This window comes from Phyllobates terribilis, unplaced genomic scaffold (genome assembly GCF_046119375.1).
Source record: "Phyllobates terribilis strain yellow unplaced genomic scaffold, ASM4611937v1 Scaffold_11__3_contigs__length_659146591, whole genome shotgun sequence".
Lineage (NCBI taxonomy): Eukaryota > Metazoa > Chordata > Amphibia > Anura > Dendrobatidae > Phyllobates > Phyllobates terribilis.
The window spans coordinates 23752611-23813558 of NW_027362771.1; the positions used below are offsets into that span (position 1 = coordinate 23752611).

Genomic DNA, 60948 nt, shown 5'->3' on the forward strand with positions numbered 1-60948 from the left:
AAGACAGACCGGAGGTGGTGGTGCCCAGGTAACTGGAAGTATTGTCTGCTATCCAATTAAGAACCTGTTCACACTGATCAGTTCTCAATACTGGTGTTGTTCTGTGCTTCCCTAGTAATTCGGTCAAGAAGTGGGAGCGAGAAGATGTGGCTGTTGGTTGTGGCACATTTTCACCTTGGCCACGGCCCCGTCCTCTGCACGAACCATCACCAGAACGTCCACTTCCACGTCCCTTGCCACGCGCCTTGCCCATTGTAAATGAAGTAAAATAGCTTACACTTGCACTATCAAAGGAAAAAGGGTAATAAAGAGTAGATTAGAACCCTGGAAGAGGAAAACCACAGTTATTGTTTACTGGGGTATACCACACTTTTTTAAATAGAGATATTTGCGGCTGAACAGTGAGCGACACACTCAAACTGCTTTTTTTTTAGATACCAAAGACCCAAAACTGGATAGTACAGTGATTTGACCCATGGAACTGCGAAACCACACTGGGATGTCGGGCCTACACAAGACTATTTTCAACAGATATATTTTTGTGCACAACAGTCAGGAGACACTACAGTTTTTCTTTACGGAAAAAACTACCAAAACCTGAATAATAGAGATTTTTTACCGTGGAACAGCAAAACCACAGTTATAATTTACTGGTGTATACCAGGCTTTTAAAAATATATATATATTTGCGGCTGAACAGTGAGCGACACACTCAAACTGTTGTTTTTAGATACAAATGGCCCAAAAGTGGATAATACAGAGGTTTGTACCGTGGAACTGAAAAACCACACTTGTATTTCTCGGGCCTACACCAGACTATTTTCAACAGATATATTTGTGTCTGAAAAATCAGGGAGACACTATTTATTTATTTTTTTACAGCAAAAAATGCAAAAAGCAGGATAATAGAGATTTTTTACCGTGGAACAGCAAAAGCACACTTCTGTCTCTCTGGCCTACACCAGACTATTTTCAACAGATATATTTGTGTCTGAAAAATCAGGGAGACACTATTTTTTTTTTTTTTTTACAGCAAAAAATGCAAAAAGCAGGATAATAGAGATTTTTTACCGTGGAACAGCAAAAGCACACTTCTGTCTCTCTGGCCTACACCAGACTATTTTCAACAGATATATTTGTGTCTGAAAAATCAGGGAGACACTATTATTATTTTTATACAGCAAAACATGCCAAAAACAGGATAATAGAGATGTTTTACCGTGGAACATCAAAACCACAGGAATAATTTACTGGTGTATACCAGGCTTTTTAAAATATATATATATTTGCGGCTGAACAGTGAGCGACACACTCAAACTGTTTTTTTTAGATACAAATGGCCCAAAAGTGGATAATACAGAGGTTTGTACCGTGGAACTGCAAAACCACACTTGTATTTCTTGGGCCTACACCAGACTAATTTCAACAGATATATTTGTGTCTGAAAAATCAGGGAGACACTATTTTATTTATTTTTTTTACAGCAAAAAATGCAAAAAGCAGGATAATAGAGATTTTTTACCGTGGAACAGCAAAAGCACACTTCTGTCTCTCTGGCCTACAACAGACTATTTTCAACAGATATATTTGTGTCTGAAAAATCAGGGAGACACTATTATTATTTTTATACAGCAAAAAATGGCAAAAACAGGATAATAGAGATGTTTTACCGTGGAACATCAAAACCACAGGAATAATTTACTGGTGTATACCAGGCTTTTTAAAATATATATATATTTGCGGCTGAACAGTGAGCGACACACTCAAACAGTTTTTTTTAGATACAAATGGCCCAAAAGTGGATAATACAGAGGTTTGTACCGTGGAACTGCAAAACCACACTTGTATTTCTCGGGCCTACACCAGACTATTTTCAACAGATATATTTGTGTCTGAAAAATCAGGGAGACACTATTTTATTTATTTTTTTTACAGCAAAAAATGCAAAAAGCAGGATAATAGAGATTTTTTACCGTGGAACAGCAAAAGCACACTTCTGTCTCTCTGGCCTACACCAGACTATTTTCAACAGATATATTTGTGTCTGAAAAATCAGGGAGACACTATTATTATTTTTATACAGCAAAAAATGCCAAAAACAGGATAATAGAGATGTTTTACCGTGGAACATCAAAACCACAGTAATAATTTACTGGTGTATACCAGGCTTTTTAAAATATATATATATTTGCGGCTGAACAGTGAGCGACACACTCAAACTGTTTTTTTTAGATACAAATGGCCCAAAAGTGGATAATACAGAGGTTTGTACCGTGGAACTGCAAAACCACACTTGTATTTCTCGGGCCTACACCAGACTATTTTCAACAGATATATTTGTGTCTGAAAAATCAGGGAGACACTATTTTTTTTTTTTTACAGCAAAAAATGCAAAAAGCAGGATAATAGAGATTTTTTACCGTGGAACAGCAAAAGCACACTTCTGTCTCTCTGGCCTACACCAGACTATTTTCAACAGATATATTTGTGTCTGAAAAATCAGAGGCACACTTTTTTGTTTTTTTTTGGGGGGGGGGGCACCAAAAGGTTAATAAGATGGGTATTTGTACATTGTGAAGGAGGAAAAAAAAAAGAGGATTTAGATAAAAAAAAAAGGATTTTTCCTGGCCCCCGGGACCTGGAGCTAAGTCCAGCAATTTCAGCAACAGGAGCAGCACACAGGACTGTAATGCATAGTTTGCTGGTATAACCACTGCGTCTCCTATACAGCCTGCCTGCCTGCCTGATATACCTGGGATGGATATTAGTCCTGAGAAGGACTGTTTGTTTGATCTGGCAGCCTTTACAGACCCTACACTAACTATTTTGCAGGATATATCTCTCCCTAAATCAGCAGCGCTGTCCCTACACTGTCTGATCCGGAGCGACTGTGTCCAAGATGGTGGCGCCCGGTTTTACATACTCGAGGTGACGCTGTGCGGCCAGCCAATCACTGTAATGCCCACAAACAACATGGCTGCGGCATTACAGTGACTGGCTGGCAATCCCTGCATGTTCATTGGCTCTGTAAAGAGCGTCAAACATGCAGGGCGGAGACCCGAGCTCCCGCCCGAGTAACCCGGAAATGCTCGGTGCTCGCCGAACATCCCGAGTAGCGTGATGCTCGGGCGAGTACCGAGCAGTGTCGAGCATGTTCGCTCAACACTATTAACCACCAAAATGACTGGAAAAAGGCCTGCTGCTGGTGGAAAGGGGAATAGGCGTGTTGGGAAGGGGAAAAAAGGTTGTGTCCGTGGGGTAGGTGTTAAAGCAACAGTAACATCTGCAGAAGAAAGACCATCTTCCAGCCAAACTAAAATGTCTACTTCTTTTAGCGGACAATGTGATAAGATCCCTTTCTTACGGCCACGCCAATCGCTACAAATTCCAGATGAGGCACAAAAACAGCAGGTGCTTCAACGGATATCAAGTGCTCCTTTAAGTGGGCTCTCCTCCACATCACCTTCAACATCACAAATACTCCAGTCCTCAAAGGTGTCACCCCAATCGCACTTGCTTCCTCACAGCTCCCAAACCTCCAGCTGCCCGTCTGAGTATGAGGTAGAACAGATGGTTGAGTCTGCAGAGCTGTTTACTCATACTATAGCCTGGGAATCAGAGGTCGGCTTCAGCGCTTCTGTGAATCCAGACGAGGAAATGATCTGCACTGATGCCCAGAATCTTTATGAGTCGGATCCAGGACCAGATGCTGAAGGTTCTGACCATAATGTAGACCCTCATTCCCAAACTGTAACTCCTGTTGGTGGAGACAATGAGGAAGACGATGATGAGACTCAAATACCTGATTGGAGCGACAACTTTAGTTTTTTGTCAGGGCAGGAACAGGTTGGCTCTGAGGACGACGGGTGTGATAACGCACAGGGTGATGATAATGAGGTTGGAGATCCCACTTACTGTCAACCCACAGTCAGCCAAGAGATGAGGTCAGCAGAGGAGGTGGAGGAAGATGCTAGTGACGACGAGGTCAGGTTGCGCCTTCCTGGACAGAGACGTAGTACTGGAAGCACGTCAACAACTGCATCCTCAAACACAACTCTGTCTCTCACCACAAGTCGTGGTGGCTCTTCAGGTCGCATGGGTGCTAAGCCTTGCATAGCCTGGGCATTTTTTCAGATCGATAAAGATGACCCAACTCGTGTTATCTGTAACATTTGTCAGCAAAAGCTAAGTAGAGGCCAAAAAATACATACTTTGAGTACTTCATGCATGAACCGGCACATGGACATGAAGCATAAGTTGCAGTGGGAAGCTCACTGTGCTACAATGCGGCCTAGCCGGCCGGGCCAACCACCGTCTGCCATATCTTATGCATCCGAGGCCTCTTCATCCTCTGTGACTGGGGGGGACAGCAGTCACACCTGTTTTGGGACGCAGACCTGCCACCCCTTTACCCGCAACAGCCAGCGTGATTGGCAGGTCATCATTTTCTTTGGAGGTGGTAACACCAGCTGGTGTTGAGCGCTGTCCGACATCGATAGCACCACCTTTGGATCAAGGCAACCTAACATGTCCACCTGCATCTTCCTCACAGACCGGCAGTTTGCCGGGGACACCCTTATCAACCCCGTCTAAGCACAATAGCCAGCCCTCGGTCCCTCAGATGTGGACAAGTAAAAGACCATTTCCTCCTAGCCATGAGAAAGCTAAGAGGTTGAATTTCACCATCTGCAAGCTCTTGGCTACAGAAATGCTGCCTTTCCGCCTGGTGGACACAGAGGATTTTTGAGACCTTATGTGCGTCGCAGTGCCCCAGTACCAGATGCCCAGTCGGCACTACTTCTCAAATAAAGGTGTGCCTGCGCTCCACCAGCATGTCGCACACAACATCACCGCTCCTTTGAGAAACTCTGTGTGTGACAGGGTGAATTTCACCACAGACACTTGGACGAGTAGGCATGGACAGGGGCGTTACATGTCGCTGACTGGGCACTGGGTAACTATGGTGACAGCAGGACAAGGGGCTGCTGTCCAAGTCTTGCCGTCCCCACGAGTTGTGCGTCAATCCTCTTTATCTCAAAGTTCCTCCACTGCTTCTGCCTCCTCAACCTCCTCTCGGTCCTCCACCTGCACCCAAAGCCTGTCTGGTCATGCCACAAGCTTTCTAACTGCGCAGAAGGGATCCTGCACACCTCCTTACTATGCTGGCAGTAGGGCTCAACGTCATCAGGCGGTTTTTACTTTGAAATGTCTGGGAAATGTGAGTCACACAGCTGAGGAGTTGTGGTCAGCTCTGGAGAACCAATTTCATGAATGGTTGTCTCCACTGGACCTGAAACCAGGGAAGGCCGTGTGCGACAATGCTGCAAACCTGGGTGCGGCCCTTCGCCGGGGCAATGTCACACACGTGCCTTGTATGGCTCACGTGTTGAACCTGGTTGTCCAGCAATTTTTAGCCCACTATCCCGGACTAGATGGCCTTCTGCAGAGGGCACGGTCACTGTGTGCTCACTTCCGCCATTCGCATCCCGCAGCTCAGCGACTTACATCTCTACAGAAGTCGTTGGGCCTGCCACTTCACCGGCTAAAATGCGATGTGCCTACCCGGTGGAATTCAACTCTGCACATGTTGCAGCGACTGTGGCAGCACCGACAAGCCCTGGTGCAATACGTTCTGACATATAGCCTGGGCCAACGAGATCCAGAGGTGGGGCAAATCACGCTGGAGGAGTGGTCTCAGATCAGGGACCTATGCACCCTTCTGCACAGTTTTGAAATGGCGACGAAGATGTTTAGTGATGACGATGCCATTATCAGCATGACTATTCTGGTGATTTACATGCTGGAGCACATGTTAAACAGATTTCGGAGTCAGGTGGTGGCACAAGAGGAGGTGGAGGAAGTAGAGGAGGAGGAGTTGTATGCGGAAGGGCTAACATCTGCAAGGTCCAGACGGTCGGCAGCACCAAGGCGGCAGGCATGTGAGGGTGGGGGAGATGGTTTTACCAGGGCGCATGGTAGCAGCTAAACTAGTGAGGAAGGTGCAGGAGCCCAGGAAGAAGTGGAGGACGAACTGATGGAAGACTCATCAGATGAGGGAGACCTTGATCACATTTCTGTTGTGCGAGGTTGGGGGGAGAGGACAGAGGAAGGAAGCATGATTGTTACCTCGCCCTCAACACAACAGGGACTTGGTGCTCCTGAATGCGCAACACACATGAGTGCCTTCTTGCTGCACTACCTGCAACATGACCCTCGAATTGTGAGAATTAGAAATAATCCTGACTACTGGGTTGCCACACTGTTAGATCCCTGGTACAAAAGTAAATTTGCAGAAATTATTCCTGCCATAGAAAGGGATGCACGCATGCAGGAGTATCAGCAGAGACTGTTGAAGAATCTTACATGTGCTTTTCCACAAAACACCAGTGGTGCACGTAGTGAATCTCACAGTTCCAACTTGCAAACCGTGGGACCGTCGCGTGTTCAGCACTCAAACCGTAACAGAAACACAGTATCTGCTGGTAACATCAATTTTGCGGAATCATTTCACCACTTTTTTAGCCCATCCTTTGCAAGGCCACAGGAGACAAGAAGCCTGACACATAGTCAATGCCTAGAGACGATGGTACAGGAGTATCTCCAAGTAAACATTGAAGCCATGACTGTGTCACTGGACCCTTGCTCTTTTTGGGCTTTGTAGCAGTGTGCAGTACTTATTCTATTAGGCCATCTATACTAAGCTCCACCAGATTTAAAATTAATAATAATTTTTAGCTGCATCTAGCCCGGAAAATAATTTTAGGGCTCCGAGATGCGCAAGACACATAAGTGCCTTCTTGCTGCACTACCTGCAACATTTCAGAATTCGAAGTAATCCTCACTACTGGGTTGCCACACTCTTAGATCCCCCAAACTCTTCGATCAACCTTTTCATTTTAATAAAGACCAAAAAAATGTTCATTTTTGAAATTATAAACATTAGCAGGTTATTAGAAACTGAAACCAAACAGTTTTCAACTCAAAACTTTATTCTAGGTTATGTTACATTTTCACATAGGACCCCTTGTTCGAAAGGAGCTTCTGAACTCTCTCATCCATTGAATTTGTCAGGTTTTGGATGGTTTCTGCTTCAATTGTTTTGCATGAGGACAGAATACCCTCCCAGAGCTGTTGCTTAGATGTGAACTGCCTCCCGCCATCATAGACACTCCTTTTGATGATGCTCCAGAGGTTCTGAATGGGGTAAAGGTCAGGGGAGCATGGGGGTCACACCATAAGTTTGTCCCCTTTTATGCCCATATCAGCCAGAGATGCAGATGTGTTATGTGCAGCATGAGACGGTGCATTATCATGCATAAAAATGATCTTGCTGTGGAATACACGGTTCTTCTTCTTGAACCATGGCAGGAAGTGCTGTTTGAGAAACTCCACATACATTATGGAGTTCATCTTTACCCCTTCAGGGATCCTAAAGAGGCCGACAATCTCTCTCCCCATGATTCCAGTCCAAAACATTACTCCACCTCCTTCTTGTTGGCGCTGTAGCCGTGTTTGCGTGGGGTGTCCATCAACCAGCCATCCTCCACTCCATCCATCTGGACCATCGAGCGTTGCACGGCACTCATCCGTGAACAAAACAGCTTTGAAATCAGTCTTCATGTAATGTTTGGCCCACTGAAGCCGTTTCTGCTTGTGTGAAGTGGATAGAGGAGGTCGACAGGATGGTGTACGCACAGCTGCAAACCTCTGAAGGACCCTGCATCTTGTTGATCGGAGGACGTTGGAGGAACCAGCAGCTTCAAAAACTTGTCTGCTGCTATGACAAGGCTTTTTTGCCGCTGCTCTTTTAACCTGACGTAATTGCCTGTAGGAAAGATTCCTCAATTTTCCCTTATCAGCACGCACACGTGTGTACTGTGAATCAGCTACATACTTCTTGATTGCCAAGACACTTCATCCTGATCATCGCACAATGTTGATTGTAGTCATGCCTTGACCTAAACACTCCACAATTTGTTGCTTCTCAGCAGCCGACACATCCTTTTTCTTTCCCTTTTTGGCAGAAAATGTAGGCTGCTTAATAATGTGGGACAACCTTCTTAAGTAGTCTTGCCTTTCATTGGACACACCTGCCAAACAAATTAGCACAGGTGTCTGAAATTGCTTACAGTGATATAAAGAGCCCTGACACACATCACCATCAATGAGTTTAACTGACAAACAAACAAATTCTTCCCTTATCACTCCTAAACACTTTTTGCATAATAATTTGGAACACAATGTACATGTGCTTTTCCACAAAACACCAGTGGTTCACTAGTGAATCTTACAGTTCTAACTTGCCAACCGTGGTCTGTATGGAGTTGTTCAATAAAGGGCCCAAAATTAAAATAACATAGACGGGAGAGGTCTCTATGAATAGGAATTCCAAAGAATTTGATACCCTGTGAGGGCCAAGCAAAGGGAAAGTTGGACTGGATGGAATCCTGTATGGATTTGGGGAGGGAGACATCGAGGGCCTCAGACTTCGCTGCATTGATATTAAAATTTGACCATGTAACAAAGTGATCTATTTCAGCCATAACAGCAGGGATGGATATATGTGATTGAGTGATATATACTAGGACATCATCAGCAAATAGAGAGCACTTGTACTCGGTGCCTCCCACCTCAATCCACCTAATATTGGGGTTATGGCGAATTGATGACAGCAGGTGCTCCGTCACTAGGATGTATAAGAGAGGGGACAGAGGACATCCCTGCCTTGTCCCATTGGTGATTATGAAAGGTGATGAAAATGTTCTGACGCGCCCCCTGGGCCTTGGGACACCTGGAGCCGGACCCTTTTTGGTGGATGCTGGTGGTTGTAGTCTCCGTGGCGGCGACCCGGTTCCATGGCTCAGGGTGGTCAAACCAGTGGCGGAACTATTTATGTGGTTTTGATGTTTAAATGTCCGACTACGCCACCCGTGGATTGCGGTCAGAGTGAACCGCCGCTGCAGGGCAGACCGCTGAGGCTGGTGTTGTGGGTGCAGCAGAGTGTAGCATAACTCCCCACGGGAGGAGTATAGCCTCAGGGCAGTGTATGCGGAGGATGGGGGTGATGGTTCAGGGCAGCAGCAGTAATGACACGGAGTCAGTGATGCAGTCCAGGGTCTTTACTCACAGTTCTTATTATCCAGACCACTTCTGCAGGTAACGGCTGCCCACGTCGTACTGTGCTCACCAGGTGAGGGGCTCAGACAACTCCCAGATAACTTTGGAGCGCTTCACAGGACCCCCTTTGTGTGTCCTTTGTCTGGCCTTTCTTACCAACCCTTCTGTCCAGCTGCCTCGGGCCTCCTCTTGGTAAACTTGGTGCCAGTTTCCCTGACCCTATGTGGTGCCTTCCTAGCGGGTGTAGCGAGGGGCTGCGCCACATAAAGTGTCACAGCCTCCGGTTTCTAGCTGAGGGTCGTTTCCCGCCTCCACTAGTTTCGGAGACCGGTCTCCCCCTTTGGCCTGACCCCTCCTCGCAGGTGGATTCGGGCGTGCGGTGGTGACTCGCCCGTCCGCACCCCTGGGATCCCTTCGTTCCTCGTTCCTGGAGCCTTCTCCGCTCCTCTTCCTTCCTTCTCCCTCTTCCAGGCCTGGGCCTCTGTTACTAGGCCCGCCTCCGGAGCAGAGCTCATGCAGAGCCCCTGCTGCCTGTCACTTCAGCTCAGACTACTCTGCACTGAACTAAGATGGTGCCCACCTTTTATACTCCCTTCTCAATGCACCCAGGAACTGCTTCCTCCCTGCTCCTGCACTACAGGGTTCCCCTTCCTCAGTGTTCACTCCCCCCACTCCAGCCAGGGACAGGGACTGTCGTGCCCATCTCAGGGGCATATTGGTTGCCCTGCCCCACGGCAATGTGGTGTAATGCATGCAGGTGTCGGGTCCTGATCCACACTCCATCCTTACCTGAGAGTGAGATATCACACCTCTGGGTGAGGTGCAATACCTCTGTAGCAACCGAGCCATTAGGGTGCTACAGTTCCATTTATCTTCAGCCTAGGTGACGTATTGCGATACAGGGCCGTGATTTTGGCTATAAAAGGGTCCCCTAGACCCCTACCCCAAGCTTTTTAAGAGAATAATATATGGCGTGCCAGGAAACTCTATGGAATGCTTTCTCAGCATCCAGCGAGAGTATCTAATTACAAATTTTTAACTTCCTCTAGCCCAGGAAATACTTTGTGCCTAGTAGCAGTGTCTGCTAGTCAGCGAATTATCCCGGCTGTTAAGCAAGCTACACCACCTGTAGTTTGGACACTTAATTTTTTCAAAGGAAATGCTTCGGGACCACGGGATACTCAGTGAAGAGCATCAGGAGGCACCCCAAGGCATAGGGGCTGGGACTGGCGGTAGGATGCCTTGTGGTGGACAGCCGAGCTCGATCCTTATAAAAGCTTTTTAACTGCAGCAGCTTTAGTGGACGCTACTGGAGCTGGAATTACGCGGCTGCTGGCATGAGACTTGCCCTCCAATAGATCCTTGTAAAAGGATTTAAAGTGTATTCATACAAATTAGAGAGACAATTTAAATTAAAAAGCTTAGAGCTGCCTCCACCACAGGGGGGCTCACTCGACCCACCAGCGGACAGGCACCAGTATTGGAAGAGGGGGGCTGGCCGTCAGGGTCCACCGCGGCTCTGGCACAAACCCGGCGACACGGAAGTGGCACGGGCAGGAACGTACTGGCCGTGTCGGCTTCTCACTTTTGGATTTTAGGGCTCCCACGGGAGGAGTATAGCCTCAGGGCAGTGAGTGTGGATTATGGGGGTGATGGTGCACGAGCGCAGCAGGAACGATTCAGAGTCTTTGCAGTGCAGTTCAGGATCTTTACTGATGATTATAAGGTAGACCCTCCCGGGAGTACTGGCTGGCATAAGAGGCCTGGTCAGTCTGTGAGCAAGCAGGAGTTCCCCTAGCCAGGTGGAGTTGTAGGCCTCCCCGTCTGTCTGCACTCTTCCTGGCTACCTTGCTGTAAGCGGGTAGAAGTAGCCCACGTCCCTGAGTGTACCGTGTAGTGCTCACCCGTATGGCTGGTGACTTGGGGCCTTCTGTTAGCCTCCGCTCCACGACGGCGGTGCTGGTCCCTTGCTTGTGACTGAGCATCGGGCTTCTATGGCCAGAGGACCTGAAATCCCCTGCCGGCTGGTTTCTGCTGCTGGATATATAAGTCCTCACAGCCTCGGACTCCTGTGTCCGGTTCCTATTGTCTTCTGCCAGGGCGAGCTCTTCTCAGCTTCCAGCCCCTGGTCTTTAGCTCCTAGCTCCCCCAGAGCTCCTTGCTGTTACTTTCCCTTGCTCTCACTCTGACTCTGACTGTTCTCTGTTCTCTGATTCACTCAACCCCGCCCCAGATCCAGTTTATAAGGGCAGAATTCTCCCCTCCCAGGACTGGGGCAGGAGGATGTTGCATGTTTAAGGGATCCTGACCAGGAAACCTCCCACTTGCTCTCCGACGTAATATATCTATTACTCTGGTGACCAGACCCCTGAGGTGCCACACATGGCTCATGTAAGGGGCATTGCAGTTCCTCATAATTTTTGGAAAGGCTTCCATTCACTGCTTAGGCCAACAGTGCACAGGAGACCCAGTTGTTATAAATGGAAAAAAAGGTTTAGTTAACGCCCTCTGACCTCCATGTCACTTCCAAGGGGCATTGGAGTGCCTCGAAATTTTTGGTAGGCATTGCACTCACTGTATGCCCTATAACTGTGTAGCCGAACCGCTCCTTTTGTTACAGAAACATATCCTACAAGACATATCTGGTTGACTGGCCTGATATTGATGTGAATGGTCCCTGTTCCTCCTGCGCTTTGTTTTAACGGGAGTCATAGAACTTGGATAGTAGCAGGAAAACATCCAGCAATCCTCGGAGGAGGTAGGATATGCGCCAAAACGCTGACCACCTCAGGCCTAGCCGCTACTACATACATGCGCTTGCATTACAACAAAACAAAGCAGATGCTAACTTCTATCATCCTCATCATGCTCCTCACCTTGGCACTCTCAACTCCCCTGATGGAGAAGCCAGGGCCCACCGGAGGAGTCTGATAGTCCGGTGGGTTCGGCCAATGCTGCCCTAAAGCAGGCAAGGCTAAGAAAAGTGTGGGAAAGGTTACCGGGACAAATAGGGGTGGCTGGAGATCGAGTATGGACACCCGGCCACTCCCTGGAGGCTGGGGAGCAAGCGGGGACACCCGGCCACCAGGCGGCTGGGGACTGAATATGGATACCAGGCCGCCGACACAGCCATGGCGTCGTGGCCAGATTCCGCCTCCACATGCCTAAAAGGCCCAATTTAAAGTGCAAGCAAGCAAGCAGTATGGTATTGCAGCCTGGGGGTGGGTGGGTGGCAGGCTGCATACTTGCGCTTGCATTGCAAGGAATGGGAGAGGTACAATTGAACACTGCCCTGGGACAAGGACTTGAATGGGGATAGTTGCAAGTCTGCAACGACAGGTCCACGGTGGGAGGCATCTTCGCATGTACCATGAACAGGGGTATGGCATGCACACACTACAGCGGAATAGGCTCTCCTTCCCACTAAATGCACTGGGGAGGGCACAGGTAATGTTTTGGTATACGCGCTTAATCTTATGTATAAGGCACACCAGGACAAATAGGGGCTGCTGGGGACTGAGTATGGATACCTCGCTGCCGAAGCAGCCATGAGGTAGTGGCCAGCTTCGGCCTCCTACAAACTAAAAGGCCCCATTTCAAGTGCAAGCTAGCAGTATGGAATTGCAGTCTGGGGGTGGGTGGGTGGCAGGCTGCACACTTACACTTGCGTTAAAAGAAAACATAGCAGATGCTAACTTCTGTCATCATCATCATGCTCCTCACCTTGGCACTCACAACTCCACCGATGGAGAAGTCAGGGCCCACCGGAGGAGTCTGGTTCTCTGGTGGGCTCGTCCAATGCTGCCTAAAGCAGGCCGGGATAAGAAAAGTGTGTGGGGGGATGTTCCAAAGAGAAATAGGGGCGGCTGGGGACCGTTTATGGACACCCGGCTGCCCCCAGGCGGCTGGGGACCATGCGTGGACACCCGGCCACGGGGCGGCTGGGGACCGAGTATGGACACCCGGCCGCCGGGCGGCTGGGGACTGAGTATGGATTCCAGGCCGCCAACACAGCCATGACGTGGTGGCCAGATTCCGCCTCCACATGCCTAAAAGGCCCAATTTCAAGTTCAAGCAAGCAAGCAGTATGGTATTGCAGCCTGGGGGTGGGTGGGTGGCAGGCTGCATACTTGCGCTTGTATTGCAAGGAATGGGGGAGCTACAATTGAACACTGCCCTGGGACTAGAACTTGCATGGGGATAGTTGCAAGTCTGCATCTTCTGATGCGGCAAGGATCACTTATGATGGGCACACTTTTAGACAGTGATCTGGGAGTCAGATATGCTTCCAGGGGTCTTCCCCATGCTGTTCCCATGTCTTTTCAGCACTTTATGCATGTGTCACACAGCACATGGCCAGATAAGGTTGTAAAATGTTAAAATGACATTTCCCGGTGAATGCATTTGTCATAGTTGAAAGCAATACAAAAGTGCAAAAACGCATAAAAAATGCTACTTGTGAACATAGCAGAAGGTGTGGAGGAGTATTTTTGTTTTTGGTCATTTATTTTAACTTATACACAAGTCTTTTCCCTGGAAAGGATGTTCCTTAACATGTTTCACAGGAAAAAAGTTTCACTTTCGTTTTTGAACGTTTTATTGTGAGCCCGTAAAAGTGTCTTAATACCTCTGACCACGTTGTTGACAGCAGTGACCTGGTGGTCAGAAATGCTTCCTGGGGCGATCCCCATGCTGTCCCCATGTCATTTGAGCACTGTCACTATCGTTTTGGGCACTTGTTAGGCTTTTAAAAGACTGAAGCTTATCAAGAGAATGCCAAGAGTGTGCAAAGCAGTCATAAAAGCAAAAGGTGGCTACTTTGAAGAACCTAGAATATAAGACATATTTTCAGTTGTTTCACACTTTTTTGTTAAGTATATAATTCCACATGTGTTAATTCAAAATTTTGATGCCTTCAGTGTGAATGTACAATTTTCATAGTCATGAAAATACAGAAAAATCTTTAAATGAGAAGGTGTGTCCAAACTTTTGGTCTCTACTGTATGAGTTTCACTTTTTGTATTGAAGAACTGACATAAATTAACTTTTTGATGATATTCTAATTTAGTGAGATGCACCTGTAGATAAAAGGGTTTCTTAACTTGAATTGAAGTCATAGCACAGACCTGCATCAACTCAGCTTAAACAGAACAAAACATATAGGACCCTATTCATCATAGTTTTTACTCCAGAATTCTGTTATAAAATGCTAAATCGTATAATTTGGATGCAACTGAAGGCTATGTAAAAATGTTGCAACTTTTTGCTTTCTAATGCCATTTTTATCGGTAAGTGGGCAGGGTTGTGATGATTGCTGTTTGGCAACTTCATCATGAGCAGAGGTGGTCGCTACAAATCCTACTCCAGTAAGTGGCATAGCGCATGGAGGCCCTGTCCAGTCATCAGACGCTTCTGATGAATATGTCTCTTAATGAATCAGAAGCTGCGTCCTTCACCCTCGCCCTCTCTACAATACCGGCATGAACATTAATCAGGTGTATAGTTCTTTTAACGTGACAATGCAGCAATTTAGCTCGAGTAGTTAATATTTAGTATGCATTTATGTACATAGCCGAGAGCTGTGATGGCCTATTTTTATCAGTCCCATACAGAATCCATGAATGGACGGACAGAGCTGTGCTACACTGTGTTCCAAATTATTATGCAAATAATATTTTCTCAGATTTTCCCAAATTACCTATATGAATTGCAGTCATTGTAATTTTCCAGTCAAATAACTATTAGAGTACAATTGAAAGGTTTTTGTACAAACTGCCTATGATAACAGTATATATAAAAAACTCAAACTGCACTCAAAATGCATGTTCCAAATTATTATGCACAGCAGAGTTTTCAACCTTTTCATTTTAATAAAGAACAAAAAAATGGTCATTTTTGAAATTATAAGCATTAGCAGGTTATTACAAACTGAAATCAAACAGTTTTCAACTCAAAACTTTATTCTAGGTGATGTTACATTTGCACATAGGACCCCTTGTTCGAAAGGAGCTTCTGAACTCTCTCGTCCATTGAATTTGTCAGGTAATGCCCCGTCTCATGCTGCACATAACACATCTGCATCTCTGGCTGCTATGGGCATAAAACGGGACAAACTTATGGTGTGGCATCCATGCTCCCCTGACCTCAACCCCATTGAGAACCTCTGGAGCATCATCAAAAGGAGTGTCTATGATGGCGGGAGACAGTTCACATCTAAGCAACAGCTCTGGGAGAGTATTCTGTCCTCATGCAAAACAATTGGAAGCAGAAACCATCCAAAACCTGACAAATTCAATGGACTCAAGAACATAGTTTCCAAAAGTTTACTTTATCCCACAAGAGTTCTCCTGCCACCACATTATATTTTTACATTCCCATTTGGACAACTTTCCTAAAAACATTGGTGCTGTTAGCGAAGAGCAAGGAGAAAGATTTCATCAGGATATTAACCCTCAACTGGTGAGGTGGGGTTTTTGTCACTCAACTGGTGATGTGGGGTTTCCCATACCCCAGTGTTTAGAAATCTCTTATTTTTACAGAAAATGCAAAGATCACGTTTGTTTTAATCGTTTTCTTATTGGCGATTGATTACACATGAGCATAACAAATTTTTGACACCCACAAATGGATAGAAGCTAGTGAGACATGTATCCTCATACCAGCATTTTTCAAAGAATGGCAGCCGAACAAAAATTCCCTGGGGTGTGGCAAACCCCACCTCACCAGTTGAGGGTTAAGGAGATGGGGGAACAACTGATGGAGGCTTCACAGAGGAGATCCGCAGCCTTCTAGAAGAGAAAGATGGAAGGTGAACATGTAGGCAGAGGGACTGAGGAAATCCACATGTGTCAGACAATCTACAAATGAACACACAATTAGGACTCCGGTCCATCTAACAAGAAACAATGGCTAACATATCTTGCTTTACCAAACAAAGGAACAATATTTCTAGTCTGGCCTAATCAAGAACAGTTCCACACTCTACACAAACGGCCAGATGCTGAGTCGTCACACAAGCCCCCCACTACACGCAGACATTTACAGGTACCACCACCACCTTACGTGTGAAAGCCCCCCAAAGTGCAGCCCTATGCATGTATCATCAGCACAATCTCTGTGCAAGACCAATGCCATACATCACCCCCTTTTTTTAGACTAGCCTGTTGCAACATAACCCCTTTCCCAGTGAAATCCCCAAAATGCAGCGCCATCGTGCATCACCACCTTGACTATGCAATCCACACTGCGAGCAGTCCTGTGCATGCAGCATCAGCAAATTCCCTGTGCAACCGCCAACAACAACCAACCACCACCTACATAGCAACATTCAACAACCGCCTACATAGCCCATGCCTCCTTATGCCACCCTCGCAGCCCCCTGGATGCCCCTCTACATAGCCCATACCTCCTCACACCACCCACACAGCCCCCTAGATGTTCCTCTGCATATCCCATGCCTCCTCACACCACCTACAGAGCCCCCTAGATGTCCCTCTACATAGCCCATGCCCCCTCACACCAGCCACGCAGCCCCCTGGATGCCTCTACAACATTTATTCACATGGTCAGTTCTCCCCACCTCAGTCCACTCCGGAGCTGCACGGTGGAATAGTGTCCACTGGACTGAGAAGGCCCCGCCCCTTCCGGTGACGTCATGATATAATGAAATCACTCCTCCCCCTCCAGAAATCAACTCCAATCTAGACGCTACCCATACAACAGACCGGACGCATCGCTGAGGAGACCGGGGGCCATCAGAAGGTAATTATAATCTTTACTTTTTATTTTAAATTCTTTTTTTAGCATGTTCTATGGTACCTAGGTCTGGAGGAGAGTCTCCTCTTCTCCAAACCCGGGTACCATCCACACAATGAACCGTATGATATCCGCATGTGCAGATGCAGTGATGTGGATGTGACGCGTTCCAATGCAAGTCAGTGGCGGCGATTACACTGTGTGTCCGCAAAATGAATGGGCATGTTGAGTAGTTTGATAATCCGCAGCGGAAATTTCCGCAGCATGTGCATAGCACATGGGGATTATCATTATTATCATTAGGGACCATGGGCCATGTATTACCAAACGTTTTTTAAGCATTTTCGCTGCGGAAATTCCGAGGCAAAAATCCTTGAAAAACGCATAGCGAGCATGCAGCCCAATACTTTAAATGGAGTGTAATATTTGACATGCTCACAATAGCTGCTGGATTATTAGGGCAGTCATATGGGATAATGTCTGATGGCCACGGTTTCAGGCAGTCGCCTAATAGTATGGTATTTGTCAGTAACCAAGTTTCAATTGGTTCAGCAAAACACAGGTGGCTGACTTTAAATGGAGTGGAATATTTGGCATGTGCCACAAAATTTCTGTATTATTACAGAAGTCATATGGATCACGTGTGTCTGATCATTGAAGAAAAGTTCCTTTGCTTACACAATACAGTAAAATGAATAAAACTAAAAAAATCTGGCTGTATTCTGTGAACGAGCAAATGGAGCTGTAAAATGGTGTACACTGACACACTGCTACAATCTATAGATGGAGGATAATATCCACGTTCACTACAAATGGCTGGATTTGAACCGCATTTACAGTGGGGAAAAATAGTATTTAGTCAGCCACCAATTGTGCAAGTTCTCCCACTTAAAAAGATGAGAGAGGCCTGTAATTGACACCATAAGTAGACCTCAACTATGAGAGACAAAATGAGAAAACAAATCCTGAAAATCACATTGTCTGATTTGGAAAGAATTTTTTTTCAAATTTTGGTGGAAAATAAGTATTTGGTCAATTGCAAAAGTTCATCTCAATACTTTGTTATATATCCTTTCTTGGCAATGACAGAGGTCAAACGTTTTTTGTAAGTCTTCACAAGGTTGGCACACATTGTTGCTGGTATGTTGGCCCATTCCTCCATGCAGTTCTCCTCTAGAGCAGTGATGTTTTGGGGCTGTCGCTGGGCAGCACGGACTTTCAACTCCCTTCAAAGGTTTTCTATAGGGTTTAGATCTGGAGACTGGCTAGGCCACTCCAGGACCTTGAAATGCTTCTTACGAAGCCACTCCTTCGTTGCCCTGGCTGTGTGCTTGGGATCGTTGTCATGCTGAAAGACCCAGCCACGTTTCATCTTCAATGCCCTTGCTGATGGAAGGAGGTTTGCACTCAAAATCTCACGATACATGGCCCCATACATTCTTTCATGTACACGGATCAATCGTCCTGGTCCCTTGGTAGAGAAACAGCCCCAAAGCATGATGTTGCCACCCCCATGCTTCACAGTAGGTATGGTGTTCTTTGGATGCAACTCAATATTCTTTCTCCTCCAAACACGATGAGTTGCATTTCTACCAAACAGTTCAACTTTGGTTTCATCTGACCATATGACATTCTCCCAATACTCTTCTGGATCATCCAAATGCTCTCTAGCAAACTACAGACAGGCCCGGACATGTAATGGCTAAAGCAGGGGGACATGTCTGGCACTGCAGGATCTGAGTCCCTGGCGGCATAGTGTGTTACTGATGGTCCCAGCTCTCTGCAGGTCATTCACTAGGTCCCCCCCCCCCCCGTGTGGTTCTGGGATTTTTGCTCACCATTCTTGAGATCATTTTGACCCCACAGGGTGAGATCTTGTGTGGAGCCCCAGATCGAGGGAGATTATCAGTGATCTTGTTTGTATTCCATTTTCTAATTATTGCTCCCACAGTTGATTTCTTCACACCAAGCTGCATACCTATTGCAGATTCAGTCTTCCCAGCCAGGTGCAGGGCTACAATTTTGTTTCTAATGTCTTTCGACAGCTCTTTGATCTTCACCATAGTGGAGTTTGGAGTGTGACTGTTTGAGGTTGCGGACAGGTGTCTTTTATACTGATAACAAGTTCAAACTGGTGCCAGTACTACAGATAATGAGTGGAGGACAGAGGAGCCTCTTAAAGAAGAAGTTACAGGTCTGTGAGAGCCTGAAATTTTGCTTGTTTGTAACTGACCAAATACTTATTTTCCACCAAAATTTGAAAAAAAACTTCTTTCCAAATCAGACAATGTGATTTTCAGGATTTGTTTTCTCATTTTGTCTCTCATAGTTGAGGTCAACCTATAATGTCAATTACAGGCTTCTCTCATCTTTTTAAGTGGGAGAACTTGCACAATTGGTGGCTGACTAAATATGTTTTTTTCACCACTGTATATGTGATACGTGTGACGGAGAACCACGGTTTTAAATTGCAGGCCTGTAGTTTACTAATACTATTCTTCACAGAGACCTAGTTGAATAGCTTGACTGACACCATGCAATGAAATGGAAATGGGAGCCAAAAATGGCTGATTTTGTAACGCTGTTATATGTGATACGTCTGACAGAGAACCACGGTTTTAAATAGCAGGCCTGTAGCTTACTAATAGTATTCTTCACCGAGACCTAGCATGAATAGCTTGACCCACACACTGCAACAAAATGAAAATGTAAGCCAGAAATGGCTGATTTTGGAATGCAGTTATATGTGATACGTCTGACAGAGAGCCACGGTTTTAAATAGCAGGCCTGTAGTTTACTAATACTATTCTTCACAGAGACCTAGTGTGAATAGCTTGTTTGACACACTGCAATTAAATGGAAATGGAAGCCAGAAATGGCTGATTTTGGAAAGCTGTTATACGTGATATGTCTGACAGAGAACCACGGTTTTAAATATCAGGCCTGCAGTTTATTAATACTATTTTTCACAGAGACCTCGTGTGATCAGCTTGACCGACACATTGCAACAAATGGAAAAGGAGGCCAATATTTTCCATGTTCAGTTCAAATTGCTGGATTTTTATCACTGTAGTATGGAAAAGATCTGGCTGTATTCTGCAGTGCTAACAATTTAATGGAGCCTAAAAATGGTTTTACTCTGGATTGCTTTTTAAGCGAATAACCAGGATTAAGAAAAAAAAATTTGCCCTTGCCCCTGATACCTACAAATATTTGCCACTGCAGGATCAGTGAGAAATTGAACATGCAATGGACCCTCTTGTGCTGTATCATGCACTGCAGTCTGTTACATACCCTACCTTGGTTTTTAAGCAAATAATCAGGATTAAGATAAAAAAAAAATTCCCTGGCCCTGATATCTGGGGCTATGTCTACAAACATCTGTAAGAACTGCAGCAGGAGACAGAATGTTCAATGGACCCTCTTGCACTATATGCACTGCAGTCTGCCACATAAACTGCATGCCTGCCTAACTCCTGCTATCACCACTGAATATATGCAGCTGGATTAGTCCTCAGAAGGACTGTTAGTTCAGATAGATATATATACATGTTGTGGAATACCTATAGTAACTATAAACAAGCAAATATCTCCCTGACTCAGCAGCAGCTCTCCCTACTCTGCCTGTTTCCGGGGTAGACTGTGTCGAGCATAGCGGTACCATGTCTTATTTAGACCTGATGACGCTGTATGGCCAGCCAATCACTGTAATGCCCACAACCAACATGACTCTGGCATTACAGTGTGTGGCAAGCAATCCCTTCATGTTCATTGGCTCTCTAAAGAGTGCCAAACATGCAGGGCGGGGCGAGCTTCCACCCGAGCAACTTGGAAATACTCGCCGAGCTTGAGGAGCCCAGTGATGCTCGGGCAAGTACCGAGTAATGGTTAGCACGTTTGCTTATTACTAGAAACAAACCTACAAACAAACTATTAGTAGAAAGAAAAAAACTTATTACCACAGTGGTGGACACTGACAGCTTTGGGCCTCTGTGCAAGAAATGTGTCTGGGCTCCCCTCCCTGCCCGGCACGCCACTTATCATGAGGGAAATCTGGCCATGAGACCGCTGGAGCCTCAGGCTCTGAGCAACAAGCCAGGTTACCCTCATTATTACCATCCTGCAAGCTGGAGTGTACATAAAAATCACAGGGCCCCGTGGCAAAAGTTATATTTGGGCCTCTCCACACTTCTAAAAAAATATATTTTTTTTACTGAGACGGAGATATACAGTTAGGTCCATATATATTTGGACAGAGACAACATTTTTCTAATTTTGGTTCTTGACATTACCGCAATGAATTTTAAACAAAACAATTCAGATGCAGTTGAAGTTCAGACTTTCAGCTTTCATTTGAGGGTATCCACATTAAAATTGGATGAAGGGTTTAGGAGTTTCAGCTCCTTAACATGTGCCACCCTGTTTTAAAGGGACCAAAAGTAATTGGACAGATTAAATAATTGTAAATAAAATGTTCATTTCTAGTACTTGGTTGAAAACCCTTTGTTGGCAATGACTGCCTGAAGTCTTGAACTCATGGACATCACCAGACGCTGTGTTTCCTCCTTTTTGATGCTCTGCCAGGCCTTCACTGTGGTGGTTTTCAGTTGCTATTTGCTTGTGGGCCTTTCTGTCTGAAGTTTAGTCTTTAACAAGTGAAATACATGCTCAATTAGGTTGAGATCAGGTGACTGACTTGGTCATTCAAGAATGTTCCACTTCTTTGCTTTAATAAACTCCTGGGTTGCTTTAGCTTTATGTTTTGGGTCATTGTCCATCTGTAGTATGAAACGACGACCAATCAGTTTGGCTGCATTTGGCTGGATCTGAGCACACAGTATGGCTCTGAATACATCAGAATTCATTCAGCTGCTTCTGTCCTGTGTCACATCATCAATAAACACTAGTGACCCAGTGCCACTGGCAGCCATGCATGCCCAAGCCATCACACTGCCTGCGCCGTGTTTTACAGATGATGTGGTATGCTTTGGATCATGAGCGGTACCACGCCTTTGCCATACTTTTCTCTTTCCATCCTTCTGGTATAGGTTGATCTTGGTTTCATCTGTCCAAAGAATGTTCTTCCAGAACTGTGCTGGCTTTTTTAGATGTTTTTTTAGCAAAGTCCAGTCTAGCCTTTTTATTCTTGATGCTTATGAGTGGCTTGCACCATGCAGTGAACCCTCTGTATTTACTTTCATGCAGTCTTCTCTTTATGGTAGATTTGGATATTGATACGCCTACCTCCTGGAGAGTGTTGTTCACTTGGTTGGCTGTTGTGAATGGGTTTCTCTTCACCATGGAGATTATTCTGCGATCATCCACCACTGTTGTCTTCCGTGGGCACCCAGGTCTTTTTGCATTGATGAGTTCACCAGTGCTTTCTTTCTTTCTCAGGATGTACCAAACTGTAGATTTTGCCACTCCTAATATTGTAGCAATTTCTCGGATGTTTTTTTTCTGTTTTTGCAGCTTAACGATGGCTTGTTTCACCTGCATGGAGAGCTCCTTTGACCGCATGTTTACTTCACAGCAAAACCTTCCAAATGCAAGGACCACACCTCAAATCAACTCCAGGCCTTTTATCTGCTTAATTGAGAATGACATAACGAAGTTATTGCCCACACCTGTCCATGAAATAGCCTTGGAGTCAATTGTCCAATTACTTTGGGTCCCTTTAAAAACAGGGTGGCACATGTTAAGGAGCTGAAACTCCTAAACCCTTCATCCAATATTAATGTGGATACCCTCAATTGAAAGCTGAAAGTCTGAACTTCAACTGCATCTGAATTGTTTTGTTTAAAATTCATTGTGGTAATGTCTAGAACCAAAATTAGAAAAAAGCTGTCTCTGTCCAAATATATATGGACCTAACTGTATATACTGTGTGTATGTATAATATATATCCGTTAAGATTCAGTTCTGCTGGTTCCAGCGCAGTCAGATCTGCAGTCAAGTGACAACTCGAGCCAGCTATGTCAGTGAATAGAACATTGCAAGACATGGCTGAGACTCTAGCTGACACATGACAGCAAGTGTGCAAAGCACATACTCATGGTTACGCGATAACTGCTGGAACCGGCAGAGCCCAACCTTGATAATCTGGTGGATAACCCTTTCAAGCGTCAGGTTAATTCTCCTATTCTTTACAATTACAGTATCATACATGAACCGAAAACAAATATGTTTACACACACACACATTCATACACATATACCGTACATACATTCACAGATATACAGTACAGACCAAAAGTTTGTGTCACACACATCCCCGGACTGACTGGCGTGAGTGTGATTAGTGATCCCACTGGACCATGAACCGAGGAGTGCCTGGAGGGGCGTGACTAAGTATCAACCCAGTCCGACCACGGCTGCTCAGTCGACTCCGTGAATCAGAGAGGAACCGAGCAGAGGGACCAGGTACTACTCCAGGTCAGACCCCGGTCACAGCTGTTGACCCACAACGGGGAATGCAGGAACAGGCAGGTTAGACTGGCATATAGACAGGTGGGTACTGGCAGGCATGGCTGGTATGCTGACAGGTGGTTATTGGCAGGCACGGCTGGTATGCAGACAGGTGGGCACTGGCAGGCACAGCTGGCATACAGACAGGTGGGCACTGGCAGGCACAGCTGGCATGCAGACAAACGGGTACTGGCAGGTAGGAAATCAGGCAGGATAGGGACCAGTACAGACTAGGATACAGAAACGGAGCCGCAGGTGCGGTAGACAAGCAGAGCAGAGCAAAATCCGCAGGTGTGGTAGACAAGCAGAGCAGAGAAAAACCCGCAGATGCGGTAGACAAGCAGAGCAAAACCCGCAGGTGCGGTAGACGAGCAGAGCAAAACCCGCAGGTGCGGTAGACAAGCAGAGCAGAGCAAAACCCACAGGTGCGGTAGACAAGCAGAGCAGAGCAAAACCTGCAGGTGCGGTAGACAGGCAGAGCAGAGCAAAACCCGCAGGTGCGGTAGACAAGCAGAGCAGAGCAAAACCCGCAGGTGCGGTAGACAAGCAAAGCAGAGCAAAACCCGCAGATGCGGTAGACAAGCAGAGCAAAACCCGCAGGTGCGATGGACAAGCAGAGCAGAGCAAAACCCGCAGGTGCGGTAGACAAGCAGAGCAGGCCAAAACCCGCAGGTGCGGTAGACAAGCAGAGCAGAGCAAAACCCACAGGTGCGGTAGACAAGCTGAGCAAAACCTGCAGGTGCGGTAGACGAGCAGAGCAAAACCCGCAGGTGCGGTAGACAAGCAGAGCAGAGCAAAACCCACAGGTGCGGTAGACAAGCAGAGCAGAGCAAAACCTGCAGGTGCGGTAGACAGGCAGAGCAGAGCAAAACCCGCAGGTGCGGTAGACAAGCAGAGCAGAGCAAAACCCGCAGGTGCGGTAGACAAGCAAAGCAGAGCAAAACCCGCAGATGCGGTAGACAAGCAGAGCAAAACCCGCAGGTGCGATGGACAAGCAGAGCAGAGCAAAACCCGCAGGTGCGGTAGACAAGCAGAGCAGGCCAAAACCCGCAGGTGCGGTAGACAAGCAGAGCAGAGCAAAACCCGCAGGTGCGGTAGACAAGCAGAGCAGAGCAAAACCTACAGATGCGGTGGACAAGCAGAGCAATGCAAAACCCGCAGGTGTGGTAGACAAGCAGAGCAGAGCAAAACCAGCAGGTGCGGTAGACAAGCAGAGCAGAGCAAAACTCACAGGTGTGGTAGACAAGCAGAGCAGAGCAGAGCAAAACCCGCAGACGCGGTGAACAAGCAGAGCAGAGCAAAACTGCAGGTGCGGTAGACAAGCAGAGCAGAGCAAAACTCGCAGATGCGGTAGACAAGCAGAGCAGAGCAAAACCCGCAGACGCAGTGAACAAGCAGAGCAGAGCAAAACTGCGCGTGCAGTGAACAAGCAGAGCAGAGCAAAACTGCTGGTGTGGTGATCAAGCAGAACCAGATACACACAAGGTACTTACAATGAAGTAGTGAGTGTACACAAAACTCACAAATAGAAGTTCAGAGACAACGAGTTGGAGTTAGGTGCAGGTTCAGACATTGCAGGAAAAGGCAAGGTTCAGACATAGAGACAAACAGGTAATGGGCTAAGAAACAGTTCAGACAGGGACTGAACAAGGAACAAGATACAGGAACGAGCCTGGGAACTCAGCCCCCAGGGTGGCGGAGACAAACTAGAAGTCACAGATACAGGTACAGTAACAGGCCTGGGTATACAGCCCCCAGGGGCGGAACAGACAAGATATAGGACAGGACCTGGCAACTCAGTTGCAAGGAACACACTGAAGAAAAGTGTTTCTCAGGCACCCCCTACTAGGTGGAGGGGGTTTAAGTATCCAGTGACTCACAGCAATAGGCTGGGGAGGCATTAGGAGTGCGCACACAGTAACTATAAGAATCAGGCATTAGCTGCGCCGCCGCCCTAAGCAATCAGACAAGAGACACAGCAGGTACTGGAGCAAAGTGTGCAGCCTGGATTGATAGGTAAGATGGTGGTCTTGCATGGTGGGAGGTGGTAAGCCATGCCAGCACACCGCCAGGGATATTACAGTTTGGACACACCTTCTCATTTAAAGATTTTTCTGTATATTCATGACTATGAAAATTGTACATTCACACTGAAGGCATCAAAACTATGAATTAACACATGTGGAATTATATACTTAACAAAAAAGTGTGAAACAACTGAAAATATGTCTTATATTCTAGGTTCTTCAAAGTAGCCACCTTTTGCTTTGATGACTGCTTTGCACACTCTCAGCATTCTCTTGATGAGCTTCAAGAGGTAGTCACCGGAAATGGTTTTCACTTCACAGGTGTGCCCTGTCAGGTTTAATAAGTGGGATTTCTTGCCTTATAAATGGGGTTTGTACCATCGGTTGTGTTGTGCAGAAGTCAGGTGGATACACTGCTGATAGTCCTACTGAATAGACTGTAAGAATTTGTATTATGGCATGAAAAAAGCAGCTAAGTAAAGAAAAACGAGTGGCCATCATTACTTTAAGAAATGAAGGTCAGTCAGTGCGAAAAATTGGGAAAACTTTGAAAGTGTCCCCAAGTGCAGTTGCAAAAACTATCAAGCGCTACAAAGAAACTGGCTCACATGAGGACCCCCCCAGGAAAGGAAGACCAAGAGTCACCTCTGCTTCTGAGGATAAGTTTATCCGAATCACCAGCCTCAGAAGTCGCAGGTTAACAGCAGTTCAGATTAGAGATCAGGTCAATGCCACACAGAGTTCTGAGAGAGAGGAGACTTTGTGCAGCAGGCCTTCATGGCAAAATAGCTGCTAGGAAACCACTGCTAAGGGCAGGCAACAAGCAGAAGAGACTTGCTTGGGCTAAAGAACACAAGGAATGGACATTAGACCAGTGGAAATCTGTGCTTTGGTCTGAGGAGTTCAAATTTGACATCTTTTGTTCCAACCACCGTGTCTTTGTGTGGTTCCCACCGTGAAGCATGGAGGAGGAGGTATGATGGTGTGGGGGTGCTTCGCTGGTGACACTGTTGGGGGTTTATTCAAAATTGAAGGCATACTGAACCAGCATGGCTTCCACAGCATCTTGCAATGGCATGCTATTCCATCCGGTTTGCGTTTAGTTGGATCATCATTTATTTTTCAACAGGACAATGATCCAGGCTGTGTAAGGGCTATTTGACCAAGAGGGAGAGTGATGGGGTGCTATGCCAGATGACCTGGCCTCCACAGTCACCAGACCTGAACCCAATCGAGATGGTTTGGGGTGAGCTGGACCGCAGAGTGAAGGAAAAAGGGCCAACAAGTGCTAAGCATCTCTGGGAACTCCTTCAAGATTGTTGGAAGACCATTTCCGGTAACTACCTCTTGAAGCTCATCAAGAGAATGCCAAGAGTGTGCAAAGCAGTCATCAAAGCAAAAGGTGGCTACTTTGAAGAATCTAGAATATAAGACATATTTTCAGTTGTTTCACACTTTTTTGTTAAGTATATAATTCCACATGTGTTAATTCATAGGTTTGATGCCTTCAATGTGAATGTACAATTTTCATAGTCATGAAAATACAGAAAATTTTTTAAATGAGGTGTGTCCAAACTTTTGGTCTGTACTGTACATACACATATATACACACATATACCGTACATACATAAACACACCGTACATACACACACATATGCCCTAGGTTGCAAACCCAGCTTACTGACACTGGGAACTACATTGCGACCCAAAATTTTTGGTAATCTTCAGATTTCATGATGCTTTGCACACAGTCAAAGCACAGTAGAATGATGTGCTTTACCAAAAAAGCTCTATCTTGGTCTCATCTGTTCACAAGACACTTTCCTAGAAAGATTTTTGGTTACTCATGTACATTTTGGCAAACTGCAGTCTAGATTTTTTATGTCAATGTGTTAGCAGTGGGGTCGTCCTGGGTCTCCTGCTATAGCATTTCATTTCATTCAAATGTCCGCGGATAGATTGTGCTGACACTGATGGACTCTGAGGCTGCAGGACAGCTTGAATTTTTTTGGAACTTGATTGGGGCTGCTTATCCACTACCTGAACAATCCTGGGTTGCAACCTTTCATCAGTTTTTCTCTGCCGTTCACATCCAGGGAGATTAGCTACAGTGGCATGAATTGTAAATTTCTAGATTATTTTGCACACTGTGGACTAAGGAACATCAAGAACTCTGGAGATGGACTTATAACGTTGAGATTGTTGATAATTTTCAATAATTTTGGTTCTCAAATCTTCAGACGGTACTCATCTCCTCTTTCTGTTCTCCATGCTTAATGTGGTAAACACAGACACAATGCAAAGATTGAGTCAACTTTTCCCCTTTTCCTCTGATTTCAAGTGGAATTTTCATATTGCCCATACCTTTTACTTGCCACAAGAGAGTTTGAACGAGCACCACATGCTTGAAACGAAAGATGTTTGCCAACAGTTTTGTCCAGCGCACTTTGGTTTTTTTTGTGAAATTATGTCCAATTTGCCGCTAATTGTCTAGGAAAGATTTCATCTTATTCTGTTATCATGGTCTTTTGTTCTACTCACTTCTACTTTCACTAAACATTTCTCTGCTTGTTTATCGCTCATGATCATTTGATTGTCCCATATGATCCTAAAGTTACATCATTCCCTGTCACCATTCTCAAACTCTCAAAAATATTTCAATGAAGAGGTAAAGCTATTTAAATTTAATCTGTCAGTAGGATCTACCCTTGTAAGCCATCAATATGGGCATATAGGTCATAGAAAGTTGAGAAAAATGATGCCTTGATATCTGTGATCTGATGTGTTATTCCAGAGAAATCTATATTTGTCTTAATATGTAAATTAGCTGTTAAGATCTGTGGGCTGGACACAGATCTCTCTGAGAATCTGCCTCTAGAGCTTATTTTAAATGAAAGGGGGCATTAATGTAATGAATAACAGTCTGATCTCCTGATCTATATGTCTTATACTAGTAACATTTAAAGTGAGCTTTGAAGGCAGACTCTTATGGAGAACTGAGTCCGGCCCATAGATCTTAACAGCTCATTTCCTTAATAGGAAAAATGTGTATTTCTCTGGAATATGACATTAGATTGCAGAAATCAAGGTATCATTTTATTCGACTTCCTATTACCTACATTCCTATATAGACAGCTTGGAAGGTGTGATCCTAATGTCAAGTGCCCTTTAATATCAAATTACGCCTGTCAAGCGCACAAAGGAGTTGGACAGACTTGGCCTGATCCTACTGTGAGGTCTTATCCAATCTTCTGCAATGTCTGTTTCTCTTTTTGTAAAATATTAACTATATTACCTGTTTAGGTTGTCCTTAATACCTAAAATTAAGTTTTCAATGAAATTTCAAGAAAACTCCAAACCAAGTGCAGTTCTACTTGTCTATTTTATTCATTTAAAGATTAAAGTAAATCATTGCCAGTCTTATGGAGGAGACATTTTAATCAATTATAATTAGTGGTACTGATGAATCAACCAAGAGCCTTAAGAACACCACCAACAACTCCACCAGCAAGAGCACCAACATTACCAACAACACCTATAAGGTCAGTTAGAACTCCAGAGACTTGAATCACTAATCCAGTGTCTGACTCAACCACGTTACTGGACAGATGAAGTAATGAGCCAACAAGTCCGGCAACCGAATGTACAAGTGATCCAACATAGCCATTCTGTAATATATAAAAAAAATATTTATTATGTCTGTTAAAGCATGAATTGTTTGCTTACTAAAAAGATATCTTGACATCAGTTCTCCAATTCCACTGTTAAAGTAGTAGAAAATAAATAAGCAATGGTATTACTACAAAGATAATTTCTTTTTTTAGCAATATGATCTGACAATAGTTATTTTAAATATATTCACCACTGTAATTCCACTGTGTACTGAGGAGGATACTGTAAGTCCTCATGAAAATGTATTTTTAATGAGAAGCCATCAGCACAATTTTGTAATGTAAAGTAAATACATGGCTGTAATGGCGCTGTATTCCTGATTACATTGATATCTTTGGTGAAGAAATCAGCTTTGCTGTTCTTCTTTAATCACAATTTGAAGTGTTCTGCTAATTAGATTTCAATGCACAGGGGCCGGACTGTACACGGGGTCTCCTCCTTCCTGTGTGTGATTACCCGGCCCCTCTGATGCATCCGGTCTATGAATGATCTGCCTCATGTGTTTAAAGTCTCAGAAGTGACCTGTCATTCACAGACTTGAGGCAGATGGAGGGGCCAGGGAATCACAGACAGGAGGAGAAGACCCAGTGTGCAGTCCAACCCCTGTGCACCAAAATCTAATTACCATAAAACTTCAAATGGTGATTAAAGAAACTAACAACAAAGTGGATTTCTTCACCAAAAATATCAATGTAATCAATAATACAGCACCAATATAGACTTGTCTTTACTTTACATAAAAAAATCGTGCTGACAGGTTCTCTTTAATGTTTCTACATATACTGTATTTGTCTATTTGTGTGTGCATAATTTATTAATCTATCAATGATTTTAAAAGGAATCTGTCAGTAGCATCTACCCTTCAAAGCCATTTATATGGGCATGTAGGTCATAGGAAGCTAAATAAAATGATATCTTGATATCTGCGATCTGATGTCCTATTCTTGAGAAATCCATTTTTTTTTAAATAAGTAAATGAGCTGCTAAGATCTATGGGCCGGAAACATATCTCCCCGAGAATCTGTCTACAGAGCTTATTTTAAAGGAAAGGGGCATTACTAGTATCAGCAGTAGTGTAACTACCATGGGGGCAAAGGATGTGGTTGCCATGGGCCCACCACTTAGAGGGGCCCACCCAGAGTTATGCTAATCTTAACTGTTAAGTTAAGCTCCACGGTAGAGCAGGGAGACATGATCCCACTGCACTATCGCTCTCTGTTCTATAGCCCGCAGGTAGCTTTAAGCCTGCAGTCTACAGAACAGCAGATGATGTCCTGGCGTGGTGACATCATTGCACTGTACTGGGACTCTAATGTCCTGTGTATGCGATGACAGCGTGTTGATCCGCTCGCGCATTAAAAGAGTACTAGTCAGGATCCTGAGTTAGGTGAGTATTTGATGCTTTTTCATTTTATTTAAAACATGTGGTGGGACTGTGAGAGAGTATCATTAAATATGGGAGATAGGGTCCCCTCATACAATGTGGGGGCTACTGTGGGAGTCCCTATACAGCGTGGAAGCTAATGTGAGTGCCATTACAGCATGGAAGCTAATGTGGGGGCCATTGTTCAGAGTGAAAGCTAATGTGGGGTCAATTATACTGTGTGGAAGCTAATGTGGGGGCCATTATTCAGAGTCAAAGCTAATGTGGTGGCCATTATTCAGTGTGAAAGCTAATGTGGTGGCCATTATACAGTGTTGGAGCTAATGTGGGGCCATTATACAGCGTGGGAGCTAATATGAAGGCCATTATACAGTGTGGGAACTAACGTTGTGAAATTATACAATATGTGAGCTAATTGGGGGCCATTATACAGCATGGGAGCTAATGCAGGGGTCATTATACATTGTGGGAGCTAATGTGGGGGTCATTATACATTGTGGGAGCTAATGTGGAACAATTATACAGCATGGGATCTAATGTGAGGGTCATTACACAGCTTGAAGGCTAGTGTGCGGGCTATCATACAGTGTGGGAGCTACTGTGAGGGTGATCATACATTGTGCAGGCCTTTATACAGTGTTGGAGCTACTGTGGGGGACTATCATAAACTTTGTATGCCATTATACAGTGTGGGGTCTACTGTGGAGTTCTGTCATAAACAATTGGAACTACTTTGGGGTCATTATACAGTATGGAAGCTAACGTGAGGGTCATTGTACAGTTTGAGGGCCCTTATAAAGTGTGGGGGGCCTCATTTAAGTGTGGGGGTTACTTTGGAGACCATTAAAAAGAGTGGGGGCTACTGTGGGAGTCCTTATACAGCGTGGAAGCTAATGTGAGTGCCATTACAGCATGGAAGCTAATGTGGGGGCCATTGTTCAGAGTGAAAGCTAATGTGGGGTCCATTATACAATGTGGAAGCTAATGTGGGGGCCATTATTCAGTGTGAAAGCTAATGTAGTGGCCATTATACAGCATTGGAGCTAATGTGGGGCCATTATACAGTGTGGGAGCTAATATGAAGGCCATTATACAGTGTGGGAACTAACGTTGTGAAATTATACAATATGTGAGCTAATTCGGGGCCATTATACAGCATGGGAGCTAATGCAGGGGCCATTATACATTGTGGGAGCTAATGTGGGGGTCATTTTACATTGTGGGAGCTAATGTGGAACAATTATGCAGCATGGGATCTAATGTGAGGGTCATTACACAGCTTGAAGGCTAGTGTGCGGGCTATCATACAGTGTGGGAGCTACTGTGAGGGTGATCATACATTGTGCAGGCCTTTATACAGTGTTGGAGCTACTGTGGGGGACTATCATAAACTTTGTATGCCATTATACAGTGTGGGGTCTACTGTGGAGTTCTGTCATAAACAATTGGGACTACTTTGGGGTAATTATACAGTATGGAAGCTAACGTGAGGGTCATTGTACAGTTTGAGGGCCCTTATAAAGTGTGGGGGGCCTCATATAAGTGTGGGGGTTACTTTGGAGACCATTAAAAAGAGTGGAGGCTACTGTGAGGACACAAAGGAGACATTTTACTATGTAAGGGGCACAATGGTGGCATTACTGTGTGGCACAGTAAAAGGAGTCATTATTGTATCAAATAGCAGGTGCAGTAATAGGGGCACATACTGCTACAGCAGCTCAGTATTGGGGTATCAGTAAAATAAGGTGTTTGTTCAGGTTGGGAATAGATGGGGATGGTGTGGGAAATGTGAGAAGTTAAATGTGTCTTGTTGTAATATCTGCAGAGGAGTCCTGGCTGGAGAAGTTGTCTTGTTGGTCTAAGAAAGATGGAAAACAAGGGAAAAATGATTGACTACATCAGAAAGAACATCAGCTGTAACTCATCATCTATAACTGTACTGTAATCTCTTACATGTTCTTCAGCACTGGTATCTCCAACTGTATAGTCACCATATTGTGGCAATAACAGTCTTGGTCTATGTGTAGAGATTTTTTTTCAGTTACAGTAGGGTCATCTGCTGAGGTTCCCCTATACCAGTATTTCCCAAAATCCAGTTGTCATGGCCCTAACAGATCATGTTTTCAGGATTTCCTTAGTATCACACAGGTAATAGAATTATTGTCAAGGGTTCAAAAATTGCCAAAGGCTCTCACGCCTTAATAATACTAAGGAGAACCGGAAAACATGATCTGTTGGGGGCCCTGCAGACTGGAGTTTAGTTAACACTACACTGCCCTATACCCACAATTAAGGTGCATTACTGTATTTGTAATCCAGTTTACCTGGTTAGGGATCCACTCAGATGCCCACCCCCCCCTGAACTGAGCCCCAGCTACGCCACTGAGTATGAGACATGTAGATGAGGAGAGCAGATGGTCAGTCATTACATGTCTTGCATTGGTAATGGCCCCTTTATTATAAAATAAACTCTGAAGACAGATTTTCATGGAGAGCTATATCCGGCCCATAGATCTGAACAGCTCATTTACAGTACATATGAAGAAAAAATGAGGATTTCTCTGGGATAAGACATCGGATTGCAAATAATCAAGGTATATTTTAGTGAACTTTCTATGACCCACATGTCCATATAGACGGCTTAGGAGGATTGACCCTATTGATGGATTCCCTTTAAAGCTAGTAACTGCAATACAAATCCTGTTAATTTTGAAAATGTATCATTTGCCACCATCTCTGCCATCTGCCCCCCCACTAGACTTTGTTGACAAGGCTGAAATGGTGATATCCTGTGTACAGCACTAGTGACCATTCTCAGCAGACATGCTCAGGTAGACGGTATGAGACCGCTGAACCCAGGACATTACGGCTGCAGCCCTATTAATCAAGACTGGCAGGTAGTGGCAGAAAGTGTTACAGCAGCAAATAAGTACTGTATGGTTTGTTAGTAGAAAATAGGTCCAGCCCGTGGGCTATTTTTCTATAAAAGCAGACAACTCCTTCAAGCAAAAATATGTAATCTAAAAGTGCAATTACCAAAGCAAAAAGTGCGACGTTTAAAATGGCAACAAAATCCAAACCTTCCGCATTAATAAATTTAGCCTGGAAATTAAACAAAAAACAGCAAATTATTTTTTTAGCTTACATATTCACATTTTTCCCTTACTGGACATTTTCTCATCCCTCTTTTTTCCATAGAGGTAACATGAATGGACGGACATGTTAGCATAAGGGCTGATTGTTGTGGACTGACAGTTGACATTTACAAGTGCTTCTCACTAAATTAGAGTATCATCAAAAAGTTAATTTATTTCAGTTCATCAATACTAAAAGTAAAACTCATATTATATAGAGTCATTAAAAACAGAGTGATCTTTTTCAAGTGTTTATTTCTGTTAATGTTGATGATTATGGCTTACAGCCAATGAAAACATAAAAGTCATTATCTCATTAAATCAGAATAATTAATAAAAAACACCTGCAAAGGCTTCCTATGTGTTTAAAAAGGTCCCTTAATCTGTTTCAGTAGGCTCCACAATCATGGGGATGACTGCTGACTTGACAGATGTCCAGAAGGCAGTCATTGACACACTCTACAAGCAGGGTAAGCCACAAAAGGTCAATGCTAAAGAAGCTGGCTATTCATAGAGGGCTGTGTCCAAGCATATTGATGGAAAGTTTAGTCGAAGGAAAAAGTGTGGTAAAAAAAGATGCACAAGCAACCGGGATAACCACAGCATTGAAAGGATTGTTAATAAAAGGCCATTCAAAAATTTGGGGGAGATTCACAAGGAATAGACTGCTGCTGGAGTCATTGCTTCAAGAGCCACCACGCACAGACTTATCCAGGACATGGGCTACAAGTGTTGCATTCCTTGTGTCAAGCCACTCATGACCAATAGACAATGCCAGAAGCGTCTTACGTGGGCCAAGGAGAAAAAGACATGGACTGTTGATCAGTGGTCCAAGGTGTTGTTTTCAGATGAAAGTAAATTTTGCATTTCATTTGGAAATCAAGGTCCCAGAGTCTGGAGGAAGAGTAGAGAGGCACACAATCCAAGCTGCTTGAGGTCTAGTGTGAAGTTTCCAAAACCAGTGATGGTTTGGGGAGCCATCATGAAGTGCTTACCTCTGCTTGTTGACTTGTTGACTTGGCACCTGTCCACACTGCCAAAAGTACCAGAACCTGGTTTAAAAACAAAAGTATCACTGTGCTTGATTGACCAGCAAACTCGCCTGACCTTAACCCCATAGAGAATCTCCATAGATTCTCTATGGGGTATTGTCAAGAGGAAGATGAGAGACACCAGACCCAACAATGCAGACGAGCTGAAGGCTGCTATCAAAGCAACCTGGGCTTCCATAACACCTCAGCAGTGCCACAGGCTGATCGCCTCCATGCCACGCCGCATTGATGCAGTAATTGATGCAAAAGGAGCCCGACCAAGTATTGAGTGCATTTACTGAACATACATATCAGTAGGGCAACATTTCGGATTTTAAAAACATTTTTCAAGCTGTTGTTCTAAAGTATTCTAATTTACTGAGATAATGACTGTTGTGTTTTCATTCATTTCATTCATGTTGTGCAAAGTTAGGTTATGACTCAAAATATGTTTTGCTCATGTTTAGTAAAAATGTAAAGGAAAATGTATAGATGTATAATATTTACCGCACTACAACACACGGCTTCAATAAGGTCATGCGGATCTGCATTAAATGTTGCAGCTTGCCATGGGTTATCATTCTGTAATAAATACAAATATTTTACTAGTATATCAATTTATGAGTCGATGAATATGTAATTTATATGCTTATAGTGTGTGTGCTTTACTTTCATACATTATTGGTTAAAGAGTAGCTAAGCTTAATTTATCATTATTTTTTTTATAAAATTCCGAAACTTTACAAATCACTTTATTCGGGGATTTGTCTTCATTCCAGTAAAAAAAATGTATGTCAGTTTCCAAATCCCTGTTTTTTCCCCAGCCTATTGGCCTACCCTCAGCTGCATTGATATCAGAACATGTTCATATGGATTACAAATGATGGCAGTGAACCTGCACCAGTACCTAATCTCCTGTTATCATTTCTACTGAGCTGACCCTTTTGCAGTTATCATCTGTACTCCAAATGAGTACATACAGATGTCAATGCAGCTGATGCCAGGCAAGGACATAGGAAAAGCAAAGGTTTGAAGGAGATGGACAAGAAATTTTTTACAGGAATTAAAACAAATGTCCTAATGAAATAATTTGCAAAGTTCATATCTTTCTATGCGGGATAAAATTATAAAAAAAATAATAAAAGTTAATTACTTTTTAAACCTACGACATAGACAATAACAGAAAATACATCATGTAATTTCTAAAATGAGTTGCTATTATTATTAGCCCCTACATGACTAATGATACACCTTGAAACAGCAATCATTAACCCTTTCGCGCCAAAGCCTGTTTTCGCCTTCGTGACCAGGCCAATTTTTACAATTCTGACCAGTGTCACTATATGAGGTAATAACTCTGGAATGCTTCAATGGATCCCACTAATTCTGAGACTGTTTTTTCGTAACATCTTGTACTTCATGATAGTGGTAAAATTTCTTCGATATGACTTGCTTTACTTTGTGAAAAAAAGCAGAAATTTGGTGAAAATTTTGCTATTTTCAAACTTTGAATTTCCAGGCCGTTAAATTAGAGAGATATGTCACACAAAATAGTTAATAAATAACATTTCCCACATGTCTACTTTACATCAGCACAATTTTGGTACCAAACTTTTTTTCTTAGGAAGTTATAGGGGTCAAAAGTTGACCATTGATTTCTCATTTTTCCAACAAAATTTATAAAAACATTTTTTTAGAGACCATGTCTTATTTGAATTGACTTTGAGGGGCCTTTATGACAGAAAATATGGAAAAAGTGACACCATTCAAAAAACTGCACCCCTCAAGGTGCTCAAAACCACATTCAAGAAGTTTATTAACCCAGGAATTTTTGGAATGTGGAAGAAAACAATGAACATTTACCTTTTTTTTCACAAAAATGTTACTTTAGACCCAAATTATTTTATTTTCGCAAGGGTAACAGGAAAAAATGGACTACAAAATTTGTTGTGCAATTTCTCCTGAGCATGCAGATGATACCCCATATGTGGGAAAAAAACACTGTTGGGGTGCACGGCAGGGTTGGGAAGGAAAGGAGCGCCGTTTGAATTTTTTAATGTAAAATTTGCTTGAATAATTAGCGGATACAATGCTGTGTTTGGGGAGCCCCTGATGTGCCTGAACAGTGGAAACCCCCACAAGTGACATCATTTTGGAAACTAGACCCCTCAGGGAACTTATCTAGATGTGTGGTGAGCACCTTGAACCCCCAGGTGCTTCACAGAAGTTTATAATATTGAGCCATAAAAATAAAATGTTCACATTTTTCCCACAAAAATGTTTTTTAGCCCCCAATTTTGCATTATCAGAAGGGTAACAGGAGAAATTGCAGAAAATACGGAAAAAGTGACACCATTCTAAAAACTGCACCCCTCAAGGTGCTCAAAACCACATTCAAGAAGTTTATTAACCTAGGAATTTTTGGAATGTGGAAGAAAACAATGAACATTTAACTTTTTTTCACAAAAATGTTACTTTAGACCCAATTTTTTTTATTTTCGCAAGGGTAACAGGAAAAAATGGACTACAAAATTTGTTGTGCAAATGGGGGAAAACCACTCTTTGGACGCACAGCAGGGTTCCGAAGGGAAAGAGCGCCGTTTGACTTTTTGAATGTAAAATTTGCTTGAATAATTAGTTGACGCCATTTTGCATTTGGGGAGCCCCTGATGTGCTTAAAGAGTGGAAACTCCTGACAAGTGACCCCATTTTGGAAACTAGACATCTCAAGGAACTTATCTAGATGTCTTGAACCCCCAGGAGCTTCACAGAAGTTTATAACGTTGAGCCGAGAAAATAAGAAGATCAAACTTTTTCCACAAAAATGATTTTTTAGCCCCTATTGTTTTATTTTCACAAGGGTAAGAGGAGAAAATGGACCCCAAAAACTGTTGTGCAATTTTTCCTAAGTACACCTGTACCCCATATGTGGTGGAAAACTACTTTTCAGGCCCAATGCAAAGCTCATAAGGGAAGGAGAGCCATATTACAGTGCAGATTTTACCGTTGTGGTTTGTAGGAGACATGACTCACTGGGAGAGCCCCTGCGGTCCCAGAGCAGCATAAACCCCTCCATAAGTGACCCTATTTTACAAACTACACTTCTCAATGAATTCATCTAGGGGTGCAGTGTTCATATTGACACCACATGTGACTCACAGAAATTTATACCATTGGGCAGTGAAGAAAAAATAATTATATTTTTTCCACGAAAAAATTGTTTTAGCCTCAGATTTTACATTTTCACACAGGGAAATGGGTAAAAATGGTGTCAAAATGTGTCACACAATTTCTTCTAAACGTGGCAATACCCAATATGTGGCTGTACAGTACCGCTTAGCCATACGGCGAGACCCGGGAGGGACGAAGCGCTATTTGACTCTTGGAGAACAAATTATTATAGAATAGTTTGTGAACTCCATATGCAGAGCCCCTAAGTGTTAGAAGAGCAGAATCCCCCTCAAGTGACCGCATTTTGGAAATTATTCCACTTTGGGAATTTACCTACAGGTGTAATGACAATTTTGACTTCATGGGTATTTTCCAGAAACAAGCAGCAGTGGATGTTGCTGTGTTGAAATTTCAAACTGCAGTTGAAGTATGCTGTAGTGACCAGTATATTATGCTCAGATCATGCTTCTAGAGACATGCACCTGTAAATTAGAGGGGCTCTCATCGCTACAGGAATGCCAAACATGTGGATTTTAAATGTAGTTTAGGCACATTGTGGGGCTCAATGGAGAGGGGGGACATTTGGATTTGGGAGCACAGAATTTTCTGAAATTCTTCTGGGGGGCAAGGGCCATTTCGCTTTTCCAGACCCTCTGTGCTACCAGTAATATGGAAGCCCCTTACATTTTCATTAACAGATGATGGAACTGAGTGGGGACTTGCTTTTCTTGAGGATTGAGTTGAAGCTTTTATTGGGAACATTTTACATAACATTTATCCGGCGCTCTAGGCTGAGCACTTACATTGGGGTTTCCATCTAAATCTCCAGGGGATGAAATTCAGATGAAACCCCCGAGGGATCCATTCACTATAATGAGTCAGCAGAGTTACTCTGGACTCCGTCTGGCCGCCATTTAGCGGTGTCCTTTTTTTCCAAAGTGCACAAAACAGCGGCCAACCGCATTTTTATGCACGCCTTAAAAAACTGACAGTGTTGAATCATAGGTCAGACAACGTCCACAGTGCCCCCATCTGCCTCATTACAGGAAATCTTCCGCTGTGGCTTCAGTCTGAATCACGTATTTCAGAGATTTACACAGAAACCCCGATGTTAGCGCTCAGCACAGGATAAATGTGAGCCGCGGCTTACTGCGATCTTAGGGAGGAAGAATGAACAAATCAGCAGCAGGTGAAGAATTGGTTTTATTTATTTTTAACACTGTTCCTCGTGCGGTATAAGTGATTAGACATTATTTCAACAATAAATGGACATCCATTGAGCGGTAAGTAGAAAAGCAGGGGAGGTGTGCGGGGAGAGACAATGGTAGACTACAGCCGTTTAAGCTTGGATGGTGCATGTTCGCGTCCAATCAGATTGCAGAGGAGATTCTGTCCCTCTGTCTATTGTCTAAATGTTGTGATCGCAAAATTTAGGGGGTTAAAGTGCCTGGAGCGATGTGGGCAGTGTCAGCTGTCAGAATCAGCTGACACCCGGTTGGATCGCGAGCGCACAGTCTCTGTACGTGCAAAATCGCCTAGACGTTTCCATGTGTCCAAGGTCAGTAAGTACCAGGCCATGTGAATGTATGGATACGTCTAACATCGTAGAAGGGTTAAGCACACTGGGCTCAGAAGGGAGAAAGACATTTGAATTTGTGAGCGCAGAATTCTATGGATTTCTTATGGGAGGAGTCATTTTGCTTTTCCAGAGCCATTGTGCTACCAGTAATATGGAAGCTCTCTATATTTCTATTGACAGATGACAAAACTGAGTGGAGACATGGTTTTTTTTTGTGGATTTAGTTGAAGCTTTTATTGGGAACATTTTACATGAAATTTTAGAACACATTTATTCTGTCCTCTACCCTGAGCACTTAAATTGGGGTTTCCATCTAAATCTCCAAATTACATGATTCAGACTCAGGATAGAGTGCAGGATAAATGTGTGAAAGCCTTACTGCGATCTTTAGGAGGAAAAATGAACAAGTCAATGTCTGTTCAAGAATTGGTTTTATTTATTTTTATGCCATTCTTCATGCTGTATAAGTGATTAGATTACTTTATTCTTCGGGTCGGTGCGATTACAGCGATACCAGATTCATATGGGGTTTTTATGACTGACAGCTATCACACACTAAAAGACGTTTTTTTTTTTGGTAAATCTAGTTTTTGCATCGCCATATTTTGAGAGCTACAATTTTCCATATTTCGGCCGACAGAGTCATGTCAGGGCTTGTTTTTTGCAGGACGAGTTGACGTTTTTATTGGTACCATTTTCGGGCACGAGACATTTTTTGATCGCTTTCTATTCCGTTTTTTGGGAGGTAAAATTAACAAAAAACAGCAATTCAGGATTTGTTTTATGAGTTTTTTTTAATGCCATTCCGCATGTTGTAAAAGTGATAAGGCAGATTTATTCTTCGGGTCAGTACGTTTACAGCGGTACCACATTTATATAGTTTTTGTATGTTTTGGCGCTTTTACACAATAAAAACTATTTTATAAAAAAAAGAATTGTTTTTGCATCGCTTTATTCTATAACCTTTTTATTTTTTGGCTGATGGAGCTGTATGGCGGCTTTTTTTTGAGGGACAAGATGAAGTTTTCAGCTGTACCATTTTTATTTACATATGGATTTTTAATCGCATTTTATTCCACTTTTTGTTTGGCAATATGATGAAAAAGTATATTTTTTTGCTCTGTTTTTTATTGTTTTTACGATGTGCACAGTAGGGGTTAATTAGTGTGACAGTTTTATAGTTGGGTTGTCAGGACGTGGCAATACCAAATATGTGCACTTTTTTTGTTTTACATAAATTTACGGATTTATCAGTTTAATTTACTTTTTTTTTTATTTTGTGTTTTTTTTAACAGTTTGAAAACATTTTTAGAGTTTTTTTTTACATTTTAACTTAGTCCCTGTATGGGACTTCAATTTTTATTTTTCTGATCACTGGTCTCATGCAATGCAATAGACATGTATTGCATTGCATGAGCCCTGACAGTTTTACACTGTCATATCTCCTGCTAGACTCAGCTGCTGGCAGAGTCTAGCAGGACACCGTGCATGACAGACCTGGAGGTGGTCATGTGATCTCCGGCTGCCATGACAACGCCAGGTCCAATCAGCTATCACCGGGGTCGGAAAGGAGAGTGGACAACCCCTCTTCTTTCACTATCTCCTAAATGCCGCGATCGTTATGGATCGCTGCATATAGAAGATATCAAAGGGTTAACATCATTGGGACCTGATCCAATCAGGTCCCGATGATGTCCCCTGTCAGAGCTACTGCTCTGCACCACACCCGCAGCGCTTGCAGGACCCTGGGGGTTCTGAGTGCTGCGGGACCACTGACCATTTATAAAAGTCGGCGCTGCACAGAGCCCAGCCAGCACCAACGTTTATGTACAGTGGGCGGTCGGGAAACGGTTAATGGGCCATATTCTATAGCATCAATATGAAATTGATGACAGGAAGAAACTCCACAAAACTGCTATCGCATGTAATGTTTTGAGAGGAGAAACAGGGACCTGCTGGGAGGGCAGTTCTACAAATAATGCTGTGGGGACATTGCACATAAGCCACAGAATCCATCTTGGTTCCATGCCATGATATCTCACTATAGGTGGTTTTAGGCCAGGGAGCCTGGCACTATCAAATATTATAGGGTTCCTCTAAGTGGACTTGTTATTAGTCAATAATTGAGGTCAAGGTATTCCTTCATCTGGTGGTCACCAGGTAATGCGTCGTAACCAGTTACAAATTTTAGAGCTGCTTTGCACTTTCCATGTTCTTTTCTATTAGCTAGCTTAATTTTGCAACAACAGCTCACTTTCATTGGCTGAATCCTTTATCTACCATTTACGATGTCCTACTGTGATGTGTGGAAGTTCCCATGTGACATATTTCAGACTTGCCTAAAAGTATCTTGTACAGGTGACCAATGACTTCAACCAGGCAAACGTATGTACTCATAACTCACCAAATACACAAAAGTACAGCAACTGCACCCTTTACATTTACATGCATTCCCTGTAATAATAAAACCGGCCTGTGCTGGTTTCCTGTTAGTACGGAATGAGAAGGCATTGCGCTGAACAGTACTGCAAAGCCTCCAATTGCCATGAAAAGAAGTGTTAACACTCTGAAGTCTCCTGTGACTGTATCCAGCCACTTTCAGCTCTTTAATGTAAACACAGTCTTAGTAATGTCAAAGTAACCCCACCATAGAAATACTCCTCCGCCTCTTCCTCCCCACTAACACACTTCTGGGAGGCAAAAGAGGCCTTATTTGACCTACATTTGGTAGTGATACCAACCACTCGGCTGGTGCCAGTGATAATGTTCGTGCTTTTCCTGCACACACATCCATAGCTATGGTATGTATATATGTATTTTTAACTTTTACCATACCCTGTATTGCCACTGACACTTCTTTTTACCATACATTTTATGCAAAACTATCATTACGTAATAAATGCTATTTATGGAGGTATATGTACAGAAAGCGAAATGTGGCAGCAGGCCACAGCTTAGATATGACGTGTACAATTGTCAAATTAGACTAGTAAAACGTGTTTAAAGAGAGTCCTTATAAAATATAGTGATCAATAGTGCTACTGCTTAAAAAAGACCTCGTGGGCACAGAGCCACAATCCCAATAGCACTGTTGCCCTAGTGCAAACAATAGTCAAGGAAGAATAATAAAAAAGAGGGGTGCTCTACAGAGCCACTAGTGAACAAAATAAACGGATCCTACCTGTGCTGAAAGAGGTAACAATTCGGATCGGTGAGTCTCCACTTAAATGCTGAGCTGACCAAGGCGGCAGGAGAAGATTCACAAGTGGAAGTAACACTGGACTTCTTAGTGGTGGAAGCAATCAAGCAGCGGCTGATTGCGGTAAGTATTTTGATGCCGGAGATGCAGTCATGTCCAGACCTCCAGAGTCTCTGGAGAACAGAGCCGTGAAGAGGTGTGTGTTGAAACAGGAGATCGCTCCCAAACCTCCAGTGCCTCCAATGATGAAAGCAGTGCAGCGGAGCTAAAGATGCCAGATAGTTGAAATGTTCAACTCCTGCTTCACATCGCACCTCTTCACAGCTCTGTTCTCCGGAGACTCTTGAGGTATGCATATTTCTGTTGCTCAGCTGTGGTCTAAGATACATTTTTACATCTTAAAATCATCCTAACATGGCTGCTGCTTTCTCTGCCTCTACTTTTATATGGGCTGTGACAAACCCTCCTGACTGGCTGGTCTATACCATGTGATGTGATAGCTGCAAGGCTTTACCAGGAAGTCATGTGAGCCTTCTGTGACTGATGCAATATTCTGCCATGTATAAAATATCAGCAGCATTCTTTTAGTGATATACGTCAATCAAATTGCAAGTTGTTTGAAATCCCCAGGACCTGTGAATTTCATAAAGTTCAGGATCAATTTCATTCGCATCAAATCTATTCAATCATCTTTAATTACCATCAGTCACTGTCCTCAGTGAAGCTCCCAATCTAAACTCCTTATCTATATTTTTAGGGAGTAATTATCCTGAGTCATATGGCTGATGTCTATTTAGCAAAGCATTTGTCTGTAATCTATGGGTAGGAAAAAAAAAAGAATGGCCTGACAGGATTGTCAGTCTTACTGCTACATGAACCATGTTAGTAAAAATATGAATTGGGAATTTATATTAGAGAAAATGAGAGTTTAACACATTACCACAAAAGCTGATTTGAGTTTGTCTTTTTCAAGTTGACTAATTTTCAGGCAAGCCATCTATGAAAAGTGGTAAGAAAAGCACAATTAATTTTAGTAACACTAGGATTATTAATAATAAAATTGTGGTATGAGATAAAAAATGATTGCTTCCTTTTAGAAATTGCCCTACTAGTGTCCAAGAAGCTGTTTTCTGGTATTACAGCTACAGTATACAGTACCTTTTCACCCAGCTGAAAGAAAAGATGCTGACTTTGAGAAATCTTGTGTTTACACTGAGTTCATTTGCTGAGGTTTTAGAGCAGAAGCTCTCCAAAAACTACGAAGTTGTCTATAAAGGTATGTGAACATGGTGTGTTTTTCCTTCTTTAATGAGTTAAGCATCATTTTTGCACCAGCTTTCCTTCTTTTTATGTCATATATAAGATAGTCTTGGCATCCAAGCAGAAACCCACTGAAGAATGGTCAGGTTGCTTCTTTTAGCTGGCTTTCAAAGCCGGAAGCAGTTAAAAGAAGTAATAAAAATGGAACATATGCACAGCAAATCGTTTTGATATTACTGTGCATGTGTTGTAGTGCCTCCGCCTCTGGGTCTCTTAATCCATACTGTTAAATATAGAAAATGGGAGACTTCCTGATGTATGAGCATGTCACTTCTTATAAACGCTTCAGGCTTTCCAAATTCTGAAGCGGTTAAAAGAAGTGACATAAGATGGACCATATGCACCGCAATCATGTTTTGACGTTCATTACATTGGGTGTTTTTGCTGAATTTTTCAGGGATTAATCCACCTGAAAAGATGACATATGCACGTACTCTAAGAGTGGCACGTTTTCTGGTTTAAATGTTATCATCTGCAATTTTTTTTGTTTCCAATTATTTACAAACTAAATGATTAATGCAGACAAGCTATACAATGACTTCAGTGCCATTGTGTCTTTCAATATGTATTTTTTAATCAATTCATTTGTATTTCCGTTTTTATAAAATTTTCTATTTTTTGTAAATAAAAGCAAAACATATTAACCATATGTACCAGTAATATAAGGCATAATGTGTCAAAAAAGACTTCTCAGAAGCACTTGAATTAGTAAAAGTTTTATAAAGTTTTTACCATGTAAAGTGATACATTTCAGATTTGAAAAATGGGACTTTGTGCTAATGTTTGAAATAGGCAATGTAATGGGGCAATAAAAACTGTTAAAAATAATCCTCCTTTAATTTTTTTCTTTTTCCTTTTAAATAGTTTCCCATGAAAGAAAATGAATATATTAGCATGGCTAAAATCATAAATGCATGTATCATAAAGTTAACCTGTTATTTTTAGACTATTATGAACAGAAAAAAAAAACTTAAGTGGAATTGCTGTTTATGTCATTTTACCCTAAATTTAAATCATAAAATGTTACCAATATATGATGCATAAGCAAAATAGTGTCAAATAAAACTTCATCCCACAAAAAATAAGCCCTAATGTTGACAGAAAAAAAAAAGTTATGGCTTAAGTTAAGGGATGTAGATACCCAAACGTGACTTTTTCCGTAAACACAATTTTATTGAGCAAAAGAATTAAAACTGATTTATTTATACTATAAACTAGAACAATACCAAATAGAGTATGTGTTTTTTTATTGTTTTATTTTAAATGGGGAAAAGAGGGTTGCTTTGAACTTGTGTTTTTTTCATATTTTTAAAAACATTTTTGTTACTTTTTACTGTATTCAATATTTTTCTTAGGAGACCTTGAAACTGTGATCACCCGATTGCTTGTGCTGTACACAACAGTGCATCAGCACTGCTATGCATAGCTAAAAGCTGGCGTTCATCATTGAATGCCAGCTAAACTTGGCTTTCACGTGAGGATCATAATGACAGGCACGGAGGGGGTTTCAGCAGTCCACCGACTGAAATGACAACTCATCGGTGCCCTGTGATCACATCACGTGCGTGACGATTGGAGTGCGGAATGACACTCTCCTGCCAGCGCATGATGAATGCCATTGTCAGAGATTGACAGCTGGATTTAACAGGTTAACAGCTGTGGGAGGATCTCCAATCCACCTGCTGCTGTTAGAGGCACATTATGGATTGCTGATTAAATCTGCTGTCATGTACAGGGAAAGATGGGGGCTCAGCATGCAAGCCCGCATCAAAGTCAGGGAGCTAGTATATGATGTATAATGAAGAAAATGTATCTGTAGCACCCTGAGGATTCGGCTGCTACAGGGGTATTACACCTCAAGCCAGAGGTGTGGTATTCCACTCCCGGGTAAGGATGGAGTGTGGAACTGAGCTAGTAGGCTGCATGCACTACATACATCCCATTTCCGGGGGACAGAATGATGGTACTCCCACCAGTATATGTGCAGGTACGACAGCGTCTGTCCCTGGCTGGAGTGGGAGGGGGGTGGAACATCCCAGTAGTGTAGGGGCAGATAGGGGGAGTAGTCTGGGTAAAGATAGGAGCTCATTGGGTGCTGGTCACCTGAGCTCACACATAGAGGGAGTATATAAGGTGGGCACCATCTAGTTGCAGGAAAAAGAAGAGTCAGGGAGAAGAAGAGTCTAGGAGAGCCTGAGCAGAGCAGAGGAGCTCGGCCAGGAGGGCTGACAGGGAGCCGTGGCTCCGGCTGGGCCCAGCTCCAGAACAGAGCCTGCTGAGAGAGAGAGAGAGGAGTAAGAAGGAGCCAGAGAGGAAACAAGAAGAGAACCCCAAGATCCCAGAATATGGACAGAAGGGTGAAGGGTTGGCGGACAAGGGTACCGGATCCCAAGCTGGCAGAGGCCAAAACAAACCTTAGCCAGGAACCGGAGGTCGTGGTCAGGATCTGCCACGACCCTCACCAAATCCACTAGAAAGGCACACCAAGTATAGGGTCAGGGAACCCAGAGGAGGTTTGACCACCAAGAGACCCGAGGGAGCCGGCCAAAAGTGGATCCCTGGTGGGAACGGCCAGAGGAAGGGAGAGTCAGAAAGGAGCTCAGGACCACTCTCCGGAATTGCCTGGGGGTTGGCCGAGTCCAGGACCTGGTGGACGCAGCACGGCTCGGGTGGTCACTCAAGGCCAGAGTGACTAAAAGGACACCAGTAAGTAAAAACCCTGAACTGCATCTCCCGACTCTGAGTCTTCTTACTGCACCGTCACAACCCCCACCATCTACACCTGCTGCCCTGAGGCCATACCCCTCCCGTTGGGGGATATACCATCACTGCTGCACATATACCACCGGCCTCAGCGGACTGCTCTGCAGCGGCGGCTTCAAAGCCGCACTCAACGGGTGGCGTAGTCGACAATCAAGTTAACATCTACTGCCACAGACTGCCACTTAGTTTGACACCCTGGGCACGGACCGGGTCACCGCCACAAGGACTACTACCCCCATCGAGATCAGGCTCCGGGTATCCCCTACAGCACTGGCCCAGGGGGCGCGTCAACTTTTGGCGTAGTCGGCAGGATTTCGTGCCCGCAACCACCGGGTACTGCGTGCCTGAAAAAGAGACTTTTAAAACTTACCATCCGTGAGGTTTTCCCGCCATCGGTGAAGATTCCCGCCATCCGGCGCCATCTTCAGCCTTCTTCCCGCAATCGGTGAAGATTCCCGCCATCCACGGAGTTTCCCGCCACTGGGAGACGATTCCCGCCATTTCAGAAGATTTCCCGCCCTGGCAGAGCGGACGCCATTATGGGCGTGCCAGAGGGTGGCAAGAGGCCACCTCCCATCGTGGGCCAGGTCAAGGAATGGCGCCAAAAGCGGAAACCGCCCCAACCAGCAGAGACTGTGATGTTAGAGATGTCCATCAGCGTGGGGGGACTGCCCTTGGAACTGACAATCACCAAGTTGCCCCGGGACCACCCTCAATGTGGGCGGATACCGAACAAAAGAGAGAAGATGGGTGCCGCCTGGAGGAGTCTGGAGAGGAGTCCGGAGAAGTCGCACCCGGAGATGGAGGGAGAGTCAGGCAGCACCGACCCTGTGGTCAGGAGCCTGCTGCAAGCGACAACCCCACTAGGCCTGGTGGAGATCCTGGCACAGCTCCCCCGAGACCGGGAGTGTGCGCAGACCGAGCTGGAGCGCCTCGCACGGAGGATGGCCCAGGTGCAGCGAGAAACGCTGACGGAGTGGAGCAGAGAGATGGCCCTGCAGGCTGGAACCCGCCAGCGGAGCACGCCACCCGAGATGAGGAGTCAGACCGCCTCTGAGGATGGTGCAGGAGGAATCAAGGCCAGAGACGACGCCGAGGAAGGAGCTAAAGAAACGGAGGCAGGTAAAGGGGACGTCACTACCCCGAGCCGAGAAGCCGTGAGCCTGCCCCAGCTCCCCGTCGCAGAGCCCGAAATTTCCCCTGCCGTGCCCGTCGTTGCACCGTCACCGCTCCCGACTAGGCCTCAAACAGAAGCCGCGGCCACGCCCCCTGTGACGTCACGCGCCTCAACCCTGAGCGCGGCCAAGCAGGAGACGCCACCGGCCTGGTCGCTGGGCCAAGTAACCCCGGGCGCCGCCGTCTTCACGGTGCCCTTTACATTCAGGGTGCCCCAAGCCTGGTCGCAAGGCCTGGTGAACCCGGGCGCCGCCACCACCACCGCGCCCTCAACGTCCACAGCGCCACACCTGGGTGAAGACCTATTTGCCCAGCACACTTGCCCGGATGGGCAGCCCTTTGTGTGGCCGCCGGAGTACCACCAGCCCCGACTCCGGAAAGAAAGACCCCTGGATGAGCCCCTGATCCCGGCTCCGGCGCCCGTCAAGATGACCCCGCTCTCGTTAGAGGAGGCACAGTTCGAGTGGGACCCCGCAGGAGGAGACCTCATTGGGTTCACTCAGGAGACCCGGGCGGCCGCAGCTGAGCGTGCGGAGTGCTGCCGCCAGCAGTTGGACGTCTTTGACCGAGAACGAAGAGAGAGGCGGGTCCGTGAGCAGCGGCTGCAAATAAAAAGTGCAGAACAAAAGAGCCGGACCCGAAGTAACCCCCGTGCAGCCCACGGTCCCCGTGCCACCGGGACTGTAATTAAATTCCAGTTGCAGCACGGTTGGGGCTTCATCAGAGATCATCACACCCCCGGCGACGTCTTCGTGACCAGAAGAGATGTCGAGTCCCACCTACCGGAGGGACACAGAGGTCGTGACCTATACCTGGGTGACGAGGTCACATTCACCCGGCACCAATGTGCCAAAGGACCCTATGCCCTTCATGTACACCGTTTGACAGAGGAAGAGCTGAGGTGTCAGGAGGAGCATGAGGACCCGGACGGGTCTGAGGAGTACAGGGAGGAAGCATCAGGAGGACGCCGTTACTAGAGTACGGTAAAAAGAACTGTGCATAGTTACCCGTCGGGGTACAGGAACTGTTGCCATTATAGTCCCCGTTGGGACCAGCAAATTAAACTGTTACCCGTATGTTCCTTCTTCCCACTGACCGAGGACTGAGAGCGGTCATTCTTTCCTTCTTCCCACTGGTCGAGGACTGAGAGCGGCCATACCTCCCCTTGTATATAGTTGCGCTTTCTAAGGCGCCCCCTACTGGTTTTATAGGAAAGCTGTGTTTTTCTTGAAGAGACTGTTGCACTTTACCCGGTCACAAGTTGCACCGTGGCCGGAGGAACAAGAATGTTTACTATGAAAAGTTTTATATGAAAAGTTTTATGCTGATGATATATATATAGTGTTTTATATGTTTATGATGTTTTTGAAAAAAATTTGTATGTTTGTGGATGTTTTTATTCCTTTACAGCCCGAGGACGTGCTGTGATTTACCAGGGGGGAATGTAGCACCCTGAGGATTCGGCTGCTACAGGGGTATTACACCCCAAGCCAGAGGTGTGGTATTCCACTCCCGGGTAAGGATGGAGTGTGGAACTGAGCTAGTAGGCTGCATGCACTACATACATCCCATTTCCGGGGGACAGAACGACGGTACTCCCACCAGTATATGTGCAGGTACGACAGCGTCTGTCCCTGGCTGGAGTGGGAGGGGGGTGGAACATCCCAGTAGTGTAGGGGCAGATAGGGGGAGTAGTCTGGGTAAAGATAGGAGCTCATTGGGTGCTGGTCACCTGAGCTCACACATAGAGGGAGTACATAAGGTGGGCACCATCTAGTTGCAGGAAAAAGAAGAGTCAGGGAGAAGAAGAGTCTAGGAGAGCCTGAGCAGAGCAGAGGAGCTCGGCCAGGAGGGCTGACAGGGAGCCGTGGCTCCGGCTGGGCCCAGCTCCAGAACAGAGCCTGCTGAGAGAGAGAGAGAGGAGTAAGAAGGACCCAGAGAGGAAACAAGAAGAGAACCCCAAGATCCCAGAATAAGGACAGAAGGGTGAAGGGTTGGCGGACAAGGGTACCGGATCCCAAGCTGGCAGAGGCCAAAACAAACCTTAGCCAGGAACCGGAGGTCGTGGTCAGGATCTGCCACGACCCTCACCAAATCCACTAGAAAGGCACACCAAGTATAGGGTCAGGGAACCCAGAGGAGGTTTGACCACCAAGAGACCCGAGGGAGCCGGCCAAAAGTGGATCCCTGGTGGGAACGGCCAGAGGAAGGGAGAGTCAGAAAGGAGCTCAGGACCACGCTCCGGAATTGCCTGGGGGTTGGCCGAGTCCAGGACCTGGTGGACGCAGCACGGCTCGGGTGGTCACTCAAGGCCAGAGTGACTAAAATGACACCAGTAAGTAAAAACCCTGAACTGCATCTCCCGACTCTGAGTCTTCTTACTGCACCGTCACAACCCCCACCATCTACACCTGCTGCCCTGAGGCCATACCCCTCCCGTTGGGGGTTATACCATCACTGCTGCACATATACCACCGGCCTCAGCGGACTGCTCTGCAGCGGCGGCTTCAAAGCCGCACTCAACGGGTGGCGTAGTCGACAATCAAGTTAACATCTACTGCCATAGACTGCCACTTAGTTTGACACCCTGGGCACGGACCGGGTCACCGCCACAAGGACTACTACCCCCATCGAGATCCGGCTCCGGGTATCCCCTACAGCACTGGCCCAGGGGGCGCGTCATATCCAGCTTCCAAAAAAGTGCAAATCGCGTTGCTGCGCTGACTGTGCGTTATTACATGAATGCTATGTTTTGATACAACTTTTTATTCTACTCCCTTCAATAAATGTTGCACTTTTTTGGAACCTGGATATATTTTCCTCATTACATTTCATCTGAAGCTGGTCCTTCTGATATCCGGGCTTCAGCATGTCTAGATCCGAGGTGAGCTGGTTCATTTTTCTTTTTAGTATATGATGTACTGGTATGTCATATGACGGTAAAGGTTTAAGGTCTAAAATATATGAGAAATTAGGGGATTAGAGAGGTTTGAGTAACACATTTTTGGTTTAGGTTGATATCTGTCTGAAACTACATTGAGAATGCTTATTTTCCCTCTCAGGAGCTGAACTCTCCCCACACATGGTAGATGATGGCAATACATAGCCAGCATTTATGTCTAACAGCTGTTAACCATTTAGATGCTGCTGTCCTCTGACAGAGGTATTTAAATAGAGCAGCAGCTGAAGCATGCATCCACCTGCTTCCCTTGATTTTCCACCACAGGATCGAGGTGTACTGAAGAGTTAACATGGCGTCCGGAGGCCTACTGAAGGCCTTAATGGTGGCGATCTTGGTAATCCTGTGAAACTAAGCCACAAGCTAAGATTTATAGGAGGCTATGATTTTTTCTTACATACTGGAATACATATACAAAACAATCGCAGGTTCATGTCTCTTAAAAAGACTAAATATAAATGTAAGAAATAAGAAAAAAAAATTAATATAAAAGAAAATGTAAAAAATTAAAAATTTAGCCCTTTTTCCCCTACTAAAATAAAGGAAAAAAAAACATATTTGGTATTGTTGCATCTGTAAATGTCCAATCTATTGAAACATAATATTAATTAACCAGTATAGAAAACATCATAAAAATGAAAATAAAAACAATTGATTTGCCAGAACTGCATTTTTCTGGTCACTTCACCTCCCTAAAAATATGCAATAAAGAGCAAACAAAATATTATATGTACCCCAAATTAGCACCAATAAAAACATTGGCCTTCCATTCTTAAAACTTTCCCTGGCTAAATACACAGAAAATTAAAAATGTTACGGGTTTGGAAAAACAGGGAGAATTCAGAATTTATTTTTCATCAATTAAAAGGGTTCTTGTGAATAGAAAAAAAAAATTAAAGTAATTATAAATTCCTAAATACATTTAATTAGCAAATCAAAATTGTTTTGTCTAGGAAGGTAATAATTAAAATGGCCACCACACTTTGGAAATGTTATATATTTTCTTATTTACCATGTTTTCATTGTGGTCATTTATCTTTCATTTTCCTTCAATACTTTCCTGTTCTCTTCCTCAACATGCGCCATTAGTTTACAAAATTAAAAGGTGGTTTGTTGAGTGCACTGTTGCCAAACCTACCTAACGAGTGCCTTATTTATTTACATGTTGAGAATTGTGTATTTTATTGTTCATTATTTTTTTTTAGGCATTTTAATTGTATACATTATTGGAAAATAAAATTTTAATTTGAAAAAAATATGGCCTCTGACTTGTTACACTGACAAAAACTTGTCCTAGAATGTTAATAGGCCAGGTGCCGATGAGCATGTGTAATAGGAAGTTCCACTCCCTTCCTTTATGTGTAGGAAGATATGCTCCCATAATACTACTGGAGATACCAAAAGTACTGAGGTAAGGAAACGCCACTCAAACATCATAGAAGCCTGTTTTTCTGAATGACTATACATGGTATAGGTATCTCCTGGTCAATGCACATCCTAAACATTCTAAGAAATGTTTCTGTTACAGCAGGGGTGCACAACTCCAGTCCTCAAGGGCCACCAACAGTGCATGTTTTCAGGATTCCCTTAGCATTGGACAAGGTGTTGGAATCATCATCTTTGCAGCTGATTAAATTATCACCTGTGCAATACTAAGGAAATCCTGAAAACATGCACTGTTGTTGGCCCTTGAGGACTGGAGTTGTGCATCCCTGTGTTAGAGTTACCGGATAGCAGCCATTTTAATTCGACAGTGATTACCTCCCTATGCCAAATAATTGTGCTTTGCTAATAAAATGTATTTAACAATGTATTTATAATGATAATTCCTCTTTTTTTTCTTAGTTCCCAGGAAACCTTTTAAATAGAAAAAAAAAAGATACAAGTTTGGTATTGCCATAATAACAGTGTCACGCCGTAAACGGCGAAAAGGGGAAATGGCTGGGAGTTGGGACCCGGACCTGTCCCTGCCACACTAGGGGGGCCCTGTCTTTCCTTTATCTCAGGGGTACCTCTGAAGGTGAAGAGGCCCGAGCCGCCAGCGTCTCCCTATCTCCTACACAGGCCCTGCCACTGACCCACTCTCTCCCAGGGAGGAAGACAGTACAAATAGAATAATACTGAAACAAGACAGGGAAAAAAGACAGGGTAAACTGAAATAGCAAGCTCACCAATCATGCACTCACAACCACAAAGGAAAACAAAGTGGGAACGAGGAAAGGAAAACACACAGCCAAACAGCAAGCAGCAATCCCAAGGTAACCCTCCAACTACTCCAGACAACAGACTCCTTCTCCTCACTCCAGGTTATTCAGAAAGAACTGAACACCAACATCAACTGAAGGGGCATGTGACTATTTTCTAGGGTGGAGCAAGAGATCCCACCCCCATCAACTGAACAATCAACACACCAAGCATAGCAAGGAACACTGACATTAACCCCTGATTGCCCAAAGGAAAAAACATCATTTAAACCGCAAAAATGACAGGGCTGTTACGAATCATTTAATACTTTGTGACACACAGTGACCTAGACAATCAAGTTTCCAGGTCATTTTTACCACACAAAGCCCAAAATGCAAAACATTTCTTTCACCATTTCATTCCACTTGGATTTTTTTCCCATTTCAGATTATTTTCTCAAAAAAGGCAAGCACTAATATGGCTAGTAGATGGACAACATATGACTCTTGTAAGAAATCAAAGAACAGTGGAAGTTTGTGTCCAGATTTGAACGAGAAAAAAATATAGGGGCAGTAGAAGGTGTGAAATTTTGTGCATGTATGAAATTTCAATCACCTTTGAGATGACATGGCCAGAGAGAATGATGCCCATCACTCCCAGCGGGCCCGATTAAAGCTGTCTATACTGGGCTAAGTGAGGCCACGCCAGACTAGTTATAGGTAATTTGCAGCTGACGAGTGACAAGAATAAGGTTATGTGCGCACGATCAGGAATTGCTTGCAGAAATTTCTGCAGTGTTTCTGCACCTCTTGGCATCAAAAACACTGGGAAATTCCACGTGTTTTTGATGCATTTTTTTGCATATACATGAGTTTTTGCCTGCGGATTTGCCATGCGTTTTTCCTGATGCATTGTATAGGAAAAATGCAGGCAAATCCACACAAAGAATGGACATGCTGCTTGTTTTTCCACACATGAAATCCTGTCGGGAAAATTTCTGATCATGTGCACAGATCTTCCAAAATTCCATAGAAAATGCTGGGATAAGGTTTGCAATGTGTTTTTGGGGCCAAATCCGTGCAGATTTTCCACAGGAAAAATACATAAAAAACACACCATGAGCACATAGCCGAAAAGTAGTTTTGGAAACAGATGACAAGAGATCTAAGACATTAAGAACATGATTGTAATGCATAATTAGGGTTCTTTATTGTAATGGGCAGTTTGGTAGGTTTGGGTGACCTGACAAGTTTCCTTTAAAAAAAAGAGTATTCGAAAATGGATTGTCTGAGATAATAACAGTTTTACAGTACATACGTTAGGAGATGTCCCATAGCACAAATTGAATAACAGTGTAGCATAAAATAAATACTATACCACTTCGTTAAAAATGATTTTGACATCACATTTCTTGTAGGAAGCCACCGTTCTCTACAATAGAGGAAGAATATTTTAGTGATACTGTAGTGATGTATTCTTTATAGTATAAGAGCAAATACAAAATCATCATAGTCTCTTATCAGTTCCAGAATTTCTTATTAGCCCACACTTAGCTCTGCTGGGCACACTCCTCATTACTAACTTCTATCTTTTGCTTCTTATGTTAACCTGGTATACTTATATTATGCAATCCACTGTAGTTGTGCATCAAGGTCCAGGAATCAGCAGAGTTTTATTAATCATTATTCTCAGCTATGAAGCTTTTTATGGTGGCCATACACATGACTGTATTCTGAATGCCTAGATTCATTATTATTTCAAGGGGGTTAATCTGCTAAATGTGCCCAGGGCCGATTTTAAACAAAGTGGTGCAAAATTAAAACAGGGTCCCCAAATGCTAAGATATTGTACCATCACACAGAAGTCTTGCGAAAACTACATATGACTGGGTGACTCCAGGAAAAATGTTTTTTATCTATAAAAGGGGAAAGCCATTATTTTTTATGTGAAGGACTCAAAGATGGAGGGGCAGTTTCAGAGAAATATATTAAAGGGAACTTGTCACCAGTTTTTCCCCATATACACTACGGTCAGCATCTTTAAGCCCTCTTTTAGAGCATACGTACAGCATATTATAGTAAGTCCCTAATCAGCACTGCAAGGCACAAAAAAGACCTGTTATTATAATCACCTACTGCATGGTCTGGTCTGCTGGACGTCGCTGGTCTTGATCCGGCACCTCCTCTCTTCTTATGATCGCCGTCCTCCTTACCTGCTTCATGTGGTCCTATGTCATCCACACAGTGACCTCCATCGCACTCCTGTGCAGGCACACTTTTCTCTGCCCCGTTGAGGGCAAAACAATGTACTGTAGTGCACATACGCTGGGCAAGGCCAAACATGACTCACAAGTAAAGCTGGCGCATGCGCACTACAGTACTGTGCTCTGCCCTCAGCAGGGCAGAGAGACGTGCGCCTGCACAGGAGCGCGATGGGGGACACTGTGTGGATGACATAGGACGCATCAGCCACATGAAGCAGGAAAGGAGGACGATGATTGTAAGAAAAGAGAAGGCGTCGGATCAAGACCAGAAACGACTATCGGACCAGACAACGCCGTCTGAGAGTATAATAAAAGCTCTTTTTTGTGCCTTGCAGAGAGGATTGTGGACATCTATAGAGCATTCTAGCTATATATGAGAGTGTGCTGATGCTGGCCGTACCTTTAATCTGTATAAACTGTAGCCACCAGCTTTCAGCTATATTTAAAAGCCGTCCTTCAAGATCCCATAACTTCTCATTCTCCTTGTCGTAAGCTAATCAGCAGCGGCCAGTCAGACGAATATCTATGGACCCTGCTCAGTGTCTCTCTGACCCCACAATCGCCATCCTCCTACATTTATTGACATGGCTGACTTCTCCTTTGTCCTCCACAGTCTATGCACTATGCAGCTTCTGTTCCCTTCTGTGCAGGCAAGAGAACGGACTGTGAATGACACAGGAGACGTCAGCCATGTTCATCAAGGCAGGAAACGGTGAATTGTGCCCATAGTGAGTGACTGCTCGCCCCTCTTTCCCTTTTTTCTTTACTACTAGTGCTCTCTGTTATCAGCTTATTTCCTGCCATATTGGCCATTTATATGCTTATTTCCTCAACCAGTGATCTCATCTGCTTCCCACTCTCTGTATTGGCATCCTCTCTCATCAGTCTCATTCTGTGAGCTATTGTCCTCTGTTGTCTGCCTCCCAACCCAAGTGCTTGGGTGCTGTCATTTGCTTGTCATCCACCCCTTGTGCCTGTGTTCTGGTGTTCACTGTTATCTGCCTGTCACTCCCTGTGTCTGTCTTCCTTGTGATCCAGCACTTGTGCCTGTGTTCAACTGTCTTCTGTAATCAGCCTGCTTGTTTGCTGTGTTGTTTCCAGCCCCTCATGTACTCTAGTCCTGGCTGCTGCTCCTTGGCTGTGTCAGGCTCCTGCCAGTCAAAAGCAGACAGGAGGCAGTGAGCTGAGCTCACACAGTTATAGTAGACCCCCACAGTGTCCCCCCTGCAGCAGGTGATGACTTATCTGGAGCAGGAAGCTTTGAAGAGCAGCCCACTGAGCCAGGATTGGGTGAGTGACCTCCCTTCCCCCTCTCCTCAACAGACCGCAACAGAGCGGTCACATGACTCACTATCTGCATGCTGATTGGAGGACTGTCTCACTTCTCCCATTCTGACTCCCTGTGATTGCCTTTGTACTGTGCATGTTACTTTTGATACAGGCGCAGTACAAACGCAGGGGAAAAAAGATAATCATTGCCCAGAGGCAGGGGCCCCTTTGGGGTTGGGAGCCCTAGGCAAATGCCTATTTTGCCTGCTCCTAACGCCGGCTGTGAATGAATCGAGCACAGGTATATCAGTGATAGGGAAAAAAGGTTCAGGATCGTTGGAATCCAACATGTCTTCTTCTCCCCCTGAATATGCCCACACTTAACAATTAAGTCACCAACATCTCCTGTAAAAATGTTTTCTCTTTTACCTACAGTACAGATCAAAAGTTTGGACACACCTTCTCATTTAAAGATTTTTCTGTATTTTCATGACTATGAAAATTGTACATTCACACTGAAGGCATCAAAACTATGAATTAACACATGTGGAATTATATACTTAACAAAAAAGTGTGAAACAACTGAAAATATGTCTTATATTCTAGGTTCTTCAAAGTAGCCACCTTTTGCTTTGATGACTGCTTTGATGACTGCTTTGCACACTCTTGATGAGCTTCAAGAGGTAGTCACTGGAAATGGTCTTCCAACAATCTTGAAGGAGTTCCAGAGATGCTTATCACTTGTTGGCCCTTTTGCCTTCACTTTGCGGTCCAGCTCACCCCAAACCATCTCGATTGGGTTCAGGTCTGGTGACTGTGGAGGCCAGGTCATCTGGCGTAGCACCCCATCACTCTCCTTCTTGGTCAAATAGCCCTTACACAGCCTGGAGGTGTTTGGGGTCATTTTTCTGTTGAAAAATAAATGATGGTCCAACTAAACGCAAACCGGACGGAATAGCATGCCGCTGCAAGATGCTGTGGTAGCCATGCTGGTTCAGTATGCCTTCAATTTTGAATAAATCCCCAAGAGTGTCCCCAGCAAAGCACCCCCACACCATCACACCTCCTCCTCCATGCTTCACGGTGGGAACCAGGCATGTAGAGTCCATCCGTTCACCTTTTCTGCATTGCACAATGACGCGGTGTTTGGAACCAAAGATCTCAAATTTGGACTCATCAGACCAAAGCACGGATTTCCACTGGTCTAATGTCCATTCCTTGTGTTCTTTAGCCCAAACAAGTCTCTTCTGCTTGTTGCCTGCCCTTAGTAGTTGTTTCCTATCAGCTATTTTGCCATGAAGGCCTGCTGCACAAAGTCACCTCTTAACAGTTGTTGAAGAGATGTGTCTGCTGCTAGAACTCTGTGTGGCATTGACCTGGTCTCTAATCTGAGCTGCTGTTAACCTGCGATTTCTGAGGCTGGTGACTCGGATAAACTTATCCTCAGAAGCAGAGGTGACTCTTGGTCTTCCTTTCCTCGGGTGGTCCTCATGTGAGCCAGTTTCTTTGTAGTGCTTGATGGTTTTTGCAACTGCACTTGGGGACACTTTCAAAGTTTTCCCAATTTTTTGGACTGACTGACCTGCATTTCTTAAAGTAATGATGGCCACTCGCTTTTCTTTACTTAGCTGCTTTTTTCTTGCCATAATACAAATTCTAACAGTCTATTCAGTAGGATTATCAGCTGTGTATCCACATGACTACTGCACAACACAACTGATGGTCCCAACCCCATTTATAAGGCAAGAAATCCCACTTATTAAACCTGACAGGGCACACCTGTGAAGTGAAAACCATTTCCGGTGACTACCTCTTGAAGCTCATCAAGATAATGCCAAGAGTGTGCAAAGCAGCCATCAAAGCAAAAGGTGGCTACTTTGAAGAACCTAGAATATAAGACATATTTTCAGTTTTTCACACTTTTTTGTTAAGTATATAATTCCACATGTGTTAATTCATAGTTTTGATGCCTTCAGTGTGAATGTACAATTTTCATAGTCATGAAAATACAGAAAAATCTTTAAATGAGAAGGTGTGTCCAAACTTTTGGTCTGTACTGTATGTGACTACTGAATTGAAAGTAGTGACTGTTCTGTGAGAGACATTTCCCTTGGGTAGATTATAGCGAGAAATACTCTGCATGAAATGTGTATGTAAATATCGTTCTAATTACATAGCAAAAACCTGATAAATAAAATGGAAAATATGGGAATCTGCACTTGACATAAAGCTATAGATACATGGAATAAAATGGTGATACTTTATATATCATTTTACCACAACTATAAAGGTCATATCCACGAGACATGCAACTTCCCATAACTCTTTCATGCCCCTTTCCTAGAAGATAGAGGAATAATGAATAAGGTACTTTAAATAAATACAACATATCAGCAATTGCTGCAGCGAAACTACAGAACTTTTACAATTGTATGTGAACACATCTACAGTAAAATAATCCAAATGGAATTATTCTTTAATAATACATAAATAGATAAATTATGGTAATTCGATAGATAGATAGATAGATAGATAGATAGATAGATATGGATAGATAGATAGATAGATAGAGAGATAGATAGATATGGATAGATAGATAGATAGATAGATAGATAGATAGATAGATAGATAGATAGATAGATAGATACTGAGTAATAACATAGTTTAGATCAAATGTTTCCATTGTTTTTATGTATCTTGGAGCTGCTGCGCTTTCTTTATATATATTGTGCAGTTTCTGCTGCTGGCACCTGTTCACACTTAGGATGTGCTGGTCAGTTTTCTTTCTATATAGATACATGGATAGATGGCTAGATAGATAGATAGATAGATAGATAGATAGATAGATAGATAGATAGATAGATAGATAGACAGACAAATAGAAAGAAACTAACTTGAAACCTCCAGTAAAAAAAAGAGCTGAATTTATAGTACCTTTATTTTCGCATATTTGCAAATCACTTGAGAAATCAAAGTTATCAAAACTTCAGCTTGAGTGAACTGAAAATAAGTATTATGGATAGTTGATGAATAACATTCACACTTCAGATTTATAATTTTTATCTACATATATGTTCTTTTGGTTTTCTCTCTAAAGACCTCACAAAGAAATGTCTGCTATAGCTAAAGGGGTTATCCATGATTTTTATGTATTTTCTCTATAGGGTCAAGCACTTGTCGGCAGGTAGTTACTAGCTACCTGCTTAATCTGCCCTGTGCCGATCTCTCCCGGCTACGGACAGCTATCTTCTGCTTCATGTGACATTTCAATAGAGCAGTTGCTTTTCTACAACTCTGCTCTGTCAACAGGACGTCACTGCCGACATCATGTTGGTTGACAGCTGGAAGGGTTTAGCCCAATAGGAAAAATAAAAAATGGTCCTGAATAGTTTCTTTAACATCAATAAGTAACCCCAATATGTAACAAACAGTCCAGTAAGTAACAAACTGACTAGACTGATGTTGCTGTGTCTCCAGTGCCATTCATTATACTGGACCTGATAGCTGGATAGTCAAGGTTGATGCTCTGTTCAGACAGGCGGGATTTATTTTCTATTTTAGGCTAAAATGTAAAAGGCTGGATTATAACCAGACAAGTCCTGTATTTGGTTATTGTGTTAAACCTGTTGTCCTTACTACATTTCATGGTAATCTCAAGCAAAATATAGAAATAAATCAAAAGTTTGTACAGAATAAAATATTATTCTTACTGAGAGCTTTCCATGGCATGACGCAATGCCACCCTGATCAGCGGAAACTGAAAAGAAACATCAATTTTACTTTTATACTTTTTACCAACTTAAGGGCTAAAAGCAATCTGTATCAGTTATTATCATGTTAAAACTAATTAAGATATACTACTTACATCTTTAATACATGAAATATTCATATACTCATTATATCTTACCAAAGCAACTGCTTAAGCCCACAAGCAAGAAGAAAAGAGCGATCTTCATAGTTGCAGTAATTGGTCTTTAGCTTTTAAGGTACCAACCACAGATAAGTTGTACTAAATTAAGCCACTTAATTTATATGGTAAGGAGACAGCTCGGGGACATTGACTTTAGCATCATTATGTCATTATTGGCATTTGGTATAGGACAATGAAATCATCATTTTCATCTCTAACTTTGAAGTCATCCACACTTCTTAATTCCTTATTTGTAAAAATAGTTGGCACATTTTATGGTATTGTCTGTTTGTCTTACACCAACATTTAAATCTTAAAATTAAATAATAAGATCCTGTTTTTGAGTTACCAGCTTCATTTCACTTCAAATCCTCAATTTAGCTTCCATTTTATCACCATAATTAAAAACTCTTAAAGGAGAAGAATGGAAGATCAGCCCTGACATCCTTATATTGTATGTGTTCCTTACCCATTCATTAAAAAGTATTTTTTGTATTTTTTATTATATATTAGATATATGAATGAAAACATGGTATTTTAAAGGGGTTTTCCCAAGAACATAGTGCAA

General features: G+C 43.8%; 1 protein-coding gene across 1 annotated transcript; it reads right to left on the reverse strand.

Moving 5' to 3' along the window:
* Window positions 1-28729: 28729 nt before the first annotated feature.
* LOC141165494 (uncharacterized) lies at window positions 28730-60530 on the reverse strand. Its single transcript, XM_073651125.1, has 9 exons — window positions 60378-60530; window positions 60181-60227; window positions 59405-59470; window positions 58748-58810; window positions 54316-54369; window positions 43477-43533; window positions 35095-35169; window positions 33459-33524; window positions 28730-29034 (listed from the first exon to the last, which is right to left on the reverse strand). The coding sequence occupies exons 1-9, from the start codon at window positions 60424-60426 to the stop codon at window positions 28834-28836; spliced, it is 678 nt and encodes a 225-aa protein (XP_073507226.1). The 5' UTR covers window positions 60427-60530; the 3' UTR covers window positions 28730-28833.
* Between the last annotated feature and the right edge of the window lie 418 nt (window positions 60531-60948).

Bases quoted from the DNA above. Each gene is read 5' to 3' on its own strand.
- LOC141165494 (XM_073651125.1), bottom strand. From the start codon at position 60,426: ATGAAGATCGCTCTTTTCTTCTTGCTTGTGGGCTTAAGCAGTTGCTTT. The intron at 60,228-60,377 runs GTAAGATATAAT...GTTTCTTTTCAG, and splicing joins GGGCTTAAGCAGTTGCTTTG to TTTCCGCTGATCAGGGTGGC. The intron at 33,525-35,094 runs GTAAATATTATA...TTTAATTTCCAG, and splicing joins AAGCCGTGTGTTGTAGTGCG to GCTAAATTTATTAATGCGGA.